Source organism: Cupressus sempervirens, chromosome 9, assembly GCF_028749045.1.
Source record: "Cupressus sempervirens isolate cs-2001-9-10 chromosome 9, ASM2874904v1, whole genome shotgun sequence".
NCBI lineage: Eukaryota > Viridiplantae > Streptophyta > Pinopsida > Cupressales > Cupressaceae > Cupressus > Cupressus sempervirens.
In genome coordinates this window covers 777967415-778039503 of record NC_143126.1, presented here as the reverse complement: position 1 = coordinate 778039503, position 72089 = coordinate 777967415, and the positions used below count along the sequence as shown (strand labels likewise).

The 72089-nt window shown below is 35.5% G+C and overlaps 1 protein-coding gene across 1 annotated transcript; it reads right to left on the bottom strand.

Moving 5' to 3' along the window:
* Positions 1–35209: 35209 nt before the first annotated feature.
* Positions 35210–65930, bottom strand: P24BETA2 (emp24/gp25L/p24 family/GOLD family protein). The gene is made up of 4 exons (XM_089802033.1): positions 65555–65930; positions 36079–36265; positions 35804–35911; positions 35210–35619 (listed from the first exon to the last, which is right to left on the bottom strand). The coding sequence occupies exons 1-4, from the start codon at positions 65765–65767 to the stop codon at positions 35486–35488; spliced, it is 642 nt and encodes a 213-aa protein (XP_089658159.1). The 5' UTR covers positions 65768–65930; the 3' UTR covers positions 35210–35485.
* Positions 65931–72089: the final 6159 nt, after the last annotated feature.

The following is a 72089-nucleotide window of genomic DNA, read 5'->3' as shown; positions in this document are numbered from 1 at the left end:
ATGAGTTTTGAACAAAAATTCTTGCATTGAAAATATCTGTCTTCTTCGTGTCTAAATAAAATTTTCTTTAGAATTCAATTGGGTTGAAAGCCTTGTTTCAGAAGGTCAATTACTAGTATTGAATTATTTGTGATATAAATCTAAATACCTTGTTTGCGAATTTGATTGTACTTCATTTGAAAACATCTATATATGAACTAAAACAATTAGAAACCCATGTTTTATTAATTTTTATAGAATTGTGTTTTAATGCGGGAAAGGTTTGGTAAATTTTAGAGATTTGTGATTTGATTGATTAAATTTGGTAGTTTTTTTTTAGAGAGAAAATCTGATTTATTTTCAAGTTTGCATCTAGCATGTTTCTATTTCAAGAAAGTTTTTGTTTTTAGCATGTTTCTATTTTTGGAAAGTTTATATTTTTAGCAAGTTTCTATTTTTGGAAAGTTTCCTTTTTTAGCAAGTTGCCATTTTTGAAAATTTACATTTTTAGCAAGTTATTTTTTGAAAAGTTTCCATTTTTAGTAGGTTTCCATTTTTGAAAGTTTTCATTTTTAGCAAGTTTTTGTTTTTGAAAAGTTTCTATTTTTAGCAAGTTTTCATTTTTGGAAAGTTTTCATTTTTAGCAGGTTTCCATTTCAAGAAAGTTCTTCCAATTTAATAAATATATAATAATTTTGGTAATAATTGATAATTATTATTATTAAAAATTTTAATAAGTATTGTTAAAAAAAATAATTTAATTATTTGAAAATTTGATTTATTACTTTATTGTTTAAATAGAATTTTAAAATAAATTGAAAATCAAAAAATTTAATTAAGAGAATTAAATTTTTTTTATAAGCTTGGATGTGTTTATATGGTTCAGATATATGAAACTGATTTTTAATACTAGGGGATTTTTATTACATCATTTGATAATTCAAAAAACCTTAGTTGTCTTTTGATACTTTGGTAATATAAAAATAAATTAAAAAAATTGGAACCGTAATTGTATATTGAATCTTGTGTTTTGAAAATAAAATAAACTATGAAGAGCAACATTCAAACAACTTTTTATGATTTATTGAGTGTTGAGACTCTTGTGGACTCGAAAACTTTAGTGAATCTGTAATACTTGAAATCCTTTAGTAAAAAAACAAAACTTTAATTTTTTCAAAACTTAATGAGTTATGAAATTACATTGTTTAGCACTTTATGTGATGTGTGGTTTACTGATGTTGGGTTCAAGTTTTGACTTAGTACTTTGACCAAATCAGGATGTTTACCAAAGGCTTGGGGATTTTGTTCTATGATGATGTTATAGCTTATTTTGGTTACTAACTTTTATACCTGATCATGGTGATGTGTCATGTGTGTTGCGTTTTCTAGTTTCTTATGTAGAACTGAGGTGAATGGTATGACTTTTCTAATATAACCTTTGAATTTTTGATTAGTTATCTTTGGATTGCTTTCTAGTTGCTTGTTTAGGACTAAGGTGATTATTGTGTTTTGTTTTTGGTGATGGCATGTGATGGGTTGGTATATGTGTACTTTATTTTGGATTAGTCTTGTTAAGAGGATTGTATTGGTGAAATCTATGATTTTGATCAGTGATATTTTAGTACTTTCCAATTGCTTGTTTAAGAACTTATGTGTATTTTATGATCTTATGAGATCTTCTACTTTTACTAAGCTTAGGGTAGGTTATCTATATATCTATTACAAAATTGAACACTTGAACGAATTGAACTAAAACGAAACTTAAATAGTGTTATTTATCTTTTACAACTTGAACTCTTGAAAACTTGAAACTTGATTCTTGAAACATAGAAAAAGGTAAAACTTGTGAGTTGGATTTCAATTTTTTTTTTTATGATCGTGCTTTATGGTGGTATACCTTTGTTGACTTGTAAACATTTTTGTTTTCCTTGGTTGGCAGTTTTTAGTGGAGTCTTATCTTCCTATAGGGGGAAAGGGTCCAATGGGACCTACATAGTGAGTACTATAGTTTTATCTTTCTTGTAGGCTTCCATGAGTAAGCCTATGTCTAGGGGGAGTAGATGTAATGTCCACCCCTAGTTTACTTTTTAGATTGTATTGTTGGATTCTTTTATGTCATTTTTATGATTATGTTGTATGATTAGCGGTACTTGGTTACCGAATTTGATTAGATGTTATTTCATACTCAGTTGATTTATGTGATGAGTTACTTAGTTATTTCATGTGTTTATGCTTATCCTTTCAATGATGATATATGTATGTTCATACAATGATTTCAATTATCTCATGATGATTAGTTAGATGACTAATTTATATGTAGTTCTATGGATCCTTACCCCATACTTACATGTGTATGGTGTACTTTTATGTTTTACTTTATGGTTGACATTTCTAATATGGTTGAGGGAGGGAATCATGGTCACTTGCTAGTCAGGATCTACATGATGCACCACTCCATATCATTGCTTGTTTAGTTTAGATTATATGTGTATGTACAAGCGTCAATTTTATGTAGATTGCAAGTACTGAGAATTGACTTCCCTAAATTGCTAAGATGAGCATGCCCTATCGCAGTATCTCAATTGTAAAAGTGGGGAGATAATTCTTGAGTCTAAATCCTAACCTAAACTAATTGTCCTAGAAAGTAGGACAAGTATTTGACCTGTTTACCCATCTGAATTTGTCAAGTAATGTGAATTCATGATTCTAACCCTAGAGTTCGATTATGTTCTTTGTCTTCAGTTAAGTTGTCATATTTAGTCTTGTGGGCTTGTTGTGATTTTTGTTATAATTAAATCAAATTAAAAGATAATTTAGTGATTAAATTGTATGGAAATTTTATAAAGAAAACTTAATAGTTAATTATATTTAATTATTTAAGAAATTAATTAAGTAAAAGAATTAAATTTAAAATATTTAATAAAAATTCTAATTTTGGCATATTTACATTTATTTAATTTAATGATTATTATATAGGAGTTTTATTTTAATAATAAACTCTAAATAACGTTATTAGTTAAATTAATAAATATATTATTAAAATGTCTTGTGAAATAATTAAAGAGAGAAATAAATTGATTTAATAACTTTTATTTTAATTAAAGTGCAAAAGTTGTTGAATGCAATTAAAATATAATAAAATAATAAAGGAAAAGAGGTTTTGCATGATTGCACAATCAAAGCCCTAATTTGGGGGAAAACTCTTTATGGTGCAGGAGCACCTACCCTTTCTCTCTCCAAGGCATCATCATGTTCTAACTCTTTATGAGTTCTTTCTAGGATAGTAAAATCATCTTTGGATTCAATAAGCCCATTTTGTAAGGCCAAGTCCCCATTTGCTGATATATAAACCATGGGTATTGACTTTGGTCAAAGGGAATATTTTGGTCCTAGCATAGAAGAGGAGTAAGATATGGTTTCCTAGTATGCTTTAGGCCTCTAGGGCACTTAGTTAAGGTCCCAGTTCAATCAAATTGCAAATATTGCACAAGATGCAAAAGTTGCACTTTTGCATAAAAAGATGCATGACAGCTTTTGCAAAAAGTTGTCAACTTATGTAATTTGAATCCCCAATAGTCCAAACCCCCCAAAATTGGTTAGACCCATTGGGAATTGTCTTCATAGATCCCTAATAGGTGGGTGGAAGGCAAACATCATGTAATCTTGTTTTGAATCAATAAAAAACCCAATTTTCCTTTCAATTTTGTTGTAGATTCACATTGTACAGATTGGTACATATTGGTGGAGGGAGATGAATTTTTGATTTAGATTCCTGAATTTTGCAAGTGGTTTGAAAGTCTCAAGTAATAGGAGTTGTGAGAAATCATAAACCCTTATTAAGTGCACAAAACCTTGATTTTTAGTGACAGTTTTTAGGAAAAATGCCTTAACTTGCAAACCCACCATAGGAATTCCTTGTTTCTTTGGGGAATGCAAGTTAGGACCATGTATTATATATTTTAAAAATATTGGGACATGGGGATTTTTTCTTCTATTTTTACTTTCAGGCCCTAAGTCAAACATCGCTATGTGTTTGACAATCTAACAAGAGATTTCAAGTGACACAACACTTTAATCAACATTAGATACACCCAAACCAATTGATGTCTCCAATTTAAAATTGATCATTTTTCATGTCCCAATAGGTGTGCAAGTCCAATCAATCCTTTGCTTAAGACTTCCTTCTTTAACCCTTCTAATTAGGTCTATTGCAATATTAGCTTTGCAAAGCAAACCTTGAGGTTTCAAGACCTCAAACCTTGGAATCAGTGGAGTTATGTCAGGGCATATTTGATTTATTAATCAAGTTGGTAGGTCATTTGGAAAATTTCCTTATTAAGTCTAGATTCCTTGTTTTTAGAGCTACTAGGACTTCTAGGCCTAAAAGCTAGAATTTTGCAAATAGCCCCTAAAACCCATTGGGACAAATTGATCAGCATTATATGAAATTTATGTGTTTTAAGGAACCTTTTCATCCCCTCTATAAAATTTTAGGTTCCCAATAAGGAAAAACCCTTATTTTGATGTTTTAGGCAAATAGACCTAGCAAAGCAACTATAGGTGCCTAGGTTATTTTGTCAAGTAACTTATTTTTAAACTAAGGTGTAGAGCCCTCTCTTGACTCCACTTTGGGGTCCTAAAGAGTGATCCAAGGCCATACCATAGAAAGTTTCCTATTTTAGGGAGAGCACTGCATCAAGTGGTATCAGAGCCTACCTAAGATTTGTTAGGCCAGTAAATTTGTTGACACCATGGCAGAAAAAGATGATGGAGGGTTGTCCTCAAGGATGACCAATGCAAAGATAGTCAAATACCTTCATGATTATAAGTTGAGGCAAGATGAACAAAGAGACAGAGAGATGTAGTTGATGAGGCAAGTAGAGAATCTTAGGGAAGAGCTCTAGAATAGAGGTAGTGGAAACTCTAAAGACATTGGACAAGGGAGTGATGAAGAACCCCTTGAGCTAGAGGAAGAAGAGTACCCTACAAAACAGAGGTTGTTGATGAGCACTCTCAAATCTATAGAGAGAGGAACCATGGATGCCAAGTTTGACTTGCCCGCCTATAATGGGAAGATGGACCTAGATGCTATAATGGATTGGTTGGATGCTCTAACTAGTTTCTTTGAATGTGGAGACATCCCTAAAAACAAAAGGATGAATATTGACAAGTTTAGACTAAAATGCTCTAAACTCACATGGTGGAATTCCATCCAAGATGATAGGGTGAAGAATGAAAAAAATTCGGTCACCACATGGAAGAAGATGGTGGCTCTTCTCATAGAGACATATGTCCCTAAGGATTTTGAAGTTCAACTTCATAAGAAAAGAATGAGTTTGAGGTAGAAGGAGATGGATATCCCCACCTAAACTAAGGAATTCTAGAAGTTGGTGATGAAATCCAAACTTGTTGATCCTAAAAGTGCATGCAAGGATTAAGGCTTTCCATCCAAGATGAACTAAGTTTGACAAGCCCTACCACTGTAAATCAATGCTATCAATTGGCACTTAAAGTTGAGGAGAAGTTCAAAAGAAGAAATGAGTAGAATGGTAGAAATAAAGGGAAGAATGATAGAGGAAAAGGAAATTATGAGGGTAAAGGAACATAAAGCAACAAACCCTAAGGAGACTCTAATAAAGAAAACACCCAAGGGGAGACTAGTTCAAGAGGTGGATACAGAGGAAGGAGAGCTAATGGTAGAGGTGGGAATGGTGGAGGGGACAATGGGCATATCAAGTGCTACAACTGCAATCTAACATGTCAATACACAAAAAAGTGCCCTAACAAGTAGAACAACCACAGAGAAAGAAGTGACTAATATTGTTCAAGAAGATGAGGATGATGAAGGTGTCAAATATTGTACTAGTGAAGAGGGGTCTACTCTCATGATGAAGAGGACTTTGATTCAAGCATCTATGCTAGTGGAACCTCCACAAAGGAAAACTCTCTTCAGGACCAACTGCAAAATCCATGGAAAGGTATGTAAAGTTTTCATTGATTCTAGTTCTACTAAAAATTTATTTCTAAGGAAATGGTAGAAAACTTGAATCTTGAAAGGATACCCCACCCAAACCCCTCCCATGTATCGTGGTTAACAAAAGGCCAACAAACCCTGATTAATGAAAAAGCTTGGGTAGATTTCTCAATCAAAGACTATAAGGATAGGGTTCTCTATGATATTGTTGACATGGACATATGTCACCTTCTTCTAGTTCTTCCATGGTAGTATGACCTCAAAGAAAAACATGATGGGGTCACAAACAAATACCAAATTGTGAAAGATGGTCAAAAGTTCAATCTTCTTCCTAATCCCTGACCCTCACCAAGAGAAGCCTAAGGAATAATTAGTTGTTATGGTAGGTGAACAAGAAATTTTACAAACCATTCAAGACTCTCAGATTGGGTATGCCCTAGTTCTCAAGCCAAAGACAAAAGCAGTCAATCAAGAAGTACCAAAAGAGGTCAATAACCTACTACAAAAGTATAAGGGAATCCTTGCAAAGGACACACCAAATGAACTCCCACCATCTAGGGATATTTCACATCATATTGACTTCATACTAGATGCCTCTCTTCCTAATAAGGTTTCTTGTAAATTGACCCTTATCAAAATGTAGAGGTGTCAAGATAGATCAGTAATCTATTATCCAAAGGACTCATTCAAAAGAGTCGTATCCCTTGTGTAGTCCCTAGTGTCCTAGCCCTTAAGAAAGATAGAAAATGGATGCTATGCACTGACTCTAGGTATATAAACAAAATAAATATCAAGTATAGGTTCCATATACCCAGAATTGAAGATCTACTTGATTAACTAGGAGGATCATGCTATTTTACAAAAGTAGACCTTCAATCAGGCTACCATCAGATAAGGATCAAGCTTGGATATGAATGGAAAACTACATTTAAGATCACTAAAGAGTTGTGTGAATTGCTTTTCATGCCATTTGGTCTAAGCAATGCCTCTAGAACCTTCATGAGGTTAATGAATGAAGTGTTGCATGATTTCATAGGAAAAATTTTAGTTGTCTATCTTGATGACATATTGATCTTTGATAGTAGTAAGGAGGAACACTTGAAACATGTTGAACAAGTCCTTAAAAGGCTACATGATAACAAATTGGAATTCAACCTTGAAATATGCTCATTCTTGTAGAGAGAGTTGACATTCTTGGGTTTTGTCATCTCAAAGGGTACATTGAAGATAGATCTTGAAAAGGTAGAGTCTATCCTCAATTGGCCAATGCCTAAGACATCTAGAGAAGTCAGGAGATTTCATGGATTGGCCACATTTTATAGAAAAATCATCAAAAACTTTAGTCACATTTGTGCACCTCTCTTGGATACAATCAAAGGAGGTAAGAGAACAAAGTTTCAATGGACAGCTCAAACAGATACATCATTTAAGTATTTGAAAGGTAGAGTAGCACAATATCCTATCTTTCCATTACCTACCTTCAATAAGCTATTCATAGTAGAGACTAATGCTAGCAACCTTGCCATATGAGTAGTTCTCAGTTAGGAGGGGAGACCAGTTGCTTTCTTCTTAGAAAAACTTAATGATGCCAAGAAAAAGTATAGTACCTATGACCTAGAACTATATGCTATGGTTTAGGCCCTAAAGAAATGGAGGCACTACTTTATTCCTAAGGAGTTCATTGTCTATATAGACAACCATGCATTAAGATTTCTCAATAGCCACAAAAAATTGAGTTATAGACATATGAAATGGATGAAGCAACTTTAAGCTTTCACATTCTCCATCAAACATAAGAAAGGCACTGCAAACAAGGTAGCAGATGCCCTAAGCAGGAGAATCACCTTGGTAGAAGAAGTGAAAATGCAAAGTATGGGGATCAATGCCCTTAAAAACTTGCACAAGGATGATCCAGAATTTGGAGAGATCCACAAGGTCCATTCTACACTATCAGATGCCTATAACACCACATATTGAAAGTACTTATTGCAGAATGGCTTTCTATTCAGAGGAGGAAAACATTGCATTCCTAAGTGCTCCATGAGGGAAAATATGAGCAAAGAAAAATATTGTGGCACTTTAGGAGGACATTTTGGGAATGACAAAAATTTGGAATTGGTAAGAAGAAACTACTTTTGGCCCAAACTACCTATTGATGTTAGGAAATTTGTGGAATGTTGCACAATATTCGAAAGAGAAAAAGGAGTAAGGATAAAACAAGGACTTTACCCACCTCTACCTATTCCAAAAAATCCATAGGAAAGTGTGACTATGGACTTTTTCTTAGGCCTCCCAAGGACAAAGCAGGAATTTGATAGCATTTTTTTCATTGTTGATAGATTTAGCAAAATGGCTCACTTTGTTCCTTGTAAGAGCTCTAATGATGCTTCTCATATTGTTAATTTTTTTTAAGGGATTTTTTAGGATACATGGATTTCCAACATCCATAATATTAGACAGAGATGTTAAATTCTAGAGTTATTTTTGGAGGACCTTATGGAAAAAGCTAGGCACTAACCTATCCTTCAGTTATGCCTACCATCCACAAACACATGGGCAAACTAAAGTAGTGAATAGATCATTGGGAAATCTTTTAAGATGCCTTGCCAAACAATGTGAGTAGACATGGGATGTCATTCTCCCTCAAGAAAATTTTGCATTTGATAACTTAGTCAACAAATCCATGCGGAAAACTCCATTTCAAATCAATTATGGCTCCATCCTAGAGGAGTCATGGAACTAAGAGACTTTCCTAATGATGCAAGGACCAGTGAAGAAGGTGAAGAGTTCTCAAATGGATAAAAAATATCCATGATCAAGTCAGAGACACTCTCAATCAAAACACTACCATGTACAAGTAATAGGCAGAAAAGAAAAGAAGACATGTATCATTTAAAGTGGGAGATCAAGTATTGGCATATATGAATAAAGAAAGGCTTCCAAGGGGACATACCAAACTATAGATGAGGAAGATGGGACCATATCAAATACTGCCCAAATTTGGGGAGAACGCTTATGAAATTTCATTGCCTCCTACAATTACCATTTCTCCTATTTTTAATGTTTGTGATCTAACCCCTTTCAAGGGCAATGCAAAAACTAATGATCAGTTCCAGGATACTAATGACACATAGGTTGAATGGATTAGAGACTTAACACCTAGTCAACCTTTATAATTGGAGAAAATTTTGGACTCCAAGGTGGTTAAGAAAACAAGGAAGAAGACCTTTACAGACTACTTAGTCAAATGGAAGGGTCTTCCAGACATAGATGCTACTTGGATGAGTGAAGAATGCCTAAATAAGAATGGCACTTCAATTCAACAACTATCCTCAAGTGGGACTTGATTTTTTCAACCAAGAGAGTATGGTGTAGGAGCACCTACCCTTTCTCTCTCCAAGGAATCATCATGTTCTAACTCTTTATGAGTTCTTTCTAGGATAGTAAAATCGTCTTTGGATTCAATAAGCCCATTTTGTAAGGCCAAGTCCCCATTTGGTGATTTATAAACCATGGGTTTTGACTTTGGTCAAATGGAATATTTTGGTCCTACCATAGAATAGGAGAAAGATATGGTTTCCTAGTATTTTTTAGGCCTCTAGGGCACTTAGTTAAGGTCCTAGTTCAATTAGATTACAAATATTGCATAAGATGCAAAAGTTGCACTTTTGCAAAAAAAATTTAACTTATGTAATTTGAATCCCCAACGGTCCTAACCCCAAAAAATTGGTTGGACCCATTTGGAATTGTCTTCATATAGCCCTCATAGGCAGATGGAAGGTAGATAACATGTAATTTTGTTTTGAATCAATAAAAAACTCAATTTTCCTTGCAATTTTGTTGTAGATTCATGTTATACAAATTGTTATGGATTGGTGGAGGGAATTGAATTGTTGATCTAGATTATTGATTGAGTTTATTGAATTTTTCAAGTGGTTTGAAAGAATGAAGTAACAGGAGTTGTGAGAAATCATCAAACCCTTATCAAGTGCACGAAACCCTAGTTTTCAATGACAATTTTTAGGGAAAATGTCCTATCTTGCAAACCCACCATAGGAATTCCTTGTTTCTTTGAGGAATGCAAGTTAGGAACATGTATTATATGTTTTCAAAAGCTTGGGATGTTGGCAGTTTTTCTTCTATTTTTACACTCAAACCTTAGATCAAACATCCCTATGTGTTTAACAGTCCAACAAGAGATTTAAAGTGACACAACACTTTGAGGGTGGATAAACCCAAACCAATTGATGTATCCAATTGAAATTTGATCCCTTTTCATGTTCCAATAGGTGTTCAAGTCCAATAAATCCTCTAGTTAAGACTTCCTTCTTTAACCCTTCTAATTAGGCCTAATTAGGTCTATTGCAATATTGGCTTTGCAGAGCAAGCCTTGAGGCTCTAGGACCTCAAACCTTAGAATTAATGGAGTTATATCAGGGAACAAATGATTTTGTAATCAAATTGGAAGGTCATTTGGAAAATTTCCTCATTAAGTCTAGATTCCTTGTTTTTAGGGCTACTAGGACTTCTAGGCCTAAAAGACACAATTGTGCAAACAACCCCTAAAACCTATTGGGCCCAATTGATCAATATTATATGAGACTAATTTAATGTAAGGAAACTTTCCATCCCCTCTATAAACTTGTAAGTTCCCAATAAGGAAAAACCCTTATTTTGATGTTTTAGGAAAATTGACCTAGCAAAGCAACTATGGGTGCCTAGGCTATTTTGTCAAGTAACCTAGTTTTTTTTACTAAGGTGTAGAACCGTCTCTTGACTCCACTTTGGTGTCCTAAATAGTGTTCCAAGGCCACACCACAGAAATTTGCCTATTTTAGGGAAAGCACTGCATCATTTTATCAGGAAATTAGAGTTCATTTCTCCATACCAAGGTTTGGAGGAGCCAATTTCCAACAAGAGGGTTTTGAAAGAAAAGGAAAGCTCTTGCGAGTTCTGTGCATTCTCTTATTCAGCATCAAATCCATGTAGGATCTCATGAGTTTTGTGCAATATTTCTTGCATTGAAAATATCTATCTTCTCTATGTCTGAATAAAATTGTCTTCAAAATTCAATTGGGTTGAAACTCTTGTTCGAGAAAATTAATTACTATTATTGAAGTGTCTGTGATATAAATCTAAATACCTTATTTGAGAATTTGATTATACTTTGTTCGAAAACATCTGTATATGAACTAAATAATTAGAAACCCTCATTCTGTTAATTTTTATAAAATTGTATTTTAATGCAGATAGGATTTTGTAAATTTTAGAGATTTGTGATTTGATTGATTAAATCTTGTAGGTTTGTTTGAAAAGAGAAAATCTGATTTGTTTTCAAGTTTGCATTTTAAGCAGGTTTCCATTATGAGAATGTTTATGTTTTTTAGTAGGTTTCTATTTTAGAAATTTCTATTTTAGCAACTTTCCATTTTTGGAAATTTTCTATTTTTAACATATTTCTATTTTGGAAAGTTTCCATTTTTACTAGGTTTCTATTTTTGGAAAGTTTTCATTTTTAGCATGTCTACATTTTTAGGAAGTTTTCATTTTTAGTAGGTTCCTATTTTTGGAAAGTTTTCATTTTTAGAAGGTTTTTGTTTTTGGAAAGCTTCCATTTTTAGCAGGTTTCCATTTCGAGAAATTTTTTCCAATTTAATAAATATAAAATGATTTAAGTAATAATTAATAATTATTATTAATAATAATTTTAATAAGTATTGTTAAAAATTTTAATTTAATTATTTGGAAATTTGATTTATTACTTTATTAGTTAAATATAATTTTAAAGTAAATTGAAATCAAAAAAAATTAAGAGAATTAATGTTTTTTTAATAAGCTTGGATGTGTTTATATGGTTCAAATATATGAAAATGATTTTCAATACTAGGAAATTTTTATTACATCATTTGATAATTCGAAAAATCTTAGTTTTCTTTTGATACTTTGGTAGTATCAAAAAAACAAAAAAAAAATTGGAACCCTAATTGTATATCAAATCTTGTGTTTTGAAAATAAATGGAACTATGAAAACAATGTTTAAACAACTTTTTATGATTTGTTGAGTTTTGAGACTTGTGTGGACTCGAGAACTTTAATGAATCTATAATAGTTGAAAATGAATGGAAACTTGAAAACCTTTAGTTAAAAAAATTAAAAATTTAGTGTTTTCAAAACATAATGAGTTATGAAAATTACATTCTTTGGAACTTTATGTGATGTGTGGTTTACTAATGTTGGATTCAGGTTTTGACTTAGTACTTTGACCAAATCAGGATGTTTACCAAAAGCTTGGGGATTTTGTTATGTGATGATGTTATGGCTTATCTTGGTTACAATCTATTATACCCAACCATGGTGATGTGTCATGTGTGTTCTATGATGAGTTTGATCAGATGTTTTGTTGTGTTTTCTAGTTTCTTGTATAAAACTAAGGTGAATGGTATGACTTTTCTGGTGTAACCTTTGAGTGTTCGATCAGTTATCTTTGGATTGTTTTCTAGTTGCTTGTTTAGGACTGAGGTGATTATTGTGATTTGTTTTTGGTGATTTCATGTGATGTCATGTGTTGGTATAGGTGTACTTGATTTTGGATCAGTCCTATTAGGAGGATTGTATTGGTGAAATTTTTGATTTTGATCAATGATTTTTTAGTACTTTCCAATTGCTTGTTTAAGAACTCATGTGTGTTTTATGATCTTATGAGATCTTCTACTTTTACTAAGATTAGGGTAGGTTATATGTATGTCATGTTGCAAAGTGGCTTGCAATGGAGGTCGAAGCCCTAAAGAGGTTGCCTGGGTAACCCATTGTAGGTTATTTTAATAAGTGATAACATTTAATTAAATGGGTTTAAAATAAATTAATAAGATACGCTGCCACATAAAGTCATTAGGGGGTCAGAGTCTTGAGAGACTACCAGAGTAACCTTAGGATTGACTTGTTAGTATGCCTTGTCTCTATGAAAGGATATTGATGCCACATAGAGACACTAGGGGGCTAGAATCTAGAGAGACTGTAAGGGTACCCTTAGAGTTGGCTCATGCGGTGATACTTGCCCACTTGCATATTAGATTTCCTATGTGACTTTGTTGCCTCTGGGATTAGATAATACTTGTGTCTTGGTACCCTTTGAGATAGTTTACTTTCAAGTGTTTCCTTGACTTATATGTTGGTTATGACTTGTGTTTTGATATTCATATCGTAATTGGGTTTTTCTTCTCAGTGCGGTGGTAGTGGACCATTTAGGTTCCATGAGGTCGGGCGGTAGTGTATTTTCTCATACCATTGAGATTCGATAATTGGATGTCATTGTTGGATGTGTTTGTGCAGATGTTCCTTTCTATCTAATATTGTACTTCTATTGGATAGTTATATCTTGTTATAATTTATTTGATTATCATAGATCTAATGAGATGATGTATTATATTCATGATGTATATTATTTGAGCTTTTCATATCCTGTGACTTGTACAGTGGATGATTAAGTATTCTTGTTATTTCCAAGTGGCATCTTATATTATTGTATATTGTTTAAGGGGATTTGAGCTTATGATTATTCTTTGATGTGGATTTTTTATATATTGGATTTAGTATTTAATTAAACTTAAATGTGATTCAACATCATGGGACCCTTATTTATGTAATCTATTTTGATGGTTGTATGCATGTGAGTTAATGCTTCCGTTATATTTTATATGTTGTTGTTTAATTGTTATCTTTTAAAAAAAAATGTTTGATAAACTTAGTGAAACTTTAGGTTAATTTCTTTTAGGTTCCCTAGCAGGGCATTACAAATAAGATGTCCAAGGTACCTAATGCTTCAACTATAGGAATCTTAATGTATGCTATGGTATATACTAGGCTAGATATTACACATGCAGTGGGAGTTATTAGCAGATATATGAGTCATCTAGAGCTTGAACATTGGAACACATTTAAATGGATCCTCAGATGTTTGAGAGGAAAAACTAGTAAGTGTTTCCATTTTGGGGGCTCTACTACCTGATTTACAAGGCTATGTTCACTTAGATTTGGAAGGAGATATTGATACCAGGCAAAGTACTACAAGTTATGTATTTATTGTTGGTGGGACATAAATGAGTTGGAATTCTCAGTTGCAAAAGGTTAATGCTTTATCCACTACAGAGGTTGAGTATGTTGTTGCTAATAGAATGGTCTTTTCCCCCACTATTCTAAAGGATCTCCATCACTCCCCATAACTATGGATTATGCCTCTCGATATTGTAATATAATAGTTGTTGAGCTACCACTGGAACTTATTGTCATTGATTAAGTAAATCATGTTTGGATCTTTATATGTGAAGTGCTTTGGAACAAATGAATATTTCACCCCTTTAGAATAGTAGGGATCATAGACTTATTATTACATAAATACGAAGGCTTATACGTTGGTTCTCAAAATGTGTTAGGATACAAGTGGAACTGGAATAGTAGGCTCTGATACAACTAGCTTTGACTTTGCTCTTGCTACCTCTGCCCCCTTCCCCACCATGGGTGAACCTGATAGGTGATCAACTACCTTATCAACTAGAGCTAGACCCAAATGACTACCTTTCAATCAAATAAATTAATAACCATTCAATATTAGGTTTCCAGCAAGCTACTGATGTAGCTATTTCATTAGGAATTGATTATCTTTTAACAAAACTAGCTAAACTATGGCTTATCTAAGATGTGCAACAACAAGGGTTTGCTTTGGAAAGACATCATGATTATGGAAATGTACATGCTGTGTAAAAATTATGTCAATTGCTTGAGATATGGCATACTACTAGTGAATATTTGAAATAAGAAATGAATCCAAATTTTAAGATGATTGATCCTCTTAATCTAGTACATATGATGTCCTTTTTAGGAGCTAGAGGAAGTATATCTCAAGTTCACCAATTAGTAGGTATGGGAGGATTAATTTCATATCATCAAGGAAAATTTGTCGATCTACCCATTCAAGGAAATTTACATGAAGGACTTTCCTTAATAGAATATATTATTTCCTGTTACAATGCTCGTAAAGGAGTTGTAGATACTTCTATATGAACAGCTAATGTTGGATATCTCACACATAGACTTGTTGAAGTAGTACAATACCTCCTTGAACGTAAAGTATATTGTGGTTCTATCCAAGGTCTTTTTGTAAATCTTATTCAAGATCAAGAAACAATCAAAAATCAATTTTTTCTACAAACACTCATTGGGCATGGATTAGAAAATAGAGGAAGACAAGGAGATGATATGGCTTCAGTTCTTCATGGAAGAATTGGGCCACCCACAAAGGGAAAATTATTTATTCATAGATAGCCAGAGTGTCATTCATCTTGCAAAAGATTATGCTCCACATTCTAAGACAAAACACATATAGTTGTGGTACCATTTCATTCAATCAGTTTTCGATGATGGATAGTTAAAGTTGGAGAAGATACATACAGATGATAATCTAGCAAATGTGCTTACCAAGGTAGTGACAAGGGAGAATTTGAACTCCTCTTTAGCTTTGTTTGGTCTTCTAGACTGAACAAGATAAAAGAACAATAGAGTCCAAGGTGGTTTGATATTCCAATGGGAGCTACAAGTTTAATGGTGCTATGATCAGTCTCAAAGTGGGAGGTTATTATTGTAGAGTCTAATCAGTCTCCAACTGGGAGATTGTTGTAAGGTGGAGCTTAATCAGACTCGAAGATTTCTTCAGCACAATTTCTCCCCAAATTATTTGTATGGGGTTTTGGGGGCAGTGCCCCAATTGCACTCCTTGTCACAATACAAGGTGGAGTTGAGGGGCAATGCCCCCATAGGGGTTTTTAAGGGCAACGCCCCCAAAGCCAAAAATGACCCTACTATTGTAAAGGGTGTCAGTTGCTATTTTTCTATTGCACAACTTATTCTAGCCCTAATTTTGTAAGTGGAAAAAGGTTGTATAAAATGGCTTAGGGTTAGGGATTTCATAATGTACGGTGATATTGTAGCTTCTTGCAATGGTATTGAGCTATAAGGGATTGTGAATTTTAATCATTGAAAAATAATAACATTGGACTTGTTGTTGGTGGGCATAACCCAAGGATTAGGTGAACCACATTAATTCTTTATGTCTTGTGTTCTCTTCTGTGTGATTTATTATTTTTTAATATTATTTATATTTTCTAGTCATTTTTATTTCTATCTAAGTTTAATCCTAAGATCTTCAAAATATGACGCAATAGTTTATGGTAGAGATAAATAATCCATACTTAAAGTTGTGAGCGCATAACCCTTACATTTAGAAGATTCTAAACTTTTTGAAGACTCTTTGTTGGGCTCCAAAATCTATTGCTTCTCAATAAGAGACATTGCATGATGAATCCTCTTTGTGCATAGATTTGCTCTCATTGTGTTTTGATTTCCTGCCAAAGTTATGTTTCACCTTTTCTATCTAGGCTATCTCTTGATTTGAAAAGGCTTCAATTTGGTTGATAGAATTATTATTTTCTTTATCCTATTAATTTTTATGTTGTTTATAAATTAAAAGTAAGTTTTGAAGGATCTAAGATCATTTGTAAAGAGTTACAAAAAAATACATCAAGAAAGCCCATCTTAATAGGAACAAAAAAAATTCAGAATGGGTTTTAGTAAAAAAAATCCCACAACCTCAAACTAGAGTTGTACAAAAAATTATCAAGCATCCACAATAGAAGGTTCAAAGAACCGTCTAGATTTTTCCTATGCATTGCCCTTGTGGAAGTAGAGATGTCTAGGTTTCTTCCTTTTCATATGATCCATCCCTCTTCCACCTTGGTAGCAACATCATACCAATCAAATGAACCAAATTTTGAAACAGCACCCTCCTAAAAAAGAAGCCAACATCACCAACCAACTAAAATGCACCATCATTGTATTTTCCTACATGCATAGCATTAACAAGGAAGCATCCAATTTTTTAAGCCAAAGAGGATGTTGATACTAGGGGCCTTTTCCCACATACATCCTGAGAAGCAACAAGAGGGGCAAAAAATAGCTAACCAATCTCCACAACCACATTTGTAGTCTTAAGCAAACTAGCCTCAGCAACAATTATTAGAACCACTAACAAGAAGTCATCCTGAGAAGCAACAAGTGGGGCAATAGATTGTGCACCGACTCCACAACCACATTTATAGCCTTAGGAAAACCAACCTCAGCAAGAGTTATTGGAACCACCTAAGAAGAAGTCACAAGGCAATCCTACAAAACCACCTGGGAGAAACTCTTTTGGGAATTTGATTTCTTCTCAACTAAATAATGTTGTATTGAAGCACCTCTCCACCATCATGTAGAATTATTCATTTTTTTATAATTCACATTGAGCCACAACATAACCAATTTTAAAATATCTTCTACACTTGAAGGGAATCTTTTTATATTCCAAGGATTAGATCCAACTGGCCTTACGATATTTGATTAAAATCTCCACATGTAGCCTCTTTGCCACATCCAAATCAACCAAAATGTGGGGAAAGGTGAAATGAAAAATATCAATGATTCATCATCTACCATAAAAAGATGCACACAAGCTCTCTAAATTCCTCAAGAATGTAGTCAACCCAAAGATGAAGGAGGAGATAGGGAAGTTGAACCCAAAGAAGAATTGTGTTGAACATTTTAGAGGAAGGGTTAAAATCAAGATGCCAATATTTTACCATCAGCATGAATATGTAATTTTTATCTACAGCCTCTTCAAATTTTGCAATTTAAAAACCCTTTTCCATAGGGTAAATATGAACAATACCATTAAGGGCTCCTAATGTTGTGAATCCAAGCATGCAACTTGGTGCAGGGGCACTCACACGAAGAGTTTACTAAGCCACTTCATTCCCACATATAAATAGGTCAATCATGCATACTAGGATAGCTTAGTTCATGTTTTCAAGTTATTTTGAATTCATTTAGTGTAATGAAGGTCCATTTATGTAAGGCATTGGCATAGTTAGTACACCTATAAGCCAACATGTCAAAGATTTCCAAACTAGTCTATATGCATGTATTTAGTTCATTTTATTCATTTTTCAAGGGTATTTATATGTTTATAGTATATTCATAATAATAGGAAGCCATTTTTTTTGTATGTGTCAAATATTTTCAAACTTGCAAAAGTGTAACTTGACAATTTTGTACAAAGTTGCAAAGTAGCAACTTTCGATATGCATTATGAAAGATGAATAGACTTGTCTCCTTATCAGCCATACCAATCATCTATTCCTATTTAAATTAATGTTGAAATTGGTGTAAATATCTATCAAATATTTTTTAATAAGATTTGGGTCAATTGGCATATGAAAACAAATAGAAACTCTAATTTTTCATTATTTTCTATTGTTTTTGGCCTAGGCACGTGCATGTATAGAAGTATCAAGGTCTGAAACCTACATGCATGTTTAGGGGGTTGAAATAGCTTTTAAATCAATCAAATTTGAATTCTTGAGATGCTAATATGTGTTAAAATGCTCTTTGATAGGAGGTCTGAAATTGAATGTAAGCCAAGAGTTTTGAAAAGAAATTTGTTTTTCTCCTCATGTCATTAGCCAAACTCAATGGCCCTTTGGATTTGAGTAGTTTAAAGATTCTATTTAGGGATCTTACAATTCATTTTTTTGTATTTTTTGAATATGTTTTATGCTAGCAAGCCCTCGTCTAGCTATTTCTCCTATTTTAAAGGAGTGCATTCATAAAAACACTTGTAATTTGCAAGCAGCAATAAGCATGAGGCTAAAACTCAAGATTTGAGAAAAAAAAATGAATTTCCTAACTATTACAATTGTTGTTTTGATGAAATTCGTCTAATTTTTGGTACTTTCTTCATTAATGTGGCCAAATTAGGCCTATTAGGTTGTTGTACTTGTGAATATTTAGGTGGTTCTTTGATTGAGTTGAATAGAAACACTTAGGGGTATTTTATGACTCCCAAAAGGATATTTATAAATCTCATTGGTTTGGTAGGTTCAATTGAATATTTGGGAGAAAATTGAAGAAAATAGTTGAAACTAGGCTTCTAGGAAAAAGGCCACTTATTAAAGGAAATCTAGTGGTTTGACTTGAGAAGTGAAATTTAGTGATTGGAACATTGTATCTAGGAGGATTTGAGATCAAAACCAAAATACAAGTCCCCATTGGAAGCTACAAAAGGTTTTCAACCTTTGTACCTATTGACTTGGTAAGGTTTTCATAAGGAAACATAGTAGTAGAGTTTGAAATTTGATTCTTTTGCATCACAACTCTAGGAGGTTGGGCCAAAAGCCCCTGAACCGATGATTCACACCATAAGTGTAGAAAATAGAAAGATTCTGGTCAATTTAATCCTCTATCTCTACTTCCATTTTTATGGAAATGGACTTTGACAAGGAAAGGTCATTTCACATTATTTTGCTTCTTTAATACACCTTCAAAACTCCTCACCAAATCTACAACTCTAGCTACAAACATAGAAGCAAGCAAAACCTCATAAGAAAATAGAGAGCTAAGGATAGAGGGAACCAAATATGCCACATTCATTCCACCCAAAGCATTAGATGCAAGATGAGAAGAAAATACCACTAGAATAGAGGCAAATTCCCTCACAGGAGAGGACCCTTTGCACCCCAAAGATGCAAATCAAGGAAGCACAGAAGCAACAAAAATGCCCCCAGCCTTGGTTCCAACACCAAATGAGTCAAAAGGTCCACCATTAGAAGATTGAATCACACTCTTATCCTGCATAATAGGAGAAGTTTGAACAATAGTTGTAGAAGGAAAGTCCACACTATCACCCTTGCATACAACAATCACAAGAAAAATGTCAAGTTTTAAGTGTCAAGCGCCCCTGTTTATTTAATAGAATGAACTTTTCTAATAAAATCAATGGAGTATTCAATAAAAACTATAGAGCAAAAAAGAAACATGGAAATATACACATTCATATTGTAAATAAATTTGAAAGTAACTATATCATCATCATTTTATTCGTGGAAGAATTTCAAAATGGTCTTGTAAATCTTAGTTTTCCCATACAAAACTAAACTTACGAGAATGAACTTCCCAAAAAGATAAATTAATTGGATTTATAAAATGTAAATGAAACCAATATCTAATAAGGAAGAATGATCTTCTTATTTGAAGATTATGAAACAAAAAAATTATTATACACTAGGTGAGATGACCTAGGAGCTACCTAGGCTAACTACACACATGTAAAACTCCTAAATTGTAAGTTGGATTTCGCTGATTTTTTTGATGTACCTTAGTAGGTGGATTAAGAGCTTAAAGATAAGGTTTTAGCTATTGAATATTCACAAATCTCTCTATAGATATTGTCACGTGCAAAGTGGTCAAAAAGTGGCATTTCAAAAGTATCGCCCAATACCCACTATGTTCTTGAACTAATAGTCATTCACTCAAAAATGGTAGTACTTGTGGCCAAATGTCCCAATAGTTTTAATGGAATTTTCCAATGGTGTTGCACAAATGGGCCGATTACCAACCAAAAAAGATAAAAGATATTGACTAGCAGTAAATGTATGATCGGCTTTAATACATGTGTTTTTATTTTTTTTGGTTTTTTCATAGTAGTTATTGGGGGGTAAACATGACAAAAAGGTCATGGTTATTGCACCCTTTAATGATTATTGGGTAACTTCCCCTACTCACATTTGATTGAAGTAACAAATATAGTAGTAGCAAATATTGTGAGACTTGCTAATAAAGAGTTCAAGACACTTTCTATGAAAGAGCATGTTATAGATGCATTGAAAAAAAATGTGGATGGTGTAATGGAATAAGTAAATATGTGTGTGTGCTCGCATGTGTGTGTACGTGTCAATATATTTGATCTTACTAAAAAAAATTAACTTTTTTTTTCCAAATTATTTAACAACAAAAGCATGGCAAAACAATGCAATGAATCTCTTTGCATTGGAAGCCATCAGGTCTTTCTCAATATGGATTGGACAAAGGAACTTACCTCAAGGATATTGGAATCAAGAGTGTTTTCAATTAATTGGTAATAAGTTGGGAACTTTTGTTCAAACAAAATAATGGATAGGGTGACCTTTCAAATGTTTCCTCGCATCTGCATAATGTGGAATGATTGTCACCCTTTACCAAAAATGGAGGAGTTGTTCTCTTCGGGAGGAAAATGGAGACAAATTTTGTTTATAGAGGAGGAGTTGCATGTCTATGCAGTGCGTCTAAGTAAAGAACATGATTCAGATGGGTTCTTTATGGAAGGAAGGCTAAAAGATAAAGACGTGGAGAAGCTTCTCAATAGAGCATTGATGATGTTTAAAGCTTCCTCTATTAATTAGGAAAGGAATGTCAATTAATTTTAGTGAGGGATGTTGAATGAGAATGTGATATGGTTGTGAAATCAATGCTGAATAATGGATGGATGGGGATTATGAGACATAGTTTGAATGATAAAGGAGAAAGTGAAGGAATACAATCTCAAGCTGAAGAGGAGGAGGTTTCAAGGGAAGATGGTGCAAGGGACAAAGATTCAAAAAGGGTTTTGATGGAAAGTGGAAGGGTTAAAAAGAGTGAAATAACTTTCTTTAAGAGGGGGAGAGAGGAGTTTTGAAACTATGGAATTTGGGTCTCCTCGACCAGATAGAGATGAGGAACCTAGTCTCGATTGGAAATTGAGTTCGAGACGAGGAATGGAAAAGCCTAATAAGGAGGCATGCTACTACTCAGATGAACTAGAGGGAGATATGATGCTTAATGACAGTTTTGAAAGTTTGGAAGACGTTAGGATGAAAGATATAGAAATTTCTCCAAGAAGAAATTTAAAAGGTTCCTTTAATTTTTGAAGCAGGATCTTGGGAAGTGACAAGAGAGAATGGTCCAGAAGAGGATGAGATGGAAAGGTCAGTAGAGGATTTTTTAGGGCTCTTAGATAATATTGTGATACAGGAAAAAAGAACTCTATCTTAGTCAGAGAGGAGAAACAATAAGATTAAGGTCGAAGAGAGTCAAAAGAGAGGAAGAGGGTTAGCCTCTTCCTGAAAGAGATGAAGTTCCTTTTGTGGAGTGTCAAGGGCTACAGTGCCCCTGACAAGATTTTCTTGATCAAGAGGGATCTTGATCAAGTGAGACCAAATGTTGTACTATTTCAAGAAATGAATATTAAATTGAAGGATATTGATGGACTGGAGAAAAGGTTTGGTAGATGGAATAGTGAGTGCATGGAAGCTATGGGAGCCTCAGGAGGCTTAGGGGTTTTTTGGAAAGAGGAGTCTACTTCAGTAATCGTTATGCAACAAAGTTTTAATTGGCCACGGTTGAAGGTGAAGTCAAAGTAACTTGGAACAAAGTTTAAAGTTATCAATATTTATGGGCCTTCTCATAATAGGAAGAAAAGGGTGTCATGGAAAAGTTTGAAAAGGGTTTTGGAGATTCTAAGTAATGAAATGGTGGTGTTAGGAGGTGACTTTAATGCAATCCTCTATCCTAAAGAAAAAAGAGGGAGGAGATGATGGAGGTCAGAAAGTCATGATGACTTCACAAACATATTTGTGGAGAATGGGTTAGTGGATATTCCTTTCAAAAATGGAGAGTTTACATGGACTAACAGAAGAGTAGGATTTGTCAACATTCTAGAAAAACTAGATAGATTATTAGTGTATGGTGATTGGGAAAATGCCAATTGGATGGTGGAAGCGAAAATCCTGCCAATTCATGGCTCGGATCATTTTCCCATTGGCCTAAGCATCCAGGAAGAGTAATCTCTAGAAAGATGCCCTTTCAAGTTTCAGGCTATGTGGCTAGGGATAATGGTTTTAAATATTCGATGAGAAGGTGGTGGGATAGTGAACCATCCTTTGAAGGAAATAAAGCTTTTAATTTTCTTTAAGAAATTACAATTTTTGATAGTGCAGATGAAATTTTGGAAAAGGGAGTCATTCCAAAATATATTTAAAAAGAAGTTGGATTTGGAGGAGTCTTTGAAATGTTTAATTAATAAGGTAATTTTCCAAGGAATGAGGGACAAGGATTTTCAAGAAGAGAGGGCATTGAGTAAAGAATATGAAGAGATTTTAGCTAAGGAAGAAATTTTTTGGCATCAAAAATCTAGAGAAACTAGGTTGAATGAAGGGGACAAAAATACAAATTTTTTCCAGAGCTCAGTCAAGGTAAGTCATGCTCATAATAAGATTTTCTCTATTGAAAATATGGAAGGGATTTTGTTAAGGGATGAAAATTTGATAAAAGAGGAAGTTCTCTCCTTTTTTCAAAGGAAAGGAATACACGAGGTTGTAGATGATGAGGGCTTGAATGAGGGTCTTGAATGTATCCCACAAAAAGTAACCTTAGAATAGAATAGGATGTTGCATGCTGAAGTTTCAAAAGAGAAAATGTTTCAAGCTTTGAAAGGGTTGGGTAGGGACAAAAGCCCAGGTACAGATGGGTTCCCTACAAGGTTCTTTAGAGCCTTTCAATATTTTTTGGCCCAGGAGGTATGGGAGGTGGTGGAGGAATCTAGAAAAGGAGTTTTTATGTTAAAAGATTTGAATAACACTTTCATTGCTCTAGTACCAAAGAAGGATGAGGTAAATAATTTTGAATATTTTAGACCTATTGCATTGTGCAATACAAAAATAAGATTATCTCAAAAGTTATTGCTAATCAAGTCAAAAGGATTCTTGGTGTGGTGATATCCTTAGAGCATAGTGGCTTTTGATATCCTTAAAGTAGAGTGGCTTCTCCCCAAGAAGGTCTATTCATGAAGGGATAATAATTGCTCAAGAAATGATTCACTCTATTAGGTTAAAGAAGTTGGAAAAGATGATGGTGAAATTAGACATTAAGCGAGCTTATGATCAAGTAGATAGAGCTTTTTTGGTAAGGGTTTTGGATAAGTTTGGGTTTGATCCTAGATGGATCAAATGGGTTAAGAGTTGCATCTCAACAGCATGTTTTTTGGTTTTGGTTAATGGTAGTCCTTAAAGTTTTTTTGAATCAAGGAAAGATTTAAGACAAGGGGACCCTATGTCCCTATTTCTCTTCATCATTTTGGTAGAGGTCCTGGGAAGACTTATTGGTAAAAGAAGAAGGGATGGACTATGGAAAGGAGTGAAGATTGATAAAGGGGTGGAAATTGTCTCTAATCTACAATTTATGGATGGCACTTTCTTAGCAGGGGAAGCTTTAAAATGGGGAGCTAGGTTAATGAAACAAATGTTAGATCTATATAGTAAGGCTTTAGGTTAAAAAATAAATTGGAAAAAATCATAAATTGTCTTCTTTAATACCTCTCATTGTAAGCAAAGAGCTATCTACAGGATCTTGAATATTCGATATGGGACTTTGCCAAGTAAATATCTTGAGATTCGTTTGTTTCAAGGAAGAAATAAGGTTGATCCGTGGAAAGGTCTAGTGGAGAAATGTTTGAAAGGGATGGAAGGATGGAAAGGGAGATGGTTAACCTTAGAAAGGCGTATTTTGATGTTGAAGTTGGTTGTCTCTACAGTACCTTTTTTTTCAATGATGTGTTTAAACATTTCTAAAAATGCTATTTGGGGTATTGAACAAAAATTGAGGAAATTCTTTTAGAATTGATCTTTGGAGAGTGACAAGATGCCTTTGCTAAGTTGGGATAAATATGTCACCCAAAGAAGTGCGGTGGTGCAGGGTTAAGGGATTGGAATTTGATGAATTTAACTCTTGGGGCTAAACTTGTTTGGCAAATTTATAGGAGCCTTGATCAGTTATGGACTAAATTCTTAAAAGCCAAATATTTGGATTCAAATGGTGCAAAAAGGATTCTCACAATTTAAAATCCTATTAAAGGGTCGTCTGTCTGGAATTTTATTATCTCCTGCAAAGATGTGACCTCTAATCATGTCATATGGAGTATAGGGGATGGTAGGAAAGCTCCCTTTTGGGACGACTCTTGGAATGGTTATGCAATGCTTAAAGAGGAGTGTCAAGGTGAGAATTTGAAGAGAATTTTGTGTGATAGATGGGGTGTAATAGTTTGAGACTATATGTTTGAAGTTGAAGGCCCCCTTGGGATAGAATGGAAGTGGAAGGATTGGAGAGTCAAAGGGTTATATGCTCAACAAGAAGCCTATTTGAAGGCTATGTTCTTCTCAAGAAAATTTTGTCTAGTTGATAGGGAAGACAAAGTTAAATGGTGTGCTTCGTCTTCTAGGGAGTACTCAATCAAATTTGGTTATAAATTGTTGGCGCAAAGGAGGTTGGCCACATTTGAGGTAGGAGATTTATGCTGGCATAAAAATTGTTTTCCAAAAGTTGGTTTGTTTACTTGGCTTGCGGTGCAAGGTAGGATTTTAACAGGGAAAAGGAGGAAAAGATTAGGCTTTTATGGCCCTTCTATATGCACCATGTGTAAAAAAGGAGAAGAATTTGTGGATCAATTGTAGCTAAACTGAGGCAGGACCATCGTGGGGAAGTTGGCAATCCTGCATGGTGAAGTGGTTGGACCATGGAGTTGGAGAACTCAGTCGTAGGAGTGGTGCTCAATCGTCTCAGGTGTAGTGTTGACCAAGGAGCTCGGTCACTAAAGGGGCTCGATCCCTGAAGGGGAAGATTTTCTCGGCATATATTGTTTCTCTTCTTATTCTGCATTGATCAACCTCTACTATCTTGCTCGAAAGTGCTTGGCTGGTGGTTGTTGATGCTCGGCAATTTGGGCTTGTTGAATGAAGTTCTTGCAGATTTAATCAATTGTCTTGGAGCATATAATGCATGAAGCATGTGATCGTGACATGGAACAGTTGTGGGAGTTTTCATGGACCTATTTGGGTCTTGTTTATTTGTCTTAGGTGTATTTAATGGGTGTTGTAAGCCTTCTAAGGCATTTTATATTTAATATCTTTTGTAGGCCGACTTCTGGCTTAATTATGTATTTAATATAACAGTTTATTTAACTTGTAACTTGCTAGGCTGGCTTGTGGCTTAGTTGGGTAAAAGTACAGGGTCTTGCGAAGTCTTGAATCATTGTCATCCAGTATGGAGAAGATGGAATAGCTAAGAGGAGCGAAGTTTGAGCAGAGCTAGTAGCTAACTGTGGCTTGGAGAACTAGAAGGTTTCTTGGTGGGATTGCAAGCACCGGTTTAGATTCTTCTTGGGCTCTTCTATCAAATCATAGATTTGGGCTAGCTAGGTGTTTGGATCTTGCGACATCTTGTAGAATTACTATTGTAATTACTTTGTATTTGGTTGTAACCTAGAACGCCTTGCACCCAAGCATGTTGGATGAAAATCTTATGATTCTATTATGAGAATTGGCATTGTTGTGGATCTTAATCTCTATGTTATTATTTATATTGTGTGGTTAATTGATGGAGGCTAGGACATCTCCTCAAGGATTCTCTTGCCTTGTATTGCATCATAAACTATGTGGTTGCTTCAATTTGCTGGAGGTTTGTCCAAAGTAAGCTGGGATGGCAGGGACCATGGATGGCTACTTTGTAAGATTTTTTAATTTCTTGGCCTCAGATTAGACAAGGAGATATGTTGAGAAATGCATGGAGGATATGCCCTTCAATAGTTATATGGGAGATATGTAAGGAATGGAATAGATGTGTTTTTTAGGATAAGAGTGAGCCTATAGAGAGGTTAGTTTGGATAATTGATCATGCTATCGAGGAGGTTTTGAGTGCAACGGTTTGCAGAATGGACCTAAAGAAGTGTTTATTCTCAAAAGAGGATGGAGAGATTCAGAAAAGATGGCCAAGAATAAAGATAAGGATGTTAGGTTGTAGATAACCAGATAAAGCAAAAGCAAATGCAAGACGAAGCACTCGGTGAGAAGTCCCGGAATAGGGATGGATTAAAGTAAACTTGGGACCTTCGGGGGCAGGATTTATTGTGAGTGATCGAGAAGGAGTAATTATGGCTTATAGGGTCCAGCAAGATTAATGGAAGAATTAAATAATTTTGAAAAGTTTCAGGCTACTTTAATGGCAATAAAAGGTGTTAAGAAGGTTGTTGAGCAAAAGTTCCACTTAGAGGGTGACTCTTTAATAGTGATACAATCAATTAGATGTAACCAGATAATGGCATGGCATTTGGAAAATAATGTGATGACTATTAGAAGGTAGTTAGAGAATTTGGAAAATTTTATGATCAACCATATATACCAAGAAGACAATGTGGAAGCAGACAAGCTTTCAAAATGGACATTAAATCTCAAAGAAGGGGAATATTTTTTTGAATTTTGTAGACGTTGGGAGGTTGATTTTGATGACCCAGTTATGACCATTGTTTAGTTGAGGAGTTAGGTTGCCTTTTATAGAAAGGCGGGTTCAAAAAGGTGGCAAATTAATGAAAGGTGAATACATCAAAATAAGTCATGTTTGGCAGCAATCACAATAATTTTTTAATCACCTAAGGAGCAAATGAGTAGATTTGGATGATTGTCTTGATACACGGGCAGCAAGCTTTATGGAAGGACGGCCTGTCACCTCATAAATGAAAGATAGTTTGCAGTGGAGTGTGTTAGGAAGTTAAAAAAATCATTCTTTTGAAGGATTAAATAAGTGGCAAGTTTTTAACAATGCAAATGAACTTTGCTAATTAATATTGGAAAGAAATTGAAGTTGGTGTAATGGACGTTACCTTTAAACTCAAGAAGAAGTGGCAAAAAGTCTTTTTTGGCCCAGTCAAAGATCATCCCTTGAAACTGTTGCTTTTTTGCCCGTCAAAGGAGATCATAGATGCGGTGAAAGAAATGGTATGGCATTTGTTTCAAGACTCGGCCCACCATTAAATCAATGTAGATATTGTGGCGATGGTTATGGCTTGGGGTTTAGAACTAGGAACATTGCAAGCTAAGGTGAAGAGGGTAATGGAAGCCTTCTTTTCGAAGGATTTGATAGTGGGTCTAGATGGGATTCTAGAATGGGTGTGGTCGGGGATTGGCTTTGACTATAGTGAGTGTTTTGTGAATGAGGAGGAAGGGAAATGCTTGGAAAGTTTTGTTTCATGTGGTGACGGACAAGTGTGGATAGAGAAGCATACAAGGAAACAATTCTAGTTGAGTGGAGGAAATTGGTTGATGAGATTGGAAGCTTCCAAGAGTGGCAAGGGCAACGGCTACGTGGTTTTAATGTAGGGCATCCCGTAGACGGCGATCTACCAAACTTTGTCAGCATCAATGGTGGTGAAAGTGGAATTTCCTAGAGGAGATTGAAGGGGTAGACATGGCACAGTAAAATTTTGGCAATGTTGAAAATTAATGACAATGAAAGCTAAAAGAATAGCTAATGAAGCATAAGTCGTTTTAAAACTAGAATAATGAATGTAGGTGATGTTTTGATTGAAGGTTGTTAGGGATAGGGTTTTGATGGAGGAATGAAGGTTAATCCAATGAATGCAGTAAGGATAGATGGAAGACGATGTAGGATGCACAAAAATTATGGAATAGGCTTGGGTTTCTTGTGGAACAAGTTGGTTGGGTGAATGTGAAGATTTGATCTTGCAAAGCGTCAGCAAAGGTGATGAATTTTTGCAAGAATTGGAATCGGTGAACATGAAGAAGGAAAGTGAAGGCAAGAAAATTCAAACCATGGTGGGTCTGTTTTTGTTGATGATGTCATAGGTACAATTATTCTTGTATAGGCCTTTAGTCCTTGTGTATAAAAATGAAGGGTGGTATAGGGAGGCTTTTTTATGATATGTATGTAAGAATTTGGTATAGCTCTGATACCATGTAAGAATTTTTCTTAGGGCAAAATGACGCCAAGATCAAGAAGCTCAAGAACAAAGCACAATATGGATGAGAATGAATTGATGTCTGAATCTTTGGATATCAGATCATTCAATAATTGATTTTTTTAAACTAATAAATAATAAAATAATGCATTTATCTTAAGTAAACTTAACTGTAAATAATAATTATTTACACTAACACCCCCCCTTAAGTGCAACCTAGGCGAATGCACTTAAGCTCACAAAAGCTATAATGAAAATGCATGATGGGTCCCGACTAGTAGGCCATGTTAGGTACGCATGTACAAATGCAATGCTCTACATACAATGCTATTCAATGCAAGGCAATGCAATCTCTTTGAAAATGGAGAAAGAGGGAACACCTCATGGGAAAAACCCTCCCCCAAAAAAAGAGATAAGTACAATAAAGAAATATGCATGTATAGGATGGAGTAATCAAGACCCCCCTATTATGACATACATCATACATATACAATAAAGAATCCCTCCATGAAATCCCCCCCTTAGTGAAAGATCTCATTATGATAAGTGCTTGAAGACAAAAGAAAATCCAATGCCAAGAAACAAAATTTCTCCCTTTAGCAAGAAAATACACCAAGTATAGGTGCAAGTATGCTTCCCACTGTGGATAGGAAGATGGAAGAGGGATCCAGATGTAGTATGGTGTGGATGCGGCCTCTGAAGTCTACTCATATGTTGACAAGTCCTTGATGAATGTAGATGCCACAAACCAATCTGGTGGATGTTGAAAAGAAGGTGGCAAACAAGGTAGCATGTCCATGTATGAAAGTGAATCAACCTCCAAAGACAATGAAGCATCCTGATATGAAGATATGGGAAGAGAAGCAATGTAGCCTTCCCTCAATGATGAATGCACACCCATGAAAGAAGCTCCTTGATGATTGAAGAAGTTGTACCATGAAAGTTAAATGATGGTCCTCCTTGTAGGAAAAAATGGTGCCATAGGTGTAGTAAAGAATGCTCCCTAACTAGTAGGAAGAATCCTCAGAAGATATAATGTTTGAGGAAACTGGAATACAATCTCCAAAGACGGATATGTCTCCTCTAAAATAAAAGAGTCCTTCTCCAACTACTGTAAAGAAGTATCCACAATCATGTCAGCCTCAAAGGAAAGATCAAGTGGTTGAGGGTCAAAGTGTTCTCTCGCAACAAGTGAAGAAGAAGTCTCCTCAACAAAGAGAAGATGGATGTCATCAATGATGTCTCCCACATCTTCAATGTAAGACTCCACAAATAACATTGCAATTGTCTAGAAGGAAGTCATCCCATGAAGCTGAAGTAGGAAGACATGGTATTTCCTATTGCACTGAATCGGGAGCATCTGTGGCTAGAACTAGATTAGTAGAAGCAACACGAACATCAGGAGGTACAATCTCATCTGGAGTTGAAGGTACCATAACTTGAGTGACTAGAGATAGAATGTCCTCTGGAAATGGAGGAACTGTTGGATCTCTATATGCTTTCCAAAGAGCCATCCAAATATCATAAGGGGTAGTGAGCTTTCCAATGACATCAAAGCAATAAGCATTGATAGAGGAAAAAATGACTGACGTAATTATGTGAATAGGTGTCGGATCAGTGTAAGAGGGTAGTTCTTTGGAACATAGAAAAAGAAATACTTCCTTATGCTCTCGTAGATGATCAATGACTAAAGCACTCCATTTGTGATAGTTCCTCTTTGTCAACCTCGGTCTTATACCAAATTGACATGTGAAACAAGACTGCATGAGATCAATAAATGTATGCACCTCCCAAATGCAAAAACAAATCAAAGAAACCCCCCCTACTGTATGATTTGGCACTTTATATTTAGTGCAATTACAATAGGCCACTTGCCAATTTAGGGCCTAAGTGGACTTCTAATTTTGCTAGTCACAACAACAAATATGAAGCTATATTAGACTCAACAAGATAAGGCACAAGACCTCTCAAAGATCTAATTAATTACAAGTGCCAATAGGCCAAAATTAGACCAAATTCTGAAAGTACTATGTCTACTCAAAATTACTCCAAACTGATACTAGATTTGAAAAGTAGACAAAAAATCATGCACTCTCAAAAAAAAATAGCACCTGAATATGTCCAAATGAGCCCGAACTAAGCGTTTGAAGTTGCAAAAATTGAAATTTGCGATTTGCAAAAAAATTCAAGAACAGAAATCTCAAACAACCTGCACCAATGTGTAGATCACGAAATTTTACCCCAAAACAAAAAAGAATTGCTTGAAAAAAAGGAGTTTGTGTGGGGTAGATATCGCTATTTAAAAATCACCTCTATGATTATTTTTCCTAAATCGTCGTCTCGCACCTCCAAAAATCAATTGACTCTAGATTTCACTTTAGATGTCTGATTTTGATGAAACAAAAGTCAATTTAGGGGTTTTTTGACCTTCCGAATATGATGTCAATATATGATTGCAGATGCGAAAATAATTGCACAAGTATGAAGAGATTATACCAATTTTGCAAATCGGGCCTTTGGGTTCTAGTTTGCAAAAGAAATTTGTCTCAATTTTGACTATGGCCTAGGGTAGGCAAATTTATAATCAATTTTTTTTTAATCGATGCTCTGGACACAATGGTGAGGTCCAATTTGGCTCTAGATGCTCCCAATGACTACAGATACTCTGGATCTAAAACGTGGACCTCAGAGAGATGATGTAAAAATGGTCTCCAATGGCTATGAAATGACGCTCATATGACTCTGATACCATGTAAGAATTTGCCTTAAGGCACAATGATGCCAAGATCAAAAAGCTCAAGAACAAAGCACAATATAGACCAAATGATGTATGATCATAATAACAATATGATAATGAAATGATGTCTAAATCTTTGGATATCAGATCATACAATCATTGATTTTTTTTCAAAAAAAAAAAAATTAATAAATAATAAAATAATGCATTTATCCTAAGTAAACTTAAGTAAATTGTAAATAGTTATTATTTACACTAACAATGTAAAAGGATAATGATATAGGTTGTAATTTTAGATAGTTAATGTCATGGGATGTAATGCCCACTTTTGATGATTTATATGTACTATTCCCTTTTAAGTTGAATAAAAGTACTCGTATTACCGACCAAAGAAAATTGCACTTTTAACCACTAAAAATATTTTATCTTTCAAGATTCTTAGTACTTTTAAAAACCATTGATTAGCTCAATCAAAAGCAGTTTAGCTTTAAACCCTTCCCAATCATTTAAATTACTCAACACCTGTATGTTTTTATCGTGTGACTCATTTTCCTGGATAAATTCATAAATAGATTTGAGTATGCATGCCATGTTTGGAGCTTGATTCTCTTACATGAATGCTAGATGATCAATCCATTTTTGTGATGCTTTTAGAAACTTGGGTCTAGTTGCCAAGTGGCAGATTATTTAACAAAAACTAGGGGGAGAGACCCAGTAGTGGCTTTAGCTAACTTCATGTGCCCAATTGAGGTACCAAACGATGTCTAAATTTCTCTATTTTTTTGTCATCCCCAAATGTGACTTAATTGTTTAAAGCTAAAGCGTCAGCTTCTCACTAATAACAATGCACTCTGTAAGAGATGTTATGCACAAAAGGGATTAAAAAGTGGTCCAAAATAAGTGTTTGCACCAATAATTATTCATTCAATCACTAATATTGGTTCACAAAATGTCCAATAGTGGTGCACAAATGAGCCAATCATGGATTTAAAAGGACAGAAAAAGCCAAAAAAAAAAAAAGACCCATTATCGGTATATAAATGATTCACTACTGGTATATTCAATGACTAAAACCAAGTGAACCACTATTAGAGCCCAATTTACTTCTGGCTATCTTCACCTAGCTGGTAAATTGTTTTCATTCATATATGAGGATGTAAGAAGGAACTGGTGGCAACCGCTGACAACTTGGTACCAGAATTCAAAACACTCATAAATTGTTTCCGAATGTAGCACAAATAACAGAACCCAGGTTTAATTATTTGAACTATATGATTCTCCAAAAAGGACAAAAAACTGTAAATTATGAAGAATTGCCGCAAAGACGAAACTTAACAGCAATATAGAATTTATGAACCAAACAAAACGAGAACTTCCACCATCATACAGTGTCCTATCTATCAGCAAAGACAAACCTGGAACATCAGAGAAATAAAACACAAGATTCAGAATTAAGAAAGAGTAATGGGGTTTTTTAGCTGAAATTTTAGGTATTTGTAGTCCAATTTATACCCAAATTTTTACTTTTTCTCGGTTTGTCCCTCCCTAGTTTCCAATACATCCTAGTTCTTGAATTTGCGAAGTTTCATCTTTCATATTTTCTTAGTCCTCGATTCAATGCTAATATTACAACATTCCCCTCCATTGATCACTTATTTCTCAGAATCAGTTCAATATTAACAGAGTGATTTAAATTTCAAATATTCACAATATTGATCATGATTGTTAACATTAACATGTAATGCCTCCTCTCATCGGTTATACTCCTATCAAGTATCCAGTATTCTTAACTATATGTCCAATTACAATTCTCAACTGAAGGATCACAATTCTCAACTTTCACCGCAGTATGGACTCCCCAATAATCACCCTTCGTATTGGGCAAGATTTCAGAAACTTTTTTACATTGTCAAATTCTTTACTAATAAATTTATCATTATGATACCCTCTACAGCTTCAGGAAATCCTATCATTTATCTATTATTTAGACTTTTACAGATTGATTGAATGTGGTAACTGATCTGATGGGAGAATGGAACCATGAGCAAGCTTACAAAGATTTTTAAACTTTCATAAACAGCGTCATTTCTAGGTAAAATGGCCTTTGTATATGGGGCCAAATTTCAATATTTGTAAATAATTAGTTTTTGTTTGATTGTAAGGACCCTTGTCCCTGCTGGAAACTCTCATGTATTTTAATATTTTTTATGGACTAGACAATACCGGAGGTTTTCTTTTCCTTCTTTCCTACCAATGCCTACATTGAACAAAGATGTATATTTTTTATTTTAAATTTTATATAATCTAATCAGGCATGACACATTACCTATCGAAAAAAATTAAAAAATTAAAATGGTCCATGTCATAGAACTTCACGAGACTCTGTATATTATGCAACAAATTTGATATCTCTAGCAGTGAAACTATTGTTCTGTGTTAAACTGTTTCTCCCCCCAGACCCCTTGTACCTGAATGCAGTTTGAACCAGGTACCCATCTGCTTCCGGTTTGAGTATCAAAAAACCCACTTTTCTCTTTTGTCGAGCCCCATCCAGGTCCATATGACAAACCAGGGTCATACTCAGGTCCATAAATGCATCCAGGTCCATATGACAAACCAGGGTCATACCCCGGTCCATAAATGCATCGAGAAATAATCTTGACATGATAAGTCACCCAAAAGTAAAACCAAACATTTTCTGTTTTATACAATTTTTTAATAGGCATACTCAAGCCATATCTAACCTGGGTCAAAATATTGGCATGCTGCCATACCTGTACCAGCAGCTGTCGTAGTTGGATTGCCAACCAAGTTCGTCATAAACAAACCAAGAATGGACCTGGATGGGGACCAACAGAAGAGAAAAGTGGGTCATTTTGATACCTACTAACTAGTTCAAACTAGGCTCAGTTACAAGGGGTCTGGGGGAAGAAAAAGGTTTAACACGGAATGATACTGCTAGAAATGCCAAATTTGGTGCAAGATGTGCACATAGGTCATGAGATATTCTATGACATGGACCATATTTTAAGTCTAAATCACTCTGTTAATATTGGACTGATTTACCTTGTAGTACCATGAGTACTTAACAGCTTTCAAAACCAAGTTCTTGAAATAACACCCAACGTTGAGGCTGTAGAGTCATATTTAACATATTGAGCAGTAGTACAGATCATGTTAAATAACTTATTTGACTTCTAAGCAAAATCTTGTGCACAAGAGCACCATACATGTTGTAGATATCCAGTTCAAATATTCCGTAACAACTGACTAAGATGGCTTGACATGCTGTATATATAATGTTCATACATTACTTAATAGATAACTGTGACTAAGATGGCTTAACATGCTGTATATACAACTCTAATTACTGTTTCTTGATAAGCAAGGTAAGCATTATACAAGTACTAACAGCTAAAAAAATTGCTTCCAATCTGCAGAAGGCAAGATTTAGAGTGGCTAGAACCATACTACTTAGAATTAAAGAAACATCCAGTCTTTCATAACAATCAGTAACTGAATTGAGCACTGGAAACATTGATATTATCAAATTTTGGTGGCACTTATCAATTTCACATTCATATTGAAAAATAAGAAATGGATTCAAAAGCCTTTTCTCAACTGCCACTGGTCTTTTATATTACCTTTCTAGAAAGGTAGCCCATTTCAGTATGTTAAACACCTTCTTGAAATGAGAAAATGCATTGAAACCCTCAATTACATTTCCATTTAAAAAGGAAAGCTGACAGTAAAATTGATAAAACATGAAAATATTTACTAAATGAAACTAGAGAATTAAAAGCATTACTCACATACTTGAGCATGTTTCATTTAAAAACAGTTTTAAGCCTAAATTGGAAAATCCTTTCTAATTGAATACAAAAATTGAAATTCTTTAGTCATAATTATAAGCATTATACAGCTATCAAGTTAGATTAATTCAAATTCTGTTAGATAGTAAAGCTCCCAGTGCAATTCAAAACTGAGTCTCCATAAATCGGGAAAACAGGGGAACTTTGATGTGTGCCATTTGAGAGTTAAAAGTTATCAGAATTTATTTCCCAAATTTCCAATGTGATCAAATTTCCTGAGAAATTCCAAAATAAGATGAACTACACTATACTCTTGTGCTTCCAAGCTTCCGTTCAAATAGGCGTCGTAGGAGGTACACTTGAAGAAGGCTAACACCTATAAGAGCCACTGATTCAAAGAATGCTTTATGAATGACCCTTCTGCTCATGGTCTCATTTACTGCGGCAGAGATGCATATTAGTACTCAATACATTCACCTAAGAGAGATGTCTCTAAAAAATTTGTTTACGAGATATTAATGTAAATTATTATGTCCCAAGGAAAAAGAAACATACTGAACCACACAATATGCACTAATACATTTAGCTTTAGGTTCTAATTGTGAAGGTCAATTATAACATACTGATTGCTTGACGTTCAGTTTGAGCCTCAAGCCAATGCTGCTCAAATTGTACCGTATAGAGGGCTTCTTCTAATTTGGCAATTTGTTGCATCAAAGGATTAAAGTGATCTGCATAATTCCAATAGAGGATTGCAAACTGATTGAGCTTGATGGGACCGCAAAATACAGAAAATATTGTTATTTTAATACTATTACAACTGACCAGAAAAGGCTTAAAAATATCAGAGAAGTTCACCACAAAAATTTTAAAATATTTGAATTTTTCAACAGCTTACCATCTTTTGCATGCTCCTCATAGTATGGAATATGGCCAACGTGTATATCAAAATCAATAGTTTCATGGTAAGGAGATTTGTTAGTAAAACAAAACTGATAAAGTCCTTGACTGTGCGCCACAAACTCAAACTTATCCTCTGACTTGTCACGTGAATCATGAACTTGCTCACCAGAAGGAGCTTTCACCTGACAATGTTACACATGTTAAACACTGAATAGATCACAAAAACATTATAAAGTTGAATTATACTTAGAAAAGATATTCAATAACTAAATTGCACGTTAAGAGAATAATTTGAATACTTATTAAAGAACATGTAGCAAAAATTCACAATAGTACCATTTACACTCATTATATGAATCACAGTTATTTTATTTTTATTTTCAAATATGAAAGAATTTTGAAAGGCATGGTCAGTAGCTGCTAAGAATCTGTCACCAAAAGTGTATGAAATTGATTTCATCAAATGAGAGACGTGCTAACTTGATGCATTGATAGACATTGGAAAGACAAATTGGGTGAAGGCAGTGGAGTTGAGGCTAAAGATGCAAATGTGCATTTGCAACCATCACAAATTTACTTTCTTTGTACTAAACTTATTCGTGGAAGGAATTCCTCAAGCTTGTGGGTACTAGATATGTCAGCTAGTTCATTTTGTTAAAGAGGAAGCTTGAGGTCCAAGGGGGCTTTAGAATTAATGGTAGATACTTCAAAGTGAGGTAGATGGCTAGAGGCAAACACACGTGAAGGAAGAAGCGAGAAGTAAAAATACCTTGGTGATGACTGGTGGTACTGGTCCACAATGAAGTAAGTGATTGTCGGTTTTGTTATTAAATTTGCAAGAGTTGATTGATTAATGTTTCTAACTTGCAAATTACTTTCATTATTTGAAATTGCAGGACTCTATCATTTGAGTCCTATATTCTTAATCTTTCTTATGATTTTATTTTGTAACTTGTTTGCACTTGCAAAAATGTCTGCTCTTTCACTGAATCTGTTGTGCAAAACATAAGATATACTGATACAAACTCTCCTAGTCTTGAAGAGATTTATTAGACCTTCGATAGCATGCTTGGAAAAATGAAGCAATCTATTTAAAGAAGGGATCATACTTTAGGATTTTATGATAATTATCTAGCAATCTATTTATTGCAAGGATCACGCTTTGGGAGTTTATGGTATCTTATGCCCATTTTGATGCAATAGTGGAACATAATGAACACCCCAGTTCATCTGGCAGCATAAGCTATAAATCTCAAACCATATCTAGTTAATCCTAGAATAGTGCCCCCATCTCATAATGAAAAGGTGAAAGCAGGGAAAAAGCAATCATTATGTTCGATAGCATGCTTGGGAAGATGAAACAATCTTTTTATAGCAGGGATTGTACTTTGGGATTTTATGCTAAGTGTCTAGCAATCCATTTATAGCAAGGATCATACTTTGGGATTTTATCATATCTTAGGCCCATTGTGATGCAATAGTAGAACATAATGAACAACCCACTTCATATGGTAGCATAAGCGATAAATCCCAAACCATATCTAGTTAATCCTAGAATAGTGCTTCCATCTCATGATGGAAAAGGTGAAAGCAGGGAAAAAGCCATCATTATGTATTGAGCCATCTTCAGTTGAAGTTAGAATTTCATCCACATGAATAAAAGATTTATAAGGATATCTATGGTTAGAGGAATGTGTTTGGAAAAAATAATAATTTGTAGGCTTTCAAAATGATTAGTAAGCTATCTATGATTAATCCACTATCAGCTGAAAGAAACTGAAGGCAATTCATCTCATGTCAAAGATCTTTTATTTCAGTTGGAGCCAGGACTAGATTTAGATGTAATTCTCTCTGTGTTATTTTCCACCAAGGCTATTGTGAGACATTAGCAAGACAATGAAATTTGATGCCATGTATTCCCCATTGATTGCTAAATAGGAAAAACTCACTAAAATAAATGAAATTATAAATGCTGTTCTATAGCCAAACAATGATAACTAATTGGAAGATTAAGGAATCGGCAAGACTGTCCAATCAGAATACAAGTATGCTCTTACTTGATTCTGAGAAGGCATATGATGAAGTGGAATGGTCTTTTCTTATGACAGCTCTTGACGCATTTAGCTTTCCAAAAGGCTTTTACCAGATGGTTAACACAATATTTTGAAGGATGCAGTTGCCCAAGTGGATGTAAATTGTTTGTTATTTGAACAATTCATCTTGTAGATATCAATAAGGCAAGGTTGTCCCTTGCTCTTGCCTTGTGGTTATTTGTGATTGCCTTAGACACTACTTACTACCTTCTAAGCAATTCAAATATGAACCCTAAGATTACCTTAGACCACTTAAACACTCAATTTGTGAGCAATAGTATTCTTTTTGTCAATTTTGAAAAAGTTAAATTTGAAAACTAACGCCCAAACTAAAACTCTTTTGTGTGACTTTTGAGGCAAAAATGTTTACGGTGAAATACGTTATGCTATGTTGGGAAAACAACACCACAACAGCTTGCTAAATATTTGTTCAAACGGGGAGGCCCAGACAAACAAGTTAGATACCTTTGTATCCCTTTTGTTCTATATACATGTTTGAATAAAATGTGAGACTGGATTAAAGGGAAAATATATAAAAAGCTTGGTATATGGAATAAGCAGTAGCTATCTTTGGCACGCAAAATTCAAGTATGTCAAAGATACTCTTCTCCTACAATCTACACCTCTCCTCTATGTGATTGTTTAACATCTACCAAAATTATGAAATTCAAAAGATCAGAAAGTCTATATGGTTTGATGGTAAAGGCAACAAAAAGAAACAAGTGATTAAGTGGGATTGGTGCTGCTTAGATAAACCTGAACAAGGTTAAAAATAGTAAAAAAGATCCTACAAGATAATGAATTTAATAATGGGTTAGCTGTTTCAAAACAAGCTAAAACTTGGAAGCATCTACCATTCTGACATTGCTTGGCAGAGTTCTTTGTCATACCCCTCCTAAGATTAGAGCTTTCTAACACAAATCAGAGCACTAAAAGGAGGGCCAACTAAAAATAAAAATAAAATATAATTTGGTTAGTTTGTATCCTAATCAAACAGCCTACTAGAGCAAAATAAATAATAATCGCAGCTTAAAAAATCAAAACCAAATTGATTTAATAAGTGCAAGGCCGACCCAAATATTGGGCATAATTATTTAAGAGCTGAGCAAGGATTAATAAGATTATTAGAGACTAAATAAAGGAAGCGACCAAGGGAATATAAAGATATACAATACAAAAAGGTAGGAAGCTTCATTTTATTGAAGGCATCAAAGAGATCGGATCAGATATACAAATCAGCAATCGGTAATTAGTAGATTGTTAATCCCGCAAGAAATTGGTACACAATATGGAAGAACGATCTTATATAAATAATTTTTTACGTCTTTGGCCAAGATACTAACAAATTTGCTAATCTACTTATATTTCTATAATAATGAATTTATCTATTCCTTACAATCATAGGTGAAATCAGAGGGAAATATGTTAGGGAGAGGCAGCAAACAGATTTCCACAACCTAAGCACACCACCTCTTGTTGGATGGACAAGAGTTCCTAACACTTGTGGGCCTAGGAGTCAAATTGTCTTCGTTGGATTTTCCTCACACTTGGGCTTAGTTTTTTTTAAATAATCTTTGGGAGTCGTGTCATGCTTCTCCAGACTTTCCTCACACTTGGCTTTAGTTTTTTCAAATAATCTTTGGGGTTCATGCCACGCTTCTCCTTCCAATCCCTACTAAGGTTGATTGTGGGAAGTGAATCTTTAGCCTAGAAGCAATCATGTATGGTTCAAAAGGAGGCACATAAGGTAGAGGCGGCAGACCTGTTCCCACAATGTAAGCACACCACCCCATGTTGGACTGACAAGAGCTCCTGTCACTTACGAGCAAAGGGGTCACATTATCTTGGTTGGACGTTCCACTCTCTTGAACTTACATATGACGAACTTTCCCCAAGCACCCTATCATGCTTTCCCTTCCAATCCCTACTATACTAGGTTTTTTGGAGTGAACTATAGAATAGAACCAGACAGTGGTACTAGTCTTTGTTTCAGTTAATATTATTTGTTAATTTACACTTAAGTTCAATAACTATAAATGGATTAATTATGCAATATTAGTTGCAAACAAACTATGTTTGGAATTCCTACATAGGGCGAAAAATCAGGTATACCCCATGTAGGGAACATTACATTCTTGTATCCTTTGTTGAATCCAAAATTTGTATTAAATGCCAGCCTTACATAGCCAGTGTACACTGCAGATTTATGAATTTTGTAGTGGTCTGATGTTATTTGATGACCCTATGCAGTCTACTAGACTATTACAATGTATATTTTTGTCATACTGTTATTGGGTGACCTTATGTGGTCCTATAGTCTGGCATGATGAACTACTAAAGCTGCACTTTTTTGCCTATTGATAAACTATCTACGATACAAAAGAAAAAAAAAATTAGTTATAATCTATTAACTATTAACCTATGTCATGCAATAATATTTGATGCCCTTGTTTAGTCCTAACATAGGAACTTTTATGTTTGCCCCCCTTTAACAATGTTCTTTAGATGTCGATTTCCACTTGTCAATGATGAGGGTTTTTGCACCCCACCAACAAAATAAAGTATATCATGCATATTCTCTCCTCTCTTGTCAAAGGCAAATCTCAAATGATGAGGATTTTGATCAAGTGAGACGACCCCAAGATTGTCTATGTCTGGTCTTGAATTAGCATTGCTGATTTCATAACTGAACTTAAGCAAACATTTTTTAACTACAAATGTGATTCTCTCTCTCATTTTATTTAATTGTTTAAAAGTAACTAACAAATGGGGAGGGATTCAAAATGCTATCTAAGACTTCTAAGAACAATGAAAGTGATGGATGATGTTTCAGATAGACAAATCCCACAAACTAATTTCTGCTTCATCAAACAACTCACAACGCCATAGAAATAGAATGATCTTAAATGAAAAGAAAGATTTTAAAATTTTAAACATATATTCAAGTACACAATGTTGTCGCAACTCAAATATGCATTCGCAATTGAACTAATGCTAAAATTGGGTTCACACTAACCCTATGCTATACAAAACTTACATCAGCAAGATACAAAGTATGGACTGGAAATCCATTAAATATCTTCACATGTAACCATTAACATCACTGAACTAAAACTAAAATTGAAGAATAGAAACCATGCATACATTGGAAGAACACAAGAAGATGAATCAATTGTAGCTAACCTTACTATAGGACAAAAAAACAATACCCTACCCAAGGCGCCATGGGAAAATTACACAAGTACCCAAATATTATTTTTACTTTTCAATATTACATCTAATTTGAATTTGAAAATTCCCCATTCCTTTTACAATAAAGCGCATTTTGAATATTTCTCCTTTAGATATTTCATCTTCACACATGACTTTCTCCAAATTTATCCATTTGTATTTCTAGAAATTTTGAAATTATCTCTTAGAGCTTGTTCCATGAATACATTTGCCTATGAGTAGGGATGTTGAAATGCCTTTGCAGTTGCACTTTGTTGTAGTAATCTTGTAGCTTTCATCAATCTTGAAAGTCTATAATGGACCAACACCCTTCTATCCCTCTCTATGCATCTTGCATGTTGTCATGTGGGCATCAACATGAAAACATTGTACACCCATCATTGCCAAAACATTCACATTATTGGCATAATCAAGAACATCAAAATTCAATTCCATTATAATCAGTCATTGTTTCTAACAATAGATCCTCCCAACAATCGTGAAACATAAGCATCTTAACTACACATGGATTGGTATCAGTGGATTGGGAACTTGGTATTGTGTAGGAAGATTAAATTCGTTTTAAATATTTGGATAAGCAATACCTCACTACGATGGAATATTGGCTTGGATGAGCATAGGAGAAATGGATCAGAATTTCACAATGTCTTTGGATCAGCATTTACTCATTCTCATGGATTGAGACTTTGGAAAATTGGAGAATTGGATTCATGGCTTTGAAAAAAGGATGTTAAACTTCTCCTGATACCCTGGGTTGGCAATTTGATCGTCATGGAATGCAAAGAACTTTCAGCTCTCATTGAACTAGCATTTTTACTCTTAAGATGAATGCATTTTATGTCTTGAAGAGGAGTGGCAGGTTTGGAAGGCAATCAAGAATTTTGATATGCCATGGAAAGGCGGATGTTAGAGGTCTTGGAATTTGGAGATTTGAAGGTGGAATTGGAATGTTTGGGATTTTAATGTTTCTTACAAGTTCCAAGATGTGGAGGTGTTACTGGAATTTTGAGATTTGGAGGTTTTCATTGAATTTTGGGATTTGGAGGTGGATGAGGAAACAATACCCTACCCAAGGCGCCATGGGAAAATTACACAAGTACCCAAATATTATTTTTACTTTTCAATATTACATCTAATTTGAATTTGAAAATTCCCCATTCCTTTTACAATAAAGCGCATTTTGAATATTTCTCCTTTAGATATTTCATCTTCACACATGACTTTCTCCAAATTTATCCATTTGTATTTCTAGAAATTTTGAAATTATCTCTTAGAGCTTTTTCCATGAATACATTTGCCTATGAGTAGGGATGTTGAAATGCCTTTGCAGTTGCACTTTGTTGTAGTAATCTTGTAGCTTTCATCAATCTTGAAAGTCTATAATGGACCAACACCCTTCTATCCCTCTCTATGCATCTTGCATGTTGTCATGTGGGCATCAACATGAAAACATTGTACACCCATCATTGCCAAAACATTCACATTATTGGCATAATCAAGAACATCAAAATTCAATTCCATTATAATCAGTCATTGTTTCTAACAATAGATCCTCCCAACAATCGTGAAACATAAGCATCTTAACTACACATGGATTGGTATCAGTGGATTGGGAACTTGGTATTGTGTAGGAAGATTAAATTCGTTTTAAATATTTGGATAAGCAATACCTCACTACGATGGAATATTGGCTTGGATGAGCATAGGAGAAATGGATCAGAATTTCACAATGTCTTTGGATCAGCATTTACTCATTCTCATGGATTGAGACTTTGGAAAATTGGAGAATTGGATTCATGGCTTTGAAAAAAGGATGTTAAACTTCTCCTGATACCCTGGGTTGGCAATTTGATCGTCATGGAATGCAAAGAACTTTCAGCTCTCATTGAACTAGCATTTTTACTCTTAAGATGAATGCATTTTATGTCTTGAAGAGGAGTGGCAGGTTTGGAAGGCAATCAAGAATTTTGATATGCCATGGAAAGGCGGATGTTAGAGGTCTTGGAATTTGGAGATTTGAAGGTGGAATTGGAATGTTTGGGATTTTAATGTTTCTTACAAGTTCCAAGATGTGGAGGTGTTACTGGAATTTTGAGATTTGGAGGTTTTCATTGAATTTTGGGATTTGGAGGTGGATGAGGAATTTCAGGATTTGGATTTGGGTTCTTAGAAATTGGTGTTTAGGACTTGGAAATGGAATGGTGGTCAACAAGTGAGTCCATTTTATGGAAGTTTGAAATTGAATGAAGAAGCATGCCAGGTATGGATGTAAGGTGGGGATTTTGAGGGTTCTTGGATTTTCCATGTTATAACAATATCCTCACTATGAACAAATGGGCACCTTGCATGGTGGAAGAATTTAACCATGGTCTAGGAGTAACCCCTTTCTTGGATTTTCTTATTTCATGCCTGATGCAGAGTACCGTGGAAAACAATTCAACCTTCAGGGATCATGCTGATCCAACCTTCATTTCATACATTAGAGGCCTTAGCAGTTACCAACATCAAGTTCCATAACCATTCAATCAACTTCCCAATCATTATCCTTCCTAGGATTCAATCATAAGGCAACCATTTAAATACCAAAATCCCTCAAGGCAACATCATAACCCAACATACCTTAGATAATCTTCCACCAACCATACCATCCACTGACCATACATTAGGCTCCAATCAACACATTCTTGATCTGTCTTCTGCGACACAAACTTGTTAGCATCAAATAAACTTCTATCATCGTCATTCCATGAATAACATGTAATAGCCCTTCTATGTTGTCCTAATGTCCATGCCTGCATACAAACATTATTCTAGCATCACCAATCAACAAAGCTTCTTTATGAAACATGATCTTCAATTCTCTGTCCACATCCTAACAATAAATTGTGTTACTGTCCTGTCACTGTCCTGTTCAGATAGTCATTATCCTAGTCCATAACAATGAATGCAACTTCAATTGGATACCCTTTCCATTATGTGATTACTAACTGATACCTTATTATCATCTGCTCAACATATCCTTACCAATACAATGAAGGACCAATCAACAAACAAGAAACGTCCTTTCATTATTGTGACTGTCCTTAACATGACAGTTTTCTAGACCTGTACTCTCTAACCCATAACTTCCCAACAAGACATCGTTATATAACTAGCTTTGGTGAGAATGTACAGAACTAGGATTGAACCAACATATCTAAAAATTGTCAAGATCCAACAGTTCAATAAAAAATTATGCCCCCCGTACAGAGACTGAATTCGACTGTCACAGAATAAGAAAAACATGCAATCATTCCCATCTAGAGCATTAAATTGCTTACTCTAAACAACACCATTTGATTCCAAATCAATTGCATATTGAAGTACTCTGAGTCTACCTTTGAATGAACCAGGAAACACAATTTTTCATCCAGTATCAACAACAATATTAACAAGCCCTTTGGACAGGCTCTATAACTGAGGGTTTAATGACAGTTCATAGGTAAAACCATAGATCTCTCACCACAAGCAACAACAAATGGTCAAACTTGCTTCACAAGAGAGTTAAGACACCATTCTATCATATCCAATTGATTAGAGGGTCATTTTAATCCATTCACTAACATAAATATACAAAACAATCAAAGAAAGTGCGCTCCAAACTTAACTTTATTTTCTGATCCTCAGTATATTTACAATCCATGGTGGTACATAGTGTTTGTCATGTATTTTTGCATACCTGCAACAATCCACCAAATGACCTGCAGGGTGGAGACAGGTAGAGGCTAATTAAACAAGTACTGCTCCACACATCCTCTAACTTGACTCACTACTTTGGATTCAACCTCTACATGACTTTTATAGTGCAATTGACAGTTTTTTTATCTGTCTAACTACCAATGACCAACCAGCTTCCTCATTTGCAACTTCGGCATCTTTTGAAACTCCATAGTTAAGCACGCTCAGGCTGGAGTAGTACTGGGATGGGTGGCCTCCCGGGAAGTCCCGTTGCTTTACCCCTGTGAGCACCACCTAGATCCAATGAGTGCTAAGTGTTCCATTTATTCTCATGAGAGATGGATTCATGTTGAATCACTACTCATGAAACATGGGTCAATGAGTTTGACTCAAAAATCACACAGTTAAATCCTGATAGCAATATCACAATCTTTTGAAGAGTTACATTTTACAACTTTTGTACAACTCTGTACTTTATAACACAAATGACCTTGTAACTTGTGTGAACACCTTGGGCAAATCCAAATGAACTAAGAATGACATTTTACAACATTTTACCCCTCTTATGGTCTTGTTCACATGATTTGGCCTTATGGACCAACCTCAGACCTTGATAGGACAAGTTGACAAGTTTTTCAGCTTGTATTAGATAACTTTATATAATGACTTGATATGCTTGTGTGCATAGGTGCTCCTGCACCAATGCTTCCCCACCATGTTCAATTATACAGGGGATTTTCCAATGTCAAGGATTTTCTTTGTCGTGAATTTTCCATTCTTTTGGGTTATCCAAAGCATGGCCTCATCCCTGCCTTTACTAAAAGCTCACCATTACTTCCTAATCAAATTCTCTTTTGCTGCAAATTGACTCAAGGAAATTATTTTGTGCATCGAATAGTTTGACAAAGTCCCCTCCAAGGATGGATGTCCAACATTTCTTGTTTAGTACTTCCATTCTTTTGTGTCCAAATGAGTTCTTTTATGTCCAAAGGATTATGAAATCAACACCTAAGGAATCCATGGATTTTCCAAATATCCATACTTCTTCCTTAGTCATATTTCTGTTTTATTTCACTCAATTCCTCCATGAATTAATCAACTAAAACATTCAATTCAAGTTGCAAATCATGGCAGCTTAATTCATTCCACACTTGATTTTCCAATTCCTTGCTTCTTCTTGACTTATTCCTTAAGGATCTGTTTGGTTCATGGAAGATGACAGGAATTGGCTTTTTCGTAAACCAGATTTTAAAAAATTTACGTTTGTTTCAAAATTGGCAAAATGGAATTAGAATACCAGACTTCTAATTCTACCTCAAAACTAGATTATCAGACTTCCCACTGGGAACTAGGAATTGAAAATCAAAACCTAGTTACACTTTTTGAAGAGTGTAAAAAAATTAGATTGTACTATTTTTTGGAGTCCACCTATAATTCCAAGTTTTGAATGCATTGTACTACTACATTGTTTACCTAGATCTGTGTTGGAGCATAAATCGCAAGTATGCCCTACAGGATTTTAATTTTTAAGGCTTAGAAAGGATGAGTAGTATTACATGATTTACTTCTCTCTGTAAATTTCATGAGAGTGTCAATTTCAATTGGCAATGTTTTTAAAAATTTGATAAGTTTTTTTCTGATCTGTTCTGTCAAATCACAGATCTTTTATTATTTTCATGATCTTGGCTGGATACAAAATTGCAACTAAGCCCTGATTAAAATGTTTGAGGGTTTTGAGAGTCGTACTAGCAAGGCAGGGGAGAATGTCTCATATCCTTTCATAAGTTTATAAAATTTAATCATTTATTTTCAATGTGATTTCATAATCTACTAATGTGTGACCTTGTGCTTGACTATGGTGCTAAAGACTGCTTTCATCATTACCTGCAACAAACCCCAAATGGATGCTACATGACTTTCTATTTTACCATTGCTAGATGTATTTCTATTTTATCACTCAATTGAAATTGTTATTTTCATTCTACTTATGTCTCTGATTCAAAATTTAAGCCCACAGGATTAAAAATTGATCAAAGAACATTATTAGGAATGAGTAGAGGAATCATGCGAAAAAAAGAGTTAAAAAAGAGAAAGATGCGAATTTGTGAGAGATATGTAGTCTAATTCTGAATTCAAACTATTTCATGTGAATGATGTTAGAAAATAGATTTTTGCATTTAAGCCATTGCATCTTAATGATGTTACAGATATGATTTTGATTCTATTTTCAAACCATTACATGATTCTGTGTTCTAATTCCGATTCCAATTGGAGGAATCAAACGCATAAAAATGTAACTTCTCACTCATCTTCTGAGTGAAACAAACAGTTCAAATAAAATCCCAAAAATAGGAATTTAGATTTGCAAAACCTTGATTTGGCTAAATCCAGATTTGTAGAAATCTCGATTTCTACAATTCCACAACCAAACACACCCTAATGTAAAGTCACAAAATCCTTGTCTAGAACCCATTGAAACTTGATGTCCTCTATCGTTTATTGTTTCCAAAGGGAACTTAAGTGTCCTAACAAGTTTACATCTCCATTACTTCTTTATTTCCCAATCCTAAGCAAGTTTTTAGTTGCACTTAGCCTCTTCTCTGTTATGCAAGATACTTTAAAATATGCCTGAACAGAAACACTCCAAACAAGGAGAGATGAAAAAACACAGTCCTAACCTAAAGGCACGAACAGGGTTGGAGGTCCCTGTCCATGAATAGTTGTGTGTACGAAGCACACCACTACCAATAATGCGTCCAAATATGAAAAATCCTTATAGTTCCTAAAAAAACTTCTTAGTTTTCGTGTGCCAATAACTAGGATGTTGATAGATCTAATGAGATTTGATTTGCACCTACTAAACCCAATCAGCACAAAGCCTATAAATCTAGCATTCCATGCTACCGATTTCTTTGACGTGTTATGTCAAACAATCATGCCTTGCCTATGCTTTCACATTTTGCATACATGTTGCAACTAGAAGCTCAATTACACAACCAGCCAATTTTTGCCGACTAGAGGGATTTCAACTCAACTCGTGATATTTCAATATATGTTGGTTGGGCATTCCTCCTAGAAATAGATTTGAAGAGATTTATTGATTAATTAACAAGCAGATGCGGATGCGAATTTGGATGCGGATGCGGGAAGCAAGCGTACGATACATGATTGTGTGTGTATATGTGTGTGTGTGAGACAACCCTGTTCCATCTTTTCAAAATTTCCCTCGATATGTGTAATTTCTTACCAAATTGAAAGATTTGAGTTTCTATGAAGATATCCAAGTCCGCCTGCCATTTTTTCATTATATCCAAATTCCAAACATCTTAACCACATCTTTTCGTAATAGAACTGTGAACAGAATGACTCCACAGCTTCATCAATGGTTACTTCTACTGGAAATGGTCCAAAATTAAGACCACATAGATACAAGCATTACGTATTGGGAATTCCATCATCCAATCATGGGAGATGAAAAACCAGTCCTTTTATTGTTTTGTGTATATGCTCCATCTGGTGGATGTGTTTCCCATAGCATGCCACTCGACCTATGGTGTCTTAATCTTTCTACCCGATAACCTTCATGGGAGTCATGCCATCCAATAAGCTTTGGTCACACTATATTAAGAGGTGTGTCTTAGTGCTTCAATCCCATGCGGACTTGGCTCACACGGCATTAAATCACCAACATCAACCAAGGCAATGGTGCCAAAACTTAGACAACCAAGGTAATGGTGCCAAAACTCGCATCATCTCCTGCCTCCACTTCAGATAGCGTCAGCTTTTGCCTCTAAGGCTATTGCCGATGAATCAATATCTAAGTTGAATAACATAAAGGCTCCAACAGATAATCAATCATGCATCTTTGATACCACAAAATTACATTCAATGGCCTTATTGTGTGTTTCTTCTTTCTAATGCCCCAACCATCAGATAACTAGCACTTATTAGATTAACAATAGTTAATTTATTATTTGTTACCTATTAGTTACTAACCTATGTTATGCACTAGTTCATGAAAAACCTTGTTATGAAGTTTATAAGCAATATGTTTTAGTTGGTAAATAATGAAAAGGTTCATATGGAAGCCAAGGATTGGATGTTTTCCAAATGGCAGCACAAGTATTGTTATATCACAACTCAAATTATGATATAGATAATTATATTGATATTCCCATCATCCAAAGTAATAATGCAGATGAGACTAAGACGGTAAGTTCCAAAAAAAAGCATTCTTCACATGCTTTGGGCAGAATTACTAGTTCTTTGTAGCTTGTTTTACTTGCAATGGCATGAAAAGATTGGCCAAGTTCAGTTGGTATTACCTAAAAGACATTTATACCCAACCTAAGAACATTATGTAAAAATATTTATAGGGGCGATAATTAAAAGAAAAGGAAGGTTGCAAATTATGCAATTGAGAATCAGACCACATCATCATTGGTGTGAGGCAAATAGATGGACTGCTTAAGGAGGTTTGGGAAGAGAAAACTTGCATGGTCTATAGTAAGGGAAAGATGGATATGAAATGGCACTTTGTCATGAAGTGAACAACATATGAAAACTGCTAGCTTCCTAGTCATGATCTATTGTAGGAGATCAAAAATCGAAAGGAGTTTGAAGATAATCTAAGGCTGCACTTCTCAATCCCTTAGCTCACTTGATCTTGTAGACATCATTTAAATAATTCTTTCATTCATGCACTTCAAACTGGTAAGAAGAGTTCAAGAGAACTGTGTTGGCTTCTGATTTGACAGAATTTTAACAACCTTTTAAAGGCAGAGAATACATAGGAGTTAGCCAAAAACCATGATAAGTATCTCTAATATAAATTTAAAAGGACTAATTGACAAGACCCTGCAATGTCTTCTCCACTTTGAACTCTGTAAAATTTAGGTGGGTTTACCTAGGAATTCATTTTCTCTTTCCAACTTTCAAATTTCAATATGAATCCCCATAAGCAGATAAATTGCCTTACATTCTTCTAATTCTAGGATTATCAAATGAATGACAAATAATTGATCTATCAAACCCTAAGACTCCATGAATCAAGCAAAGGCTCACTATCAAATCTTCAACAAAGAAACTTTAAAAGATTTGATTTATAAATGACTAAACCGTATGAACTTCCAAGCTATATCAATTTTGACGATGACCAATGCCTTATCCATTGCGCAACTATCTCACAGAAACTCAACATTTACTATCAGATCTATCTCAACACTTTGTGAAAAGAAAATCAATATTCAATTAGAAATCTCACTCATCAGAAATCTTCTTATGATAACTAGTAATTCACTCAACCCACATCAAGCATTTACATAATCCATTGGATTATCAACAAAACATAAATTGAAAAAACAACTCCAGAAAGAATCATAACTGGGACTCAATAATTTTGCTATCAAATCACAGAAAATCAACAGTTACAAAGAAGAAACAAGATTCAGATTGAACAACAATTCGACTAATGCCTTTTTATTATTTTCCTTGAAAAATATACATTTCAATGTCAATTTCTTGCAGATATGCTCAACTAGACTCAATACTGGTAACCATGCTTTTCATTCTAACTTTGGAAAATCACCATACAGTACACATGGACCGGTCAGAAAATGAACAAAACTAGTACAACAAAATGAACAAAACTAGTACAACAAAATGATTCTCGGACCGTTTGAAAGCCTTGAAAACTCACTTATATAGGTGAGTTGCAAACAAGCTTCAGGCTACATAGGACACATGTCATCCATTGATTTGGCAATTTATTTCTTACAACCAGAACACATGACTTACATCAATATATAAACAATTCTTAAAGTTACAAACAGTACTGATGTGACATGTGAAACACAACCACCTTTATACAAAATATTCCCATCCATGAGAGAAAACTGATTACATAATTAGTTATTGTGTTGGGTCCTCGTGATTTGAATCATCATCTAGGTCATATTTCTTTACTCATTCATGATATTCTTCATCCGTTGGTCATGTGTGCTGAAGGATCTGATCTGCCACCTGTCTGTAGGAGTTATATTTCACTGTAGCCTAAGTAACCTCCTCAAAATTTTCATAAAAGGTGCTCGAACTTACCAACTTGGAAATACACACTTAAAAAAGTGTCATAGTCATATCATTTGCTATGATCTTCACCTATCATTCACCTTGGTAATAGTCTTTGTTTTCCAATCAGTGAATTTTTTGATATTTTTATGTATATCTCCAAGTGGTGGGACCAAGGTGTCCTGGTAGCTCTCTATTGCATCTTTTAGCTCCATCAGTCTATTCTCAATATGATCAAGCAAAATTGAGAAATCCTTCAATGACTTGACAATCTTAGCAGTTGGCATGGCATTTTGGGAAGCATTAAGATCTATCCTTGCACAGTTCTACCTTCTTCATTTTTTGCACCCAAGTGATCCATTCTGATATGTAGGCTTAACCAACATCCTATCCTCTTCCATCTTACTGATTGCCAAGTATAGTATCTTGCATGCTTCATAGAGGCTGAATAATTTTACATTTATTCTCTCATGCAAAACCATCAGTGCAATTCTGACAATGATTTCTTTATCAAAGTCATGTTTGTCTTTACTATTCTACACCTGCATTTTCAAATCTACCACTTCTTTTATCAATGCATCATCCGCTTTGTTTATTTTACCATGTGTTAGTTGCAACTGACCTTTTTGGGCAAATGGCACAATGGTCAGCTGCTTGGGTGAGCCTCCCTGATTTCTAATAGATGTCTCAACAGCAATAGGGACTTAACAGCCTCTAACTCGGATACTCTCCCTTCCAACAAGTTTATTTTGTATTGCAAGTCAATTGTTCTTTCGTTCTTTGCTCATAAGCAGAGTAGACATGTTTGTATTGTTCTTGCAAATCTTCATATATCTTTTCTTCGTCTAAGGCAACATCATGAAGATAAGAAACTTGTTCTTGTAGACTCATGGTTGAATCAGAAAGCTTGGCATCCTTTACCCTTTGTATAATGATATTTCCTCTGACCTCAATACCTGTCTCATCTCCTCTATCTGATCCAGATGCAGTAAAATTCCATGTTCCCAAGGCACCTAAATCTTTACTATAGTATGTGTCACTTGACATGTCTTCTAACCCCTTTAGATGTGGTCTTTTCAATCTCATATTCTTCATAATTGAATGGAATGCAATGCATCAGCAATCCCAAGATTAGGTGCTAGTCGGACTCCTGCTTGCTTAACTATCTACCTCCCTTATTTAGGAGTGATTTTCTCAAACATGATCATCATTTCATTCTTTACTTCTTGTTCCAAATCATCAGGGTCACCATCTGGTTTTTACTTCCTCTTTTCTTCAACTTTCTTCAAAGAATCCTCTCTATAACACTGCCATAGTAATTGCTTGAATGCTACTAATTTTACAAATTCATCATCCTCCACATTTACATCACAGGCCTCTTTCTTCAACTCTCTAGGGGCAATGCCTTTTATCTCTTGTATGGCGATCAGAAGGGTTGTGGGGGTTTGAGGATCTGTTTCCCCTCAGCAACTCTTCAAGGGTATATAGATATTCTTCTTCTTCATCATCATCATCATAAGGCAAGTTTAGTCCCCCTAGTTGCTCTATCTATTGAGTATGTTCTTTTTATATAGTAAGCTTCTGTCCTTGGGTTTTCACTTCCTTCACTTTAGATACATCTTCAACATGAGCTTCTATAGCATGAGGAGCTATTGGAGGTAGACTGGGGGATTTAGGAGATGGAGATCTTCTTTCAGGATCTTTTTCTGCGATAGCTTCCATGCTTGGAACTTCTACTAAGTTTGGATCAACAGGCCTTCCTCCCAGTCTTCTCCTCTAATATATCCTCAAACTGGTCTGTGCTTTGGGATCTTCATTTGTTTCAATAGCAAGGACTAGTGTTTCCTCTCTGGTCCTCTTTTGTCCCCTCTTCTCCTTTGGGACTATATCAATTGACTGTAGTAAAGCATTAAGGCTTTCTTCATTGTCCACAACTGTGAGCTTTGTCTTCTTGCTTTTCCCTAATTTCTCAATCATTGTGCCATATATTTCTATGAAAATGTTAAAAATTATCCTCAATTTCGACTCCAAACTTTTGCAATTTGAGAGAGGGTCATAGCTAGGATCTTCTTCATTGATCTCACTTAGCATATCCTAATTAACATGCCATCAAATCTTTTTCCTTTTCTAAGATTCCAAATCTTCAACATTTATGATTATATCTTCAGGAAAATCAAATTCATGGACACCCCTAGGGTTCATGTTTATCTTTCGTATTAACCTAGCATAAAAGCCCTCAATATCATTGAACCTTTTCGAACTGACATCCATATTGTATGGCCTTAACATATGAAGCAATTGATTCCTACCTTCCTTCAATATTGCAAAGTGATGGAATAAGATGAGGTCAGGGATGAAAGTTCATTTTCTTGCTTTTGTTTGGTGCAAAATCAGTATCTTGCAACATTGCAATCTGCCTGATGACCTCCAAGAATCCTATCCTGAAAGGGACATACCTAGGCCAACACATTTGGTCTCCCTGGAAAACCATATATTCTAATAATTGTTGTGCGCTTGTAAAAGTAGATATCCCCCCAATGATGACACATCTTTGGTCTAACATCACAGTTAATTGGCCTCAAAAATGCTCTTAAAGCTTGAGGGAAATTGCTCACGTTTTACAAGATTTTCTTCCTCAGTATTAATCCAAACTCATTTTTAAAAAGCACATTAGATCCCTCCCTATCAGAAGATAAGGTAGTAGTCCATAACTGAACTGACAGTGGTTCACCATCTCTTTCAAACTCTAAATCCATATATTGTGCAAAATAATCTTTATTATGAAAAAGAATCAAATGCATCAATAGTGAGAACCAACTAATTTTTGAGGATTTCCCTATCTTCATAACTACCAATGCCTCATTGATAATTTTTCTCCAAGTAACCCGGGAAGTCAGAAATTACTACTTCTCCATCCTTGTAGAGTCAAAAACACATCCACAATGTAGCTTGAATGAATTTCCTATTATTTGGCAATCGTATAACATAATACAAGGTTGTGTGTGTATTCACAAAGGCATCATTGCAATGCTCATAGTTTCCTATACTATATGAGATAGCCAAATGTGATAATTTCACACCATCCACTTCTTTAACAAAGGACGTAATCAATTTTTGTTGTCTATCAGCCCGTGCATGGTCAAAATCTTCATCAAGCATTTTGAAGTCAACTCTGGCAGTTACTTCATCTGCTAAATGTAAGTTGAAGGTTTCCTAATGGACTCTACATCAATTTTGAGGACATTCCCATCTAGATCACTAATCTCATGTGTTATGGGGTCATACCTTTTCACCAACTCAAGGAGTAAATTAATGTCTAAAAATATAGTGGGGCCTACCAATTTCCCTAAATAATGTTGCCATACATTACTGAGTGGACTCCCCGCATTTGCCTAGCCGTACCACCCTCTAAATATTTGTAAACCCTTGGTTGGCATATGAGTATCAGCAATGCTTCTAAAGCTATCTTTTAAACCAGGGCAGGTTTCATTTCCTAGGGTTTTCCACAACTCAGTTGCTTCTTTACCCTCCTTAGAATATGGCAATTGCTCAAGGAAATCATCTTGCAATCTCCTACCTATTGTGAGGTTTTTACACCATCGCTCCAAAAATTTTGAGGACCCCCTTTTTTGGGCAAGCCTTGTCAATTTTCACGGTTGATGGGAATTTTTCGCTAGCCTTAGCAAAAATTTGGAGTTGTCCGGAGGTTTTTGAATTGGCAATTTTACACCTTGGACGCCTTCAGGCCAAGAAGGGATTTGGTATGTTTTCACCTGGTGCAGAACTAGATTTTCCGAAAAATGTAATTTTGTCCTTAGGCCTAACAAGTTTCAATATCAACAGTTTTTTTTTGTTAAAACAATACCTAGCAGGATAAAATTGCAAATTTTGGACTTAGACAGATTTTGAAAATTTGATTTAATTGAACAAGCTTGAACATTTTCAAAATGAATTTTAGATTTAGTTGTTTTGGAAAAATCTTGAAATTTCTAGGTGAAAAGAATTTTGATAGTGAAATTGAATTTAGAGTTTGAATTTCGATTGCTAGGAAAAGGATTTATTTTGTTAAAAATTTGCGATTGTACTACAAAATTAAAATTGGATTAAATTGCAAAATCTCATTAATTTGGTTGAAATTTTGCCTAGAGGATTTTTAAAATGTTAAAGGAAATAGATAATTTGGAATTGAAAATTGATTTTGGGCTTGCTAGATTTGATTTTAATGATATTTTAATTGCCAAAATGTTGTTTAATGAAAATTTTGACATATCCTAGACTTACCTTATTTCTATTTTGCAATTTTGGGTCAAACTGGCAATTAAAAGGGTCAATTTCGCTATGGGGCTTAGTTAATTTCATGTTTTATTTAAAACTGGGTCATTTTGGGGGTTTAACTTAAGTTTTTGTTTCCCTCCAAGCAGGTCGGCCCACTCTGGAAGTCAACAAGAGGATATAAGAAGGGGCTTCCCCCCTCTTATTTCCTCATTCCATTTCCACTCCTCTTGCTTGGTGCTGAGCAATTTCTTTTAGCAACGATTTTGGCTTGAGGATTTCCATTTTTGGGCAGCAAATTTCTTCCTAGAGGCTGGGCAATCTCTGCCCTAAGGCAAATTTGTGGGTGAAAATCTGATTTTAGGCAAGATTGGGTGATTTTGTAGGTCTGATTTTCCTCCTGGAGCAGCAAATTTTTTCCTTCAGCTAGGGCAATTTTGTTTGGTGGAGAGGCAAGGTGCTTTGAGGTCTGATTTTTGCAAGTGTGGACGAATTTAGATGGACAAAATTCTGATTTGGAGCAGACTTTTCTGCCCTAGGGCAGCGATTTTCTTTCTAGTTGGGTGATTTTAACAAGGAGGTCGAAATTTGGTGAAAGGAGCAGATCTTTGCAAGTAATCCGTTCGCTAAGGCATCACATTTTGGAGGACTGAAATTTCTGAGATCAGATCTGAATTTGAAGAGACCTGATTGTTGGTAGAAGGCAGATTTATGATAAGATTTTCATTCATCTTTAGAAGTGAAGATTGGATTTAAAGACAGCTTCTATTCCTTGTTCTTGCTTGGTTCGTTTCCCTTATCTTCTTCTTGCACTATCCATCCACCACTTCATCATCTCCATTGATAAGTTAAAGTTGGGAGATATAAGTGTATATTTCATGATAGGACATTCACAGAGGCAAAAATAAACTAGACCACCCTAGGATTGAAGTTGGGAGATATAAATGTAGTCCATCCTAAAGTAACGGAGAGGCAAAAATAAGTGGTAGTCCCACCCCTAGGCTTTGGAGAGGCAAAAATAAGTTAGATTCCATTGATAAAAAGAAGTTGGATGATTTATAAGTGTAGTCCATATCATTTAGAGCCAAGAGGCAGAAATAAGTGTTTAGGATGGTGGATGTTAGTACAAGCAAGAACCCAAAGGGAACAAATACCAAAAAAGACAAGACGTGATACCTAAGACCACCTTCTTCTCAAAAATAAAGCAAATAAGTGACACCAATATCGGCACGGTAAACATGGTACAGTTGAAGTATAGATTGAAGGACAATCCCCCATGGCGAAGAAGATCTACAAGAGTAGAATTGTACATGCAGCTGCTTTACCTCCTACCTTGCCTTGTCCGGAATTGGTAATGGAGCGTGGATCCCGGTTTGATATTGTGACCAAGTCCATCGTTTTTGATGAAGGGAAGAGAGTGTTGGCTAACATTAGCGAACAGGTGGTCGAAAAAGTATTCAATATTCCCCAACATAAAGGCATGACAGTGGTAATGATGGATCAAACAACCAAGTTCTTTTAGGATAATCAGGATGCCTACTTCATTCATCTAAAGCAGAATTGGTTACACGAAGGCAAGAAGAGAGTTACCAAGTCATCAAAGCTTGCCAAGTCGAATTTCAAATCAAAGTATGGCGACCCTATTGTGCTTCTCAACCGAAACATGGGCGTGGCTAGCAATTCAAGAACTGGATGTACTATTTTATTGATGAAATTGAAAATGGAAAGTGAAAGTTTGATTGGGCTAGAATTATAAGTGAAAATTTAGAGTTGCAACTAAGGACAACACAAATTCAAAAACAATTCAACATGGGTCTTGCCTTTTGTATCTAATTGTGAGACTATATGAACATCCTGGACTTAAGGCCTTAGGAGTGATTGGCAATGGGTCGGGGCAATGTTTGGTGCATGAGTGTTGTCCACAACTTCATTTGTACAACACCAAAGATTATAAGATGTTTTATGATGCCTTTGCTATGAAAGCGATAAGAATATTACAAGGGACACCTACTAGGAGGCTCTCATTGAAAGCAGAAGCAAAAGTTAAGAAGTATGGGAGTTGGTTCATCCAATTTCCACAATTCACATATATTAGAATAGCAGGAAGTAAATTTTGTCTCAAGAGACTTCCAAGGTACCCACCTAACAAAATAGTTTTGATGGAGTTGACCAAGCAACTTGAGCATCATGACAAGATGATGAAAGATGATGAAATCTAATAAGATTGAAAGATGATGAAACTTAAAGGTGAGACAGGGATTACCTTCTCATTTGGAATAGGCAATGATACTTGCTCCAATCCTATTGCCTTTGCAGCTGCGGAGAAGAAGTTAGAACGGTATCATCTAGGATGGTATAGCGAAAGACAGGGATTCAATCCTAATGCTCTTATCAAGACATCTCACAAAAACACATTCAAACATATTCCTACTATAGAAGATTTTTGGGCCAATGCACAAGATGACTTTCATGTGAGGAAGCTAGCTTTCTCAAGGTTGTCAGTGGGTATGATGAGGGCAATCAGATGAAGAGGCCTTGATATTCCCGATCAGTTGGAAGACAATGGAAATGTGCTAAAAGAAGATTATGATACAGTAGGTGGAACAGAATTGGGTCCAGTAAATTGGGATGATCATTAGGATCCTTCCTTAGAGGCAGTTACAAGGACAATTGATCTACACACTAAGTCATGTTACAATGAGAAGTTAAGGCAATTACAACGTCGAAAGATACGCCTTACTTATGAGAAGATGAAATCAGAGAAAAAAGGTCCAGTGGAGTCAGCCAGCAACAAAGAGCAGTTAAGAGCAAGAAGAGAAATTTGGAGGTTGAGAAAAGTAAAGAACATCAGGAGCCTCCAGCAAAGAGACAGAATGCAGCACCATCAAGGGAGAGCATAATTGAGGCTAGGAGCCAAGAGGTTAATACAAGTGGACAAAGGATCGCAGTAGAGGTGAGCTCTGATTCAGAATCAAGTGGTTACAGTAACAGTACTGAATACTCTCCTCTCTTGGAGAGACAGTCACTAGTGAAGAAGAGGATAGGCCAATTAATATTGTGGAAGTAAGCTTGCTCGAGGCTATTGGTGATGCTTTGCTAGTCAAACCGAATCTAGATTTGGAGAGATGCATTGCACCACTATGGTTAAGGCAAATGCTTATGTCAAGAGGCAAGGTGGTGGCTATCCGAACAATTGAAGATATTCAAGGGTTAGTGGAAAAAGAAGATAGTAAGAAACAAAAACAAATTGCAGAAACGGTGGCAAAGGTAATCAGGAGTGATGATGAGGGTCACCGAAAAGTTCAGATAGCGATAACAAAAATTAGCAAGGCAATGGATGAGATTGTAGCCCAGGAGTATGAGATAGTAGAGCATGACTTGGGAAGAATCACAGATGACATAGAGAGTGAAGAGATCCCGGAAGGCATGTTTCAATAAGAGAAAGATTGAGGAAGGAAAACGAGAGGATTGTAAAGTTGGAGGACAAAAACAAGTATTGAAGAGATTGCCAGCCTATCCAACAGTTGCATCAGGAAGCCCTTCCGCAAGACAGAAGGAGCAATATAGAAGAGATATCGGCTCAACTGCACGAAATCAACGATTGGATCAGTGATATAATTCAAGATAAGCGAAATTTCTTGCCTTCCTTTATCTCAACATTTACATCATTGGTGGCTATTATAGAGACAAATTCAGAACATTTGGAGGGGAATGAAAGGATTTCCTTCCAGTCAAGGAATTAGCCATTCCCAGGCTACAGGCAGTTATTGGGCTACCAGAGAGATATTTGGAGAGAACCAAGTTGGTGGATGAAGGAGGAAGGAGTACGGTGGAGTCTTGTATGTTGCCTTGACCATCAGATTGAGGATACTTGAAGAGATACAAAATGAGATTGCATAGCACAGCACAGCCCAAGCTTGACATTTCCATTTCAACTATGATGAGCAATGTTGGGGTTGCACTTGATTTTAAAGATATCAAAGAGGAGAACGTTAATGAGATAGAGATTGGATGAGTTGGAGAAGGTTGCCATCAAGAAGAAGCATTTGGGCACCCTTGCCTCCTTCAATGCCTTTATCGAATATGCAAAAAAATATGAGAAGGATCATGAGAAGACACTGCAAGCAGCAAGCAGCGAGCAGCATGATGAATTCAGCTGAGCTCAAGATGAAGCACAAGCCTTACCCTCCCATGAAGGAAGTCAACAACAGGCTAGCTAAGTTCATTGCCTTGGCTAATAAGATGAAAGAAAATGGTAGAATTATATTAGAGGATCATTTGATGTAAGTCCAACTGCCAAATTCTCCTTTCTTCTTGGGTAGGAAGGGTCTCTGATTTTGATTGGCTACCATTTTGGCGCCTTCTCATTTGTTGCCACTTTTCCTTTTTCTCATTGGTCCATTGATGAGGTGGCATCTTCTCATTGGTCGATGGGGTGGCAACCCTAGTTAGGGTTTCTAGGATTTGATCTAGATCGTTGATTTTGCCTCAATCTCTATCATTGGTTATATTTTTGGCCCTTATATAAGGCCATTTGCCCTCATTTGTAAAGGGTTGAAGAAAATTGTTGCTTATATAATTGCTTCTCTTATCATTGTTGTGTCTTGCATGGTGATTAAGAACACTTGGTGTTATTGCATGGTTTCTACTTCCAATAGTTAAAGTTAAATTCCATTGGAGTTGTTAAAGTAGATTTTATTTCAAGAAAGTTGTTAAGCAAGAGTAAGAATAGATGGATAGTTGCATGATGATATTAGTGGATGTTTGATAGGGATCCATAAACTAGGCCACTAACATCCTAGCGGCTTGTTAGGAAGCCTTGCATGGTAACCTAATCTTTTTCCCCTTGAATCATTGCATCTATGGAGGTAGCGACGCTAGCAAGCTTTCATCAAATTTGATCCCTATCCCTCTGCTAATATTTTCATCCATAAGAGTAGAAGTAAAGTAGCAAGTAGTTTAGTAGTTGGAGTTTTGAAGAGCAAAGTTGGAAGTGAGATAAATTGGAAAAGTAAATTGAGGAAGTCAAGTCAATATACATTGCAAAGCTAGATTTCATCACCATCACATCAAAAGTTCTACATCTTTAAAAGAACAATGTAAGCTCACCTATGTGATTAACCAGCAAATCACATTAATATAACTAAGTTAGTATCCACAAGCGTAAGGAACCTTGGAGTTTTCTCATGTTCTTCACGAGTATTTACTTTTCAAGAGAGGGTTGAGTGTTTGGTATTCTATATCAAGTATTCAATTGCTATATATTATGTAGTGGCATAAAATTGACATCAATACTACCCTCATACTCAAATTTACCGGAGTACTTTTTGGGAGGCATCTTCTCTATAATTTGTTTGTTTTTCTTAAACTAGGGCTCTGAATATCACAATTGATTGTCTATGATTCACCTAGTTCTTTTTTAGAGAAAGAAAATAACAGAGTCAATTTTACTTACTTGTGATTTATATACTAGTATTTTCTTCAAATCCTCTACCAATTGATAGCTTCAACAACTTGATCACTCTACAGATTGAGATCCTTGCGATTGATGTCAAAATTCGACAGATTTACCCATTTATGAGAGATAATATTCTTTACTACAGCATTTATATCATCAATACACGATACAACATCTGCAAATTTTGAATTTGCAAGCTTCTTCGTGGTATTTCTTCTGATTTTGAATTTTGGTCGTAGATGAGGTCTTGCTAGCAAATCAGATCTAAATCTCTTTTTGACTTTCGTTGACATTCCACATTGCCCTCACTAGCAAATATTAAAAAGTCTTTGAAGCTGAGACGAGCAGGACATGTGGTGCAATTGTGTTCAATCGCCATACGATTGCCCTTTCCTTGAGATGATACCCAACTCGTTCATCTTTTAATCCTTTGATGAGCTAATGGGTGGCTATGATTTATTCCAGATTGAATCCTGGCCACAGAAATTTCCTTGTGAATAAAACGTTACTTAAAACCTCCAACGCTGAGTAGGACACATGGCACAATTAAACTGTATCTCAAAGCAAAGCCTACAGGCTTGCGAAATAAAGCAGACTGTTGATTCTCTATACGCCAGTGATTCCTTATCCCTTGATATTTTGTAGACGTGGCCCAATTATCATTCAAGTTTCACTAACCCATCAAGTCTCACTACCAAAAACGCCTTTCCAAAGAGTGTCGCACGTCAACATCTCGTGTAATCTCAAAATTCATGTGTCAAGCTTGCGAAGCAATGCAAATCATCAATCCTTCTTTATTACTTAAGGCAGAACCAACAGTTCAGATGAATCACAAGATTAAATTGTGGCTGTCAATTAGGTTTCATGCTTAACTTATTATTTTAAAACAACGTGACGGATCTTCATCAAATATGAGACGCATGGCTTCATCTCGTTTATTCACTATAAACTCAAGATCCTCTACGAGTGAATGTGAGTCATTCGATTACTCTTAGTACTTGCCCTGTAATCAGGACACATCACCAAAATTTGTTAGCAAGTACATGGGCCAATCGTATCTCAAGTCCTTGTTGACAACACCAGGTCCCACTGAAGACTAGACTTCGTTAGGTTCCACATGTCATCATCACGCGTAGTTGCCAAGTTTTCTATGAGGTCAGCAAACAAACGTGCATCATTGATCCCCTTTGCTCTTGCTTGAAAACATGGGGACCTTTGTGACACACGGCATAGTCCCGCTTCTTCGCCATGAGCTTGGATCAAAACTGCGAAGCAATGCGGACCGTAGATTTTGTTTTTTTTATTTTCTGCGTTGGTCCCGCCTTCTTCCACATGTTCGCATCTCACGTGTTCGCCATTGTAAACATCAAAGTTGAGACACAACGCGGACAGTCTGATCTTTAGTCTCTCAAAACATAAAGAGGGGGCCCAGCAACGACATTTAAACTTAGGATAATGCAAAGATAAATAAAGAAAAGTGCGCAGGTCAAGACTTTAAAGTGATAAATCCTAACCAAAGGGGGCACAACTTAAAGGATAAAGAGACCCATGCGGCTAAGAAAAAGGTAATGAAGCAATAGAAGCGACCTAGTGCAAAAATATAACAAGGTTTTTCTTTTTCCCCCCTAGGGTTTACAATTAGGGTTTTCCTGACAATCCAAAGGATCTCAAGGCCAACATTATGGAAAAAAAACTTCTGAAAATAAGGTAACACCTATAAAACTGAAGACTTACCAACAAACTGCATCAATGATATCCCCCAAGTATGATAAGGCATTCTTTAGTTATATTGAGATTTCCCCATAAGATGCACCCATTCATTTTAAACTTTCAATGATGTAACTATTGATCCATATAAGAAATTAATAAAACCTACATCGATTTGGAGAGACTTCCTATTGTACCAATTGAGATTTCAAAAGCAAATGAAGTTGTTTTTAGAAATCCTACATTTGTTCACATTTTAAAGGAGATACATGTGAGTATTATATTTTGTATCTTATGAATACAACACAAGAAATCCCTCGATCAAAAGGGATGTCTGCTCAACTCATCCAAGCATGAATGTGTTTGAGATTATTAAAAAAATTACAAACAAGAAGATGACAATTATAAATTAAGGCTTCTTGCATTCATCCAAGATGGGCTCTCTATGCATTTGATGGATGCGTGGCCTTGGATAAATGCCTGATAGATTGAATATTAGCTTATTGATTTCATCTTTGCTCCCACAAGTTGACTAAAATGGATGTTGGATATCATGTGTCTTAGAGGACTTACTTCAAATTATGTATCCAATGAGTACTTGTTTCAATCTTTTAGTAGAGGTCATGTATATGTAAAGGACTCACTTCTTCCTTTTTGTGAAGGTTTTTTATTCGAAGAGGATTGAATTCCATCGTCTATGATTGCTATGGGTAATAGGTTGATAACAGTGAACTAACCTTAATGATTGAGAGACACCCATGGCAATTCTTCATGAATGTCGTGGATTTCATATCTTGTTTATTTTGGAGCAGATGCCCATTAAGCAATCTAGCATTTTCATTTTTGCAATGGGACCAACTCCTTTCCATTTGGATCTGGATTGTTATGGGTAGTATGTGAGATGTGACAACCAAGAAATGCAACTTATTGCTAGAGATGCAAGAGATGCTTGCCTCCAAAGATATGTGAACAATGGAACCTTATAGTCTTATTTGGATTGAAATGTATAAAAGATGGAATATAGTTTATTATCAACAGTAAAAACCCAATAAAGGCTGCAAAAGAATCTATTAGTTGCAGACTCCAAACAATTTTTCACAATATGAAGTGAAATTTTGAAGATACAAATACATGACATAATGCTTGTTTGAATCAAGGATTCTATGAACTTAAGATACCCATTCCCACAATGGAAGGGGTATCGCACAAGCTCTACTTCCTATTCAAACTAAATTCAAGGACAAACACAATAGAATAGGGTAGACCATTCCTTGAAAGTAATAAAAGTGAACAGAAAAACAAGTTCCCAAAAATTTAATATGGTGGTTTATTGCACTCGTTGAACAGCCAACCTTTGGAATCTATCATGCATCTAGATATTCCAAATACAAAATTAATTAGAGAAAGACATATGGTTGTTGCAAATCAGCATGCCTTGCTTTAATAAACGTCTAAAAGAAGTTCAATCGAAAAGCAGTATACACTAGTAAATATTAAAACACAAGGGACCCACATCCCTAAAAGGATCAAATAAACTATGCTGAGAAGATATAAATCTTGCCAAAGAACTAGATGTGGAATGCTTTCTAGAGACTTATGGACCTTTCATCCTTGTATACATGAAGTTGGACTTCGACACAAGAGGTGAAGAAGTAGAGAGCATATTCAAGAAACCATTCTAGACTATACATCCAGTTTCAATTGGACATCAAAAATTCCTCTAAATATGAAGGTCGTCCATAGAAACAGAAAATGAATTCTTCATTTTATCCTTGTCCACCATGTGGCAAGCCAAGGGCCCAAATTGACCCACCTATACCCTCTGCCATTAAGATCAATGTTCCTCTAGCCATAAGAAGACCATCATGCAAAACAATTGACAATGCTCAAAAGTTGAAGCACTCCATAAAAGGAGTTCCGAATTTGCAAATAATGCAAACCTTTTGTCACTCCTATTAAGCCACAGTGAAAGCTTCTGGATTAGATTGTGTTCATATTTTCCATCAACGTTTTGAATCACTCTACGTGATCCAACATTGTTTTTTGCATCTCTTGCTCTATTTCATCCTGATGATGGATCATGTTGTGTGATTCGAAACATTGATGAAAAATCTGAACACACTCTAATCCAGAAGCTTTCACTGTGATATGATGGATTGTGGAAATTTGATCTCTATGACTCCTATTAAATGTTTAAAACTTATGGAAGATATTCAACATGAGGGGACAAGGTCTTAAATTGAAATGTTTTCTTATATGGGGCAATAAATGATGCTATTAATATAAACAAAAACACACATGCTGTCGACAAATATTGATCTTTAAACAAAATTTGTAAATTGTTGCTTAAAGATTACACGTTATGTTAGAGTGAGCTGCAGGAAAATCAATATGTATAATCAAGAGCTTTACAACCCACACTCAAAGACCCTAAACATAAATATCCCTCCATCAAAAAGGGACTTGTGGTAAGCCCTCCCCCTAAATAAGGCACAAGTACTTTGGCATTATGAGAAAGATTTAAAATGATAATAACTCTTCACTAGCAGTTTATGAAACAGTAAGCAACCCACCAAAGTACTGTATATTAAACTTCCTGTTCATTCTTTCTGTGCTAATGGAAGCTATCCCAGTTCGCATTTCTTGATACTTAAAATTCTGCTAGTTTAGTTTATACTTCTTATAAATATTTTGTATGGTGTGCCATCATTGCAACTCCTTAAAGCACATCAGAAACAGAAAAATAATCAGAGAAATCAGATTCCAAAGAAGAAATAAAAATGCATAGAGTATGCAATTTTATTAAGTGAAATGGATTTTTAAAACAAAAGTATCATTCAAAAAACCTAAATCTAATATGTCAAAGATTGCAGCTATGTTCAAATTGCAGAATAGATTAACATGGTATGTACAACAAATATACTTACCACGAGGTCTACGCCATAATCCTCATAATGCCATGCAGTGTCTGCTTTTATTACAACGAAAGATGTGTGCACAGTATCCCCATCATAGGGCACACTATGGGAAAAGCATTCATCCCTGTCAATTACAAACCTGAGACCAAATGCCAACTGGAAACTAAATAGCAAAAAGCACAGGACAAGAAGCAGCCCTGTCTTGAGAAAAGCAAGTCCCATAGGTGCAATTGTTATCTGCTATTCAAGAACATATATCTTGTCTCTAAACAGTGCCAGCAACTCTACCAATTCACAAACTCTTCCAAAATTTTGAAACGCATTAGCTTCCTTGCCTACTAAATACAAATGACAAATTCCTTCTGTGCAATCTGGAATAGAATCACTGCATATGAAGAGAACAACGACAATTAATTCAGGAAAAGGAACATAATTTACCAATGTATGGATCACAAAGAAGGAAAAAACATCCACAGTTGGCTGAAAAGCTTTTGATTAGATAAATTGTAAAATCAGACTTTAATTCATGAGGTATTTGAAAATGCGCCAATAAAAGACTGTTCAGATAGTGAAAATACAAAAATTACCTGAACGGTCATATTTTTACATGAAAATATTTGGTTTGATCAAACATCCAGAAATGCATGTTACATCCCTTGATAATTCAATGTACAGTGAGGATTCTGAAAGTTTCACAGACGTGTGCCCCTAAGAAGCTTCTTCATTAGGTGTCAAAAGTATTCTCGAAAAAATACTAGATACTCAACTCATTCTCTATTTTGGTTCTTACACGCATATATATGTGAAGCCGCGGCTACACTTTCGAGGTATAGTCATTTTGTATGGTTGTACACTCTAAATATGACCTGTGTATAGTGTAAAATACTTTTGAGTATATCTGAATAATTATGGTTTGATGTGGTCTAGAGCAACATTGTGAATATGAGAAGCAACTATAATTTTCTTCTAAATTTTTAGTATCCTTACTAGCATGAATCAACTGCTAAATTTACTCAAAAAACAAAAAGAGACTTAAAGTGGCTTTTACGTCTCAATGTTATTTTTTGTAATCACGCTGAGTTTTAGGACAAGATGAATATGCTCTACAATTTTGAATTCAATCCTCGGAATATAAGAGAACCCTAATTTATAATTAGCAGGTCTTTTCAATCACAGCTCACAGAAATTAAAATAAATTGAACCAACATCCGGAGATAACTTTCACTCAAAACAAGACATTTTTAAACCAACTATCAACAACTGAGATCTGAAGATTTTTAATTAAAGATATCTGAGTTTAGCCTTACCATATATAATATATCACTAACAGAGCTCGGTGGAAAACCACAATATCTCCTCCACTGGATTCTGTTTAGATTCCAGACACTACAGACCTGTGCTAAAATACCTGTGATAACATTTCACTAGGGCTGATAAATTGTAACAATATTGAGTAAACCAAAAATTGGTCAAAAGGACTGTGTGACAGCACCACTGGGTAAACGGCTATCCAGCCCCTGTAATGCCACAACGGATGTCATGGTGCATCGTAGGAGCTGAATAGCTATTTCCTAAGAAGTTGGGACTGCCACATCGAATTTTCTTTAAAAGCGTTTACTGTTTACAAACCCTTATCATGCACTTGGACAAGGCTTCCGAAATTACGCTCCTACAGAATGTCAGATTTCCAACACAGGGTAAAACTTATATTGTGAAACAGAAAATGAAAGCTAAGTAACGAGATCAGCAGTCTAATTGAACGTTTTCACCAAAATAAACCGACTGCCTCCAGAAAAACTCAAAATTACGCTCCTAAAAACATAAAAATATGAAAAAACAAAAGAAAAAGCAAAAATAATCCAAAGCACCAAATCCACATCAGCAGCCAAATGTAACTCTTTTGCTTTAGAAAACATTGACCTTGAAAAACTCGTTTTCACATCAACTTGGGTAATAACAAACTCTTTAGTATGCCCTCCAATTCCAGAGAGAAAAATAGCCATCAAACAAGTCCCGCACCAAACTTCAAACTTTATCAAATTCGAAAAAAAAATGCAAAGAAATTAAATGATCTGGCAGAAAATATCGACATACAATTTGTTACGAATATACCAAAACAACGCATGATTTTCAAAGGAATGTATATATTTTATAGCCAGATTTGTCAATGTAACTAAAAACACTTACCTCCTCTGAAGATTGATTTAATCCGTGCCCCAACACTGAAGAAAAAAAGCGTGCAAACTTCAAAAATCTTCTGTCATCAACCTCTGTTGCGCCTGTAATGCGTTTATTAGTACCGACAAGCAGATGAAAATTATTTCCTTCTGCAAGTAAAATTAATTTTCAGGCGCTTTCGTGTTAGGCGGATCGTGGCACGCCACTATTGGATGCAGATCGCGATGGTTTGGTCAATGGACCAATTAGAGCGCTCTTATATGACAAATCATTAGTAATGGCATTGGAGAAAATTACAATTATATAAAAACTCGAGGGAAATTATTTGAAGAGGCATTTTTCAATGATATTATTATAAATTAATATACTTATTTTGAAAAAATTATATAAGAGTCATTTCAATTATTTTCGAGTTTTGGACGACCATCACACTTGGTAAGGATAATTTGTTCTTGAGTTTATCACCCTTCAAGCAATCTACAAACAAATGACCAAACATGTTGCATTTTTTTACAAAAGGGAGCAACATTCTCATAGACTAACGGTTGCAACTAGGTACCTCATTTAGATTCTAGATCCACCATGGTCGGAAAGGATTTGTTCATACCTACATTCACACAAAACCTAGCAAACCTCAGTGTAGTCTTGGAGCTAATCATTATATCTATTTTTATGAATTGTCCAAAGGAGTTTCCAATCCATGTAAACACACGCTCATCCCAGAACTTCAAGGGGAGTCTGGGCAATCTTATCCAAACTGAAATGACCCGTACCAATAGGCCACTAAACAAACTCTAGATTTAACACACTACTAAAATATATTGCTGAAATAAAAGAAATAATAGTGCCAATGTATTCATTCAATGAAAACCAAATGTTTTTACAAATGATATGGCAAATTTCAGCACCAAAACATTATGACATAGCACATTACAGAGAAACCCTAATTGGTTGTATACAATTGAGAACTTGTTGCAACTATATATTGAAAAGAAGACCCTGGATTGATCAAATGGTGGAGACTGAATGCTGAAGATGATATGATGAAAGTGCAACTCCAACTGAAACTCCAAATCAACAATTAAGCACAAATGAAAGGACTGAAATATCCTTCCCACAGCTGCAATAATTCAAGTGATCTCTCACACCCTCAAAATTGCATACCAATTGAGAGTTTTCGTTCTCAATGGCCAATTGTGACTATTTGCAGAAACCCTAGGCTCCACAACGCACATAAGCAAAAATCAATAATAAATCTCGATGATAGACAATGAGCCCTCAATGCCTATTTATACTTTTTTTCCTTGATAAGTCGGCCTCCCTTTTTAATTTTTTCTCCGCTTCTTCCAGCAACCTCTAGAAGCTTTTTTTTATTTAATTTATAAAGTTACCTTGTAATATATATTTTTTAATTGATAACTTTATAATTAATTCCTCCCAAAAAAATGGGACATTACAGGTCCGCCCCTCCTAAAATTGCTTGCCTCAAGCAATCTTAATGTTGGATGCTGCAAAATCACTTCTCCCTCCCAAGTAGCATCTTCAATAGGTAAATCTTTCCACTTAACTAGATACTATTTGATTACTCTCCTGCAAAGCTGCTTCTCTCTACTATCCAGAATGAATTCTGGCACTAAGATCAATTTCCCTTCATCATCCAAGGGAGGTAATACTGCAGAAGGCATCACATTCTGACCCAACGCCTTTTGGAGGCGTGATACATGAAACACATTGTGCACTCGACTATCTGTGGGAAGCCTCACCAACTCGTTTGATGATCTTGAATGGTCCATAATAGCGTGGCTTGAGTTTCTCTGTACCACTCTTCTTGAGAGTGGACTGCTTATATGGCTGCAACATGAGGTAAACCATATCATTTACCTCAAAACTACGCTCAGTCCTCTTCTTGTCTGCATACTATTTTTGTTGGTTCTGAGCTCTAGCAATGTTGTTTTTGAGAGTAGCAATTATATCCTTACTTTCCTGTAATAGTTCACCTACACGGGGTACTCGACTGTCTCCCAACAACAAATCTAAGAAACTAGGTGCCTCATAACCGTAAAGTGCCATGAAGGGTGTCATTTGTACAGTCATATGATATGTAGTATTGTAACAATACTCACAGAGATATATCCATCTGATCCAAGCTCGCTGTTGATCTGCCACATAATTCCTCAAATACCCTTCCACCCATTTGTTTACAATCTCTGTTTGACCATCAGTCTGTGGGTGATAACTGGTACTAGGTGTAAGCTCAGTGCCAGACAACCGAAATATCTCCTGCCAAAAATGACTCATGAAGTGACTGTCCCTGTCACTCACAATGCTCTAAGGTAACCCATGTAATCTAAAAATCTCCCTGAAGAAGACCTCTGCCACCTTAGTTGTTGAGTATGTAGTAGTGATAGGGAAGAAGTGAGCATATTTTGTCAGCCTATCCACCACCACATAAATACAATCACGCCCCTGAGCCCTAGGTAAGCTCGTAATAAAATCCATAGAGATGCACTCCCACTTCCTGTCAGGAATAGGAAGTGGTTGTAGGAGCCCTGCTGGATAAGTGTGCTCTTGTTTGTTCTGCTGGCAATCATGACACTCATGCACATACTGCAAAACATTAGCCTTAAGTCCCTTCCAAGTGAATCATTCCCGTACTAACCTGTAAGTCTTGAAATACCCAGGATGGCCTACTATAGGTGAATTATGGAATGCTCTCAAAACCAACTGATTCATTTTTGATCCTGAGACTAAGTAAATCATATTCTTGTAAATGATCAAATCATCTATGAGAGTGTATCTGGTGTCGACTGTTGTCCCCTCCACTATAGAAGAAGCCCACGTGTCTTTGGCATATTTTGCTACAATCAAGTGTCGCCAATCCTTTGATATCTGAAACATAGAAGTGAGGTGTGGCCTACGGGATAAAGCATCTGCAACAATATTTTGTGTCCCCTTAACATATGTGATATCAAAATCATATGCGTGTAACTTACTCACCCACTTCTGTTGACGATCATTCAGGTCCTGCTGTCCCAAAAAGTGCTTCAAACTATTATGATTAGTTTTAATACAAAATTTGCTGCCCACGAGATATTGTCTGAATTTGGCCAAGGCATGGATGATGGCCAACATCTCCTTATCATATATGTTGAATGATCTCTCAACCCCTCTAAGTTTCCTACTCTCATAAGCTATAGGATGCGTGTCCTGCATGAGTACAACACCAACTCCCTCTCCAGAAGCATCACATTGAAGCTCAAATGGCTTCGTGAAATCAAGCAATGCTAATACTGGGCATGTAGTCATTATTTCCTTGAATTGCATAAAACACTCCTGTGCCTCCCGAGTCCACGCAAATGCCCCTTTCTTCAACAAATTTGTCATGGGCGCTGCATGTCGTGAGTAGCCACTAAAAACCTGTGATAGAATCCACATAGACCAAGGAACCCTCTTAACTGTGTAAGGTTCTCTGGTGGTGGCCAATCCACAATAGCACGGATCTTTTCAAGATCCATTCACACTCCTTCCGCACTAATGATGTGTCCAAGATACAACAATTCTGTCATCCCCAAATCACATTTGGACTCCTTGGCATACAAGGACTCACTCTGTAAAATGCTTAATACTGTCTCCAAGTGCTCTAAATGTTCCTGCCATGTCTTGCTATAGATCAAAATATCATCAAAGAACACTAGCACAAATTTCCTCAACTGATGGTGGAAGACCTTGTTCATAGTGGACTGAAAAGTGGCAAGTGCATTAGTCAAACCAAAAGGCATGACTACAAACTCAAAATGATCGTAATGACATCTAAAAGCAGTTTTTTCAATATCCTGCTCTCAAACTCTGATCTAGTGATAGCCTGATCTCAAATCATTTTTTGTGAAATAACAAGCCCCATGCAATTCATCTATCAACTCATCAATGCATGGGATGTGATACTTGTTCTTTGTAGTTCTCTTATTCAACACCCTATAATCAATACACATTCGTAGAGTTCCATCCTTTTTTTTAACCAAAACAACAAAAGATGCAAAAGGTGACTTACTTGGTCTGATGTGTCCCATTGCTAGCAACTCGTTGATGGTCCTCTCAATCTCATCTTTGAGTCATTTTGGGTGCCGATATGGTGTGATCATGACAGGCTTAGCACCTTCCTCCAACTCGATAATGTGCTCAGTACCTTTGTCTGGTGGCCTGTCCGGTGGAATCTCGTTGAATATCTTCCCATACTTGATTCTCAATTTTTGAATATATGGATGATATTCAATCTTATGTTGCTCCCCATGGGTAGGCATCAAGGCACATATTGTTGCCCACTCTATATTATTATGCTTGGCTAATCTCTCCAACCGCCTAAATGAGA

Excerpts from the sequence above, each read along its gene's own strand:
- P24BETA2 (XM_089802033.1), bottom strand. The coding sequence starts at position 65,767 with ATGGGACTTGCTTTTCTCAAGACAGGGCTGCTTCTTGTCCTGTGCTTT. Across the intron at positions 35,912-36,078 it reads TGAGGAGCATGCAAAAGATG|ATCACTTTAATCCTTTGATG; the intron begins GTAAGCTGTTGA and ends GGAATTATGCAG. Across the intron at positions 35,620-35,803 it reads AACTGAACGTCAAGCAATCA|TAAATGAGACCATGAGCAGA; the intron begins GTATGTTATAAT and ends TCTCTGCCGCAG.